A 71942-nucleotide genomic window follows, 5' to 3' on the forward strand; every position below is an offset into this window, starting at 1 on the left:
GATTTGCTCTTCTAAAAACAGAAACTTTCGGGCTTGTTTATCCAAAGGTCTTCTGTTTAGGAACAATGTCACCAGCACTATCTGTGGGAGTGGTGGTTTGGACCTGGCAGAGGCCAGCCTGGTCTATGTAATGAGCTCAGGCCAGCGAGGGTTATGCGGTTGAGACTCTGGCAAAATCAATAATTAATTTTTTAAAGATTTGTTTATTTATTTAATGTATGTGAGCTCATTATCACTTTCTTCAGACACACCAGAAGAGGGCATCAGATCCCATTACAGAGGGTTATAAGCCACCATGTGGTTGCTGGGAATTGAACTCAGGACCTCTGGAAGAGCAGTCAGTGCTCTTAACTGCTGAACCATCTCTCCAGCCCCTTAAATTAATTTTTTAAAAAGAGTAAATGATTTGCTGCGTTTGGGCAGACCTAATTTTCCTTTGCTTCTTTGCAGTAGGTGACTTTTACACGTGTTCTCAGTTCACCTTACTCTTTACTCGTTTGAATCTGGTTCTTGCTTTGTGACCTAGGCTGACCTCAGGGTTCAGATCACCCTACCTCAACTTCCCTAGAGCTAGAGGCACAACATCACAGCTGTGGAGAGGCTGGAAAGGGAGCTCGCCAATTAAAAGTCCTTGCTGTTCTTGCAGAAGACTGAGAGGTCAGGTCTTAGCATTGAAAGGAGAATTATATGAATTCTAGGTTTAGAGATACAAAATTAAAAGAATAAACCCCAAAAAGCCACAGACCCAGGGCTAAGCCCTGCAGCCAGGACTAGCAGGCCATAAAGATAAAGGAGCACAGGAAACACTGTCCAGGCAGGACTGGCAAGCCATAAAGAAAAGGAATGCAAGAACCAGCCTGAGTTAATGGGACTGATTCATGGGACGTCTGGCAGGAAGACATCTCCCCCCAGCTCACTCAGGGCCATATTTCAACTAGGTGTCCTCCGGCCCCTGATAAACCCCTGACTTCTAGCACGTACTCTTTCTGCTTTGTTCTCACTGCTATGTTTGAATGAGCCAATTACATGTAACCACGCCAAAAACCCCTAGCTTTCTCTATATAAACCTCTGACTTTTGAGTTTCGGGGCCGACACCTCTGTCTCCTGCGCGGGATACCTGTTGGCCCGGAGATCTCTGTAATAGGTCTCCGTAATAAACCTCACCTTTGCTTATTACATCCAAAATGGTCTCTCTATGTCTGGGGTCCGCGATTTCCCTCGACTTTAGAAAGGGTCTCTCTACGTGGGATCTTTCATAATGGGGGCTCGTCCGGGATCTTTGTGACCACCCCAGACTCCGAAGACCCCTTGGAGGTGAGTTGGATGTTTGTCTGAGTGTCTCTGTGTGAGCGGCGCTGCATTCGTCAGTCTGTGTCTGTCTGTGTTTTGGTTCCGCCGTGTGTGTATATATGTGTGTCTCGGTACCGGTGGAATCTCACTCTGGTCAGTACTTGGAGAGTGGACGTGGAGTCTCACTCTGGTCAGTACTTAGAGAGTGGACGTGGAGTCTCACTCTGGTCAGTGCTCAGAGAGTGGAAGTGGAGTCTCACTCTGGTCAGTGCTTAGAGAGTGGACGTGGAATCCCACTCTGTGTCTGTGCTAAGAGGGTGGATGTGTATTCCTGCCCTGTGCTAGGAGAGTGGATGTGTATCCCCACTCAGTGCAGCTGCCTTTGTGGTTCGTGAGGACCCTCTGGCTGCGGAAGCGGAGGACGCCCCTCGGCCCGCAGGCTGCAGCCCCTGGAAGACGTTCCACGGGCGGAGAACAGTCGGAAGAGCCCGGCTGTGGGCAGTCAGGAGGACCTGACTGTGGTTTTCTGGAACAAAGGAGACAGAGTGCTCCTTAGTGTCTGCTGTCTGTGTTCTGTTTCTGTGTTTGGTGTTCTTTTTCTTTGCCATGGGGCAGACTGTGATAACCCCTTTGTCTTTGATGGTGGACCATTGGACAGATGTTAGGACAAGAGGACACTCTGAAATCCTGTTGGGAGGTGGAATCAGATGGTCCATCTCATCCCAAAACCAGCTAAGGTTAAGCTACAGTTTGGGCCAGGTACTGAAGGTACCAGACATCTGTGGAAATTGGTTATAAGATGCTTTGTCTTTGTCTCGTTTGTCTGGTTTGTTTTCTGTGGTATTGTCGAGTGTCTTTTTGGCTTTTGTTTCGTTTTTGAATTTAGACTGACGACTGTGTTTAAAATCTTGGACTGACGACTGTGTTTGAAATCATGAAACTGTTTGCTTTGTTCGTCAAAGAGTTTTACTTGGTCCTCTTGGTGCTTAAGTTAAGAGTTAAAAATAATTTGCTTGAGAAAAATTGTTTTCTGCCAGGGAGTTTTGTCTTTCTCTCTTGAGCCTCCTCCCCAAGGAAAGAGGCCCCTCCCTTTACTCCCCTTGATCAGCCTAGCTGCTGTTAACAGTTGTGTAAACAGACATTAACAAAAACCTTGAGGACAAAACCGCTCATAAATAAAAAAGTTCCCCAGATTAGGCCTCCGGTATGAAACAAGTATAGTGAGTAAGAAACTTAATTTTATGGACCCCGCTCTAGTGGCGGTGTGTTGGTTGATAGCCAACGTTAATTTTTTAAAACATAGTGTTTTATCTGTGCTTGTGCTCGCAACACACAGTAGGGGAGAGCGAAACTAGCTGCGGAGCTGCTGCAGCGAGCATGGGGACTTCTCAAGTCTCACCCAATTTTTCTGGCTCTTCAGGAGCTGTTTAAAAGGAAAAGGCTTAAGGTAAAAAGAAACACTATAGAGAGATTTCTTAGTGAATTACTATACCTTGGTTCGAGATCTCTGGGAATCTCATGGTGGACAGCTGAGATAAGCTGGAAAAGGATTTAAATTTTGCTTGGGAGCAAAGAATCTTAAAGGCGGAGTTTCAGCCGGTATGGCACTTAGTGCGTAGCTGCCTAAAAGATCAGAAATGCTGTCAACAGGCTCTAAAAAAGGGACAGGCTGTGTTAGAAATGCTACAGGAAGAATGATCTAAAAAAGGCTGAGAGTAAGGTGGGGGAGGACTCTAAGGCAAACAAGAGCAAGAAAGGAATTTCTGACATTTGCTCACAGAAGGAGAGTGCTCATTAAGAGAAGTTCTTTAGGGAGCCTGCCTTATCTGCTGGCCCTATTCCAAGAGAGGAGTCAGTCTCCAGCATTAAATTACTTTTCTCACTGGTCATCATTAACATGGAGAGTGCCTTTGGTCCTATCCCCACAGCAGCCAGTTCCTGCCCCTGTGGTCAAAATGCCCCAGGTTGGGGGACAAAAAGAGCCCCTAAAATAGTTTCAAAGAATCTACAACAAACTGTAAAGAACTTTGTTTTGTTTTGTTTTGCCAGTCAAGAAATGTTGTTTGCCCTCTTCAGTAGACCTCTACTCTCAAGATTCTCTTGTTTTCTCACCATCCCATTTGAGATGCTTGTTAGTAACTGTTACAGGTCTTCTTTACCACCGAGGAAAGACAAAATCCTACTAGAGACCAGAGAAAAATGTTCCAGACCCGGATGGAAGGCCCTCACTTCTGCCTGTTGACTTCAATACGCCTAAAGGTAGGGAGTGCCAGGTCTGCTGCCAGGCTCCAAGGGTGGGTCTCTGAGGGGCTAAAAAATGCCCCACCAATCTGGCTAAGATAAAGAAAGGATATAAAGAGAAAGTTACAGAAATTTAAAGGGTTAAGTTAAGTTGCTGAGAGTTAGTACAAGTTACAGAGAAAGAGGTAAAAAGAGCAGAAAGCTAAGGAAGAAAAGAGACAAAAAGAAGAGGAAATTAGAGAGCTAAAGAGAGATAAAAGACGAGAGAGGAACATATACTGGCCACAGTAGTTAGGGAACCTAGGAAGATAGTACCTGGCAACAGAAGAGAATTCCTGGCTAAAGATCAGTGTGCCTAATGCAAAGAAAAAGGACACTGGGTCAGGGACTGCCCAAGAAAGAACAAGAGGGGCCACTGGAGAGCTTCTTGGTCCTAGAGTGCTGGCTATGTACAGAGATAGAAGGGAAGTGTGGATACAGGGACCCAATGCTCTGTGCTCCTATGCCCCCCCCCCCAGTGGGCCAATATCTAAGGACCTTGAGTACAAGGGGCTACTGACAACGAACAATACCTATGGACTGCCCGAAGAACAGTGGACCTTGGCGTGGGCCGGGTAACCCACTAGTTGATAGTCATCCCTGACTGCCCCTATCCCTTGCTCATGAGAAATTTGCTGTCCAAAATGGCTTGCGTGGGCTGAAATGGCTGGGTGAGTCCATGTGTATGCATATCTGCAGACTGTGTATGTGGAGCTTAAGACCTGTCTCAGTGCACCAGTACCTGATGCTAGGAGATGTGTGGCTCAGTGCTTTTCTGCCTGGAACACATCACTCCTGCCAGCCGGGCACTACTCCTGAGACATCTGATCAGTTCCAGGTTGGAGACTACAGCTACATACAACGACACGGAGCCCAGACACTCGAGCATCACTGGAAAGCACTGTACCTAGTGCTGCTGACCACCCTGACAGCCATCAATTCTCAGCCCTCACCAGCCACATACTAATTGTTGGGGCTGAGAGCTGAGACCTAGAGGGACACTCAGCATGTTTGCCCTGGGTTCCATCGAGATAGGTGTGGGAATAGGCTTGATTTCTATTGCAAATGATGTAACATTACATATGTTAGTACTCCTAACACTTCTTGGGACTGTGCCTCAGGGATCACAACCTGTATAAGTTTAGAAGTTCTGAAAGACAGTCATGACCTTGGTGTCTAGGTTCAGATAGTGTCCAGATTAGAATCCTGATGCTAAAGACATAGTAAGACACAAAAAAAGGAGTTGAGAATTACTTAGGGCTAAGGCTATCTAGGTGCTGCAAGGGCAGCACAAGGACATCTGCTGTTACAATGCAAGGCTTATAGAGAACTGCCATTGACTCAGATATAAAAAGAGTGAAAGACTTTTTAGCTGACCTCCAAGAATACCTAACCTCCCTCTCAGAGGTAGTCCTTCAGAATAGGAGAAGATTAGACCTGATATTCCTTAAAGGAGTCTGTGTGCTACACTGAAAGAAGAATGTTGCTTCTATGTAGACCATTCAGGAGTAATTAAAGACTCCATGAATAAATTTAGAGAAAGGTTAGATAAAAGACAGAGAGACAGAGAAGCACATCAGGAATGGTTCGAGAGCTGGTTTAGTAGATCTCCTTGGATGACTACTCTGATATCTTCCCTATGGGACCCTTCTTAGTTTTGCTTCTACTTCTGATTATAGGTCCATGTGTGTTAAAGAAACTAGTTAATAGGCTTGACTCCTACAAAAAGATAGAGACGCTTAACAAGGTTGGTTTGAGTCTTGGTTCACTCAGTCTCCCTGAATGACTACCCTACTCTCTGCTACAGCTGGGCCATTATTAATAATTTTCTTGGTTTTAGTTTTTGGACCCTGCGTGACAAACAGGTTAATTGCTTTTGTTAAAAATCGAGTGGGTGCTGTGTGGTTGATGGTTCTGAGACAACAGTACCAGTCAGTTAGGACAACTGGTGAGACCAAATACGAGACTTGATATCAAAATTCTAAGATTAGAATTATTTAGTAGAAGGAGAAGGGAATGAAAGGAGAATTATACGAATTCTAGGTTTAGAGATACAAAATTAAAAGAATAAACCCCAAAAGGCCACAGACCCAGGGCAAAGCCCTGCAGCCAGGACTAGCAGGCCATAAAGATAAAGGAGCACAGGAAACACTGTCCAGGCAGGACTGGCAAGCCATAAAGAAAAGGAAAAGGAATGCAAGAACCAGCCTGAGTTAATGGGACTGATTCATGGGACGTCTGGCAGGAAGACATCTCCCCCCAGCTCACTCAGGGCCATATTTCAACTAGGTGACCTCCAGACCCTGATAAGCCCCTGACTTCTAGCACGTACTCTTTCTGCTTTGTTCTCACTGCTATGTTTGAATGAACCAATTGTATGTAACCACGCCAAAACCCCCTAGCCTTCTCTGTATAACCCTCTGACTTTTGAGTTTCGTGGTCGACACCTTTGTCTCCTGCGCGGGATACGTGTCGGTCCGGAGATCTCTGTAATAGGTCTCTGTAATAAACCTCGCCTTTGCTTATTACATCCAAAATGGTCTCTCTGTGTCTGGGGTCCACGATTTCCCGAGACTTTAGAAAGGGTCTCTCTTCGGGGATCTTTCAGCATCTATGTAAGATAGTTCACAACTTCCTATAACTCAAGTTCCAGAGGACACCATGCTCTCTTCTGGCCTCTGAAGATACACATAAATAAAAATAAAGCCTGAAAAGGGTTCACTGTTTCTGGAAGGAACAAGACTTGAAAAAAAATCTTAAAATTTGTGTGTTCCAGATATCAAGACAAAAATAGAACTCTCTTGGGGCTGGGGATTTAGCTCAGTGGTAGAGCGCTTGCCTAGGAAGCGCAAGGCCCTGGGTTCGGTCCCCAGCTCCGAAAAATAGAAAAGAAAAAAGAAAAAAAAAATAGAACTCTCACCTTACAGGGAATAAGATGGTTTACTCTGGAGCCATTTTAAGTGACCATGCCCTGAGAAGCATATTTAGGTTAACCCAAATTCTGTGTTCCAAGATGAAGGGAAGGACCCCTAGTGGCTTTTGCCAGCCTTACACCCACCACCTCAAGTCAAAGTTAGGCCAAGTTCTATTCTCCTCCTACAGTTCTCAGGAGGAGAAAATCCTCAGAATGTACTGACAGTCACCTGACCCTCTGGTGCCAGACAGAGTTTGAATGCATGTCACATGCTTGCTAGCCAATAGATTCAAAGGTCAATATGCTTAGCCAAAAAGTTTAGACTGTAATCTTGCTGATGTAACTTGTACCCTTAAAAAGGATAAAAACTGCTTGTTATAGCCATTTGGGGTCGCCTTCTAGTCACTTACCACAAGCAAGAGTTGACCACAACACATCAGAAAAATAAACCTCTTGCATTCGCATCAAACTTTGTTCTTGTGTTTCATTTGGGGGGTCTCCCAGTAGTTAAGACTCACTTCGAGCCTCACATTTGGTACATGGGCTGGGAAGCCAGACCTCCCTATGAGATCTTGAGGAACGGTGGTCAGAGGAACAGCTCGAGCTTGATATCAGGTACTGAGGTTGTCCGTATCCTTGTTGTCTGTCTTGCTTTTGGCTTGCTCTAGGGCATCTGTAAGACTTAGAGAGCCTCTGGTCTGGTGCAGTCAAATTGCAGCTGGCAGACGTGCATTAAGGTCATGACCATGGGGAGTCTGGAGGATACCTCACGCTGTCCCACTTGGAGAGAATCAGGAGGACTCTGCTCCTTTTGGAACCTGTTAGGCTGGATACCAGTGTAAGCTGTCTGAGTCACCTGTTAGACTTGATACCAGCAGGAGCTGAACGAGCCACCTGATTACCTGGTTTCTGCACCATGGCAGGGGTGAACTGTCTGTGGGTTAATTGTCTTTCTCTGTGTTCTTGGACTTGGACTGATGTTATTTTTGGACATGGGACAGACTGAATCTACCCTGTTAAACATCCTAGTTAACCACTGGAGGGAAGTTGGGGAAAGAGGAGAAAACTGGTCAGTAGTAGTAAAGAAGCAGTTTACTTCTACTTAGCTACTCTCTGCTCCTCCAAATGGCCCACCTTTGGAGTAGGGTGGCCACTGGTAGGAACCCTTGATTTGCAGGTGATCAAAGCAGTAAAGACTTTTTAGACCAGGATCCCTTGGGCACCCAGACCAAGTGCCCTATATAGTTACCTGGAAGGATCTAGTGGAGGACCCCCCTCCTCCACACCCTAGGATAAAAGCCTGAAGGTATACCACCAGACTCCATGGGCAGGTCTCAAGGTGGGTCGAAGGATGACCCACCAATTTGACCAAGGTGTGTGAGGTTAAACAGGGACCAGAAGAGTCACCCTCAGCCTTTCTAGAGTGGCTTATGGAGGCATTCTGCCCATATACACCCTATGACCCCAGCAGAGAGGAGCACAAAGCTACTGTGACCATGGCTTTTATAGACCAGGCTAGGAGAGATACCAGGAAAAAGCTTCAGAGGCTAGAGGGACTACAGGGTAAGTCATTGAGGGATTTAGTGCAGGTTGCTGAGAAAGTCTACCATAACAGGGAGACAGAGAAAGAGCAGAGAAAGAGAAAGGAAGAAGATGAAAGGGAGATGAAAAAAGAAAAGTGAAAGAAAAGGAATTTACAGAGAATCTTGGTTACAGTAGTTAGGGAAAGCAGAGAAGAGAGACCCCAACCCAAGAGAGAAGCAGTGTGCATATTGTGAGGAGAGGGGCCCCTGGGCCCAAGAGTGCCCCAACAAATGGAAGCCAGGGGCAGAAAATCCCAGGCGTTGGGAAAAGTACCTCCAAACAGTGAAGATGTTAGCCCTGGAATAAGACAGCGACTAGGGAGGACAGGGTTCAGACCCCCTCCCTGAGCCCAGGGTAACCATGAAAGTAGAAGAGAAACCCACCCAATTCTTGATTGATACTGGGGTCCAACACTAAGTCCCCCTCCAAGCTGGGCCAGTCTCCAGAGTGGGGAAAAACATGGGTCCAAGGGGTCACCGAGACTAAACAATATTCATGGACTACCAGAAGAATTTTGGACCTGGGCATGGGCCGGGTATCCCCACTTATTCATGATCATCCCTGACTGCCCCTATCCCTTGCTCAGGAGAGATTTGTCATCCAAGATGGGGGCTCAGATCCATTTCTTCCCGAGGGTCCACAACTGAGGGGGCTGCTGAAGAACCTGTCCAGGTCCTTACTCTTAGGCTGGAAGACAAATACAAATTGTTTGAGACCAATACCCAAAAGACAAAAGCTTGGTGGCTGGAAAAATTTCCTTTTGCTTGGGCTGAAACGGCTGGGTTAGATCATGTGTTTCTGCAGGCTGTGTATGTGGAGCGTAAGACCCAGGCTGATCTTGCCTCGGTGTGCCCATAGCCAATATTGGGGGAGGCATAAGAAGGGATTAAGCCACACATCTCCCGGCTCCTCTACCTTGGGGTGTTCTGTCTGGAACACACCAATCCTTCCAGTTAAGAAGCCAGGCACTAACAATTATCGCCCAGTCTTGGACTTAAAAGAGGTTAAACCATAGTAGAGTGGCTGACTTCCACCCTACTGTGCCTTACCCCTATACTGTTTAGTTCTTTACCACCTTCCAGAATTTGGCTCATGGTTTTAACTTGAAAGATGCTTTCCTCTGCCTGACCTTGGCACCCCAAAGTCAAGAATACTTTGCCTTTGAATGGTAAGACCCACTGGCCAGCTGACATGGACTAGACTCTCCACTGGTTGGGCTCAATCTGGCTACCTTACTACCCAACTTGGAGCCACCACAGCACAAGTGTTGAATGCTGGCAGAAGCCCATGGGTGGAGGAAAGACCTCTCCAACCGACCCCTGCCAGGAGCTCTGGTTTACAGGCAGGAGCAGTTTTCTTCATGAAGGTCAGAGATGAGTGGGTGCTGCCGTGATGAACCACACAAATGTTGTCTGGGCAGGCTGAAACTCTACCCCCCTGGCACGTGGGCACAGAGTGTGTAGCTCATTTCCCTTGGAACTTGGGGCCAGCAAGAAAATTAACATCTACATGGATAGCAGGTATGCCTTTGCCACAGCCCATGTCCACAGGGCTATATACCAAGAGAGAGGACTGCTCACATCAGAGGGAAAAGGAATAAAAAGCAGGAAATCTTGGATCTCTTGGATGTCTTGATGAAGCCGGCAACTATGAGTATTATTCATTGCCCAGGACATCAGAAGGAAAGAGACGCAGTGGCCCAGGGCAATAACCAGGCAGACCAGGTGGCTTGAGAAGTGGCTATGCAGGAGCCTATCTGGGTTATGGGCCTGCAAGAAACACCCTCTGGGAACTGGGATTGGACTAAGGGATGGCCTCACTTACAATATACAGCAGAAGGAAAGGCCCAAATTGCTAACCACCCCACCCACTATTACTTAGAAAAGGAAGGACAATGGCACACTCAAGAGGGGAAAACTATACTCCCCAGAAAACAAACAAAAGACTCCTTTGGCCAAATGCACAAATGGATTCATTTAGGATAAGAAGCTCATCCACGCAGTCAAGGGATCTAAGGTATATGTCATGGACCTTAGGTTTTTAGCCAGAGAGACAGTAGAACACTGTAAGGTATGTCAGCAAGTGAGTGCTTATGGAGCCAAGAGCAAACAGGGCAAGAGACCTAGGGGAGAACGTCCTGGGGTATATTGGGAAGTTGATTTCACAGAAGTTAAGTCAGGAAAATATGGTTACAAATTCCTCCTAGTGTTTGTAGATTCTTTCTCTGGATGGGTTGAGGCTTCCCCCACCAAGCAGGAAACAGCTACTGTGGTAACCAAGAAGATATTAGAAGAAAATTTCCCGAGGTTCGGAATGCCCAAGGCAATTGAACAATAGTTCTGCTTTTGTTTCTAAGGTAAGTCAGGGATTGGCAAAGATACTTGGGACTAATTGGAAGCTCCATTGTGCTTATTATCCCCAGAGCTCAGGGCAGATAGAGAGAATGAACAGAACCCTAAAATAGACCTTAACTAAATTGACCTTGGAGACTGGTGCTGACTGGGTGGTGCTCCTTCCCCTGGCCCCGTTCTGAGCCTGGAACACCCCCTACCATTTTAACCTGACCCCTTTTGAGATCCTGTTGGTACCCCAGCTTCCTTGGTGTCCACTGGGCCCTCCCTGGAGGTATCCCAATTCACTGAGAGGAGGAACCTCTTCTTGAGGCTCCAAGCCTTTCAGTTAATACAACATGAGTTTTGGCCCCAACTGTCTGCCTTACATGCTCCAGAAATGCCAGAGACCCCCTCACCGTTTCCAGACTGGTGACTGGGTCTATGCCCAGAGGCATCGGGCATAGTCACTGGAACCCTGGTGGAAGGGACCCTTCCTGATATGGTTAACCACTCTGAGGGTCCTCAAGGTAGACAGTATTGCAGCCCTGGTGCATGCATCCTATGTGAAATCTGCAGACACCCCATTTCCCAGGGACTCCTGCTGCCCCCATATGCTGGTACCTTAAACCTGGACTGTGGTTTCCACTGGAACTGAAGGCGAGGTCGCCTCCCTGGCTTTTTTTTTTTTTTTTTTTCCGGAGCTGGGGACCGAACCCAGGGCCTTATGCTTGCTAGGCAAGTGCTCTACCACTAAGCTAAATCCCCAACCCCCGAGGTTGCCTCCCTGACTGCTATCAAACCCCTCAAAACCTGGTGGCCCGACCTCACTTTTGACCTCTGCCAGCTGGCAGCAGGACTTGACTGGTGGGACGTCCCCATCCATGACAGGAGTGCTGGAGGAAGAAAACTGCTCTTATGGGAGGAAGAGGACTCTGGGCTGGGGGTTGGGGCAGCAGTAAGTTGTGCATTCCCTGCATAGAGGTGTCATTTGTGGGAGCCCCCCACTTACGTTTACCTTACGTTAGATGGAAGAAACGGGGCAGAAGTTCACCAATATGGGGGTCCAGACCAGTTTCATTGCACCGCCTGGGGATGCGAGACTACAGGAGACACCTACTGGAACCCCTCTTCCTCTTGGGACTTGATCACGGTAAACAGAAATTACACTACTGAGGAGCCCTACCAGGGGGACCGAAGAAATAGGGATACCTTGTGAGCAAACGCCATCTGCAACCCAATAATAATCAGATTCACTCAGAAAGGCAAAGAACCAATGACATGGCTAAAGAGAAGAACTTGGGGACTCAGATTGTACAAATCGTGGGATGATGGCCAAGGTGAGAGAAGGGCTAGCCAAATGGGGAAACGGAAGAGAGAGAACAGAGTCAGGGCTGCTTAGAAGCTCAGTTTAACTCGTCCCCTTGGCCCTTCCTGTCTCCTTTCTGCTTTCTGACCCTCCTAAGTATAAGCAAGCAGCTGTCTCTTACTCCTTCACTAAGGAGCCCTCTGCTGCCACACCTCGCTTTTCTAGTTCGGCTTTCTGTTCCTATGATAAAAACCCTGACCAATGGCAACTTGTGGGGATGAGAAGGATTATCTGACTTATGGGTTATGTAGTTCACCGTTGAGGGAAACCAAGGCAGGAGCTGAAGTGGAGACCACAAAGGAGTGCTGTTTTCTCTCTTGGTTCCTCTGGCCTGCTCACCTTCTTTCCTTTATTACTCAGGAGTCCCCATCTCCTCCCCCACACCTTCCCAACCCCACCACAGTAGACTAGGCCCTCCTCCATTAATTAACCGTCAGAGAAATGTCCTACAGATGTGTCCACAGGCCAGTCTGACAGAGGCAATTTTTCAACCAAGTCTCCCTCTTCCTGGGTACATCAAGTCGGCAACAGCCAACCACACACACGCCCACAGTGATGGGCCGTAGTCTCTCGGTACCATGACTCCGAGCCAACCTCTTTTCTCTAGGGTGGCTTCTTGTCAGGTATTCGATACCAGTGAATGAGGTCACTCAGTAACCCCCTGACCATGTGGTTTGGTTCTTTTGGTTGTTTTGTTTTCTTTTCTTTTGTTTTTGAGACAGGGTCTCTCTCTATGATCCTGGTTGTTCTGTAGCTCACTCTGTAGACCAGGCTGGCCTTGACCTCACAGAGGTCACCTGCCTCTGCCTCCTGAGTACTCGGATTAACGTCCTGGGCCACCAGATGTGGCTGACCATGTGGTTTATGAGCTTCTGGAAATGGTTTGCAGGAGGCGCTTGGAGGAATTTGTGTCTGTAAACTAGAGTGTCTCCGAGATGCTGCATGAAGAGCTCAGTGTCCTGTTCTGGTGGGCGCACAGAGAACTAGAATGCTGACAGACATGGAGGGTGAGAGCCAGGCTCTGGAGTTTCAGAGGGGAATAGGGACTCTCCAGGGAATGGGGTTGTGTTATAGTCTGGTGAAGAATCTGGCAGGGTTTCATTTGCATTCAGAGAAGCTGAATGGGACTGAATTAGAAAACAACAGACTAAGTTGTTTGTGGAGGGAATTTCAAAACAGGACAATATCCGGGCCGTGGCGTGGTTCTTGCTTAATGCATTTTCCCAGATTGCAGTGCAAGAGTGTAAAAACCACGTGGCAGAAAGCTGAGGAGCTGAATCCTGTCCCCATTTAAAAGAAAAGATTTGCTTATTGTATGTATGCAAGTACACTGTCACTGTCTTCAGACTCACCAGAAGAGGGCATCAGATCCCAATACAGATGGCTGTGAGCCACCATGTGGTTGCTGGGAATTGAACTCAGGACCTCTGGAAGAGCAGTCAGTGCTCTTACCCTCTGAGCCATCTCTCCAGCCCCTCCTATCTCCATTTTTAAGATGGAGTTGCCTAGCCTGGTCTTGAACTCACTGGCTCAGGTGATAATCCTGTGGCAGATGGATGTCGCTTTGGCCAATTGGTCAGGTTTTTTTCATCAATCTATTCACAAGGGCAGAGCCCTTAGGACCCGGTGCCTTCTCCAAAGCCCACTCCCTGGACACCATTGTTGTAGGGAGTATGTCTTCAGCAAATGGATTTGAGGAGGGGACACTGGAACCAAAGCTCCAGATGCACCTAGCATTGGTATCAGAATGGAAAACCGATGGAGTCCTTGATGTTTTCAATATTAAAGATTCTTTCCAGGTTCAATGGAGCAATGTGGTGAGATGGACTTCAGGCTCTTTAATAAGGCCTGGCACTCGCAGCTTGGGGAAGCAGGAGGCCAGGAAACTTACTATATTCATAAACCTTAGCTTGTATAGGTTTCCGAGCTTAGAGAGTGTGGGTCTCTAGAGAGTGAAGGAGATAGGATATCAGGCAGTATTCTTGGAAGCTGATGCTGCTGTCCCACCCTCCTTTGCTGCTGTCACATGCTAAGAGTTTTAGCAGTTAGGGACAGCATGGATAGGATGTAAGGCATGATTGCTCCCCCTCCACAGGGGCAGCCTCTGCGGTTTAGCATTTGCCCATTGGCTAGATGAATACCGATGAGACTGGAGACAGTAGGTAGGTGATGTGGGGGGTTGTAGACAGTAGGTAGGTGATGTGGAGGGTTGTAGACAGTAGGTAGGTGATGTGGGGGGTTGCAGACAGTAGGTAGGTGATGTGGGGGGTTATAGACAGTAGGTAGGTGATGTGGGGGGTTGTAGACGGTAGGTAGGTGGTGTGGGGGGTTGTAGACAGTAGGTAGGTGATGTGGGGGTTTATAGACAGTAGGTAGGTGATGTGGGGGTTATAGACGGTAGGTAGGTGATGTGGGGGGTTGTAGACAGTAGGTAGGTGATGTGGGGGTTTATAGACAGTAGGTAGGTGATGTGGGGGGTTGTAGACGGTAGGTAGGTGATGTGGGGGGTTGTAGACAGTAGGTAGGTGATGTGGGGGGTTATAGACAGTAGGTAGGTGATGTGGGGGGTTGTAGACAGTAGGTAGGTGATGTGAGGGTTTATAGACAGTAGGTAGGTGATGTGGGGGTTTATAGACAGTAGGTAGGTGATGTGGGGGGTTGTAGACAGTAGGTAGGTGATGTGGGGAGTTGTAGACAGTAGGTAGGTGATGTGGGGGTTTATAGACAGTAGGTAGGTGATGTGGGGGGTTATAGACAGTAGGTAGGTGATGTGGGGGGTTGTAGACAGTAGGTAGGTGATGTGGGGGGTTGTAGACAGTAGGTAGGTGTTGTGGGGGGTTGTAGACAGTAGGTAGGTGATGTGGGGGTTTATAGACAGTAGGTAGGTGATGTGGGGGGTTATAGACAGTAGGTAGGTGATGTGGGGGTTGTAGACAGTAGGTAGGTGATGTGGGGGGTTGTAGACAGTAGGTAGGTGATGTGGGGGGTTGTAGACAGTAGGTGATGTCGGGGGTTTATAGACAGTAGGTAGGTGATGGGGGGGTTGTAGACGGTAGGTAGGTGATGGGGGGTTGTAGACAGTAGGTAGGTGATGGGGGGTTGTAGACGGTAGGTAGGTGATGTGGGGGGTTTATAGACAGTAGGTAGGTGATGTGGGGGGTTGTAGACAGTAGGTGATGTGGAGGGTTGTAGACAGTAGGTAGGTGATGTGGGGGTTTATAGACAGTAGGTAGGTGATGTGGGGGGTTGTAGACAGTAGGTGATGTGGGGGGTTTATAGACAGTAGGTAGGTGATGGGGGGGTTGTAGACGGTAGGTAGGTGATGGGGGGTTGTAGACAGTAGGTAGGTGATGGGGGGGTTGTAGACGGTAGGTAGGTGATGGGGGGTTGTAGACAGTAGGTAGGTGATGGGGGGGTTGTAGACGGTAGGTAGGTGATATGGGGGGTTGTAGACAGTAGGTAGGTGATGTGGAGGGTTGTAGACAGTAGGTAGGTGATGTGGGGGGTTGTAGACAGTAGGTAGGTGATGTGGGGGGTTATAGACAGTAGGTAGGTGATGTGGGGGGTTGTAGACGGTAGGTAGGTGGTGTGGGGGGTTGTAGACAGTAGGTAGGTGATGTGGGGGTTTATAGACAGTAGGTAGGTGATGTGGGGGTTATAGACGGTAGGTAGGTGATGTGGGGGGTTGTAGACAGTAGGTAGGTGATGTGGGGGTTTATAGACAGTAAGTAGGTGATGTGGGGGGTTGTAGACGGTAGGTAGGTGATGTGGGGGGTTGTAGACAGTAGGTAGGTGATGTGGGGGGTTATAGACAGTAGGTAGGTGATGTGGGGGGTTGTAGACAGTAGGTAGGTGATGTGAGGGTTTATAGACAGTAGGTAGGTGATGTGGGGGTTTATAGACAGTAGGTAGGTGATGTGGGGGGTTGTAGACAGTAGGTAGGTGATGTGGGGGGTTATAGACAGTAGGTAGGTGATGTGGGGGTTGTAGACAGTAGGTAGGTGATGTGGGGGGTTGTAGACAGTAGGTAGGTGATGTGGGGGGTTGTAGACAGTAGGTGATGTCGGGGGTTTATAGACAGTAGGTAGGTGATGGGGGGGTTGTAGACGGTAGGTAGGTGATGGGGGGGTTGTAGACAGTAGGTAGGTGATGGGGGGTTGTAGACGGTAGGTAGGTGATGTGGGGGGTTTATAGACAGTAGGTAGGTGATGTGGGGGGTTTATAGACAGTAGGTAGGTGATGTGGGGGGTTGTAGACAGTAGGTGATGTGGAGGGTTGTAGACAGTAGGTAGGTGATGTGGGGGTTTATAGACAGTAGGTAGGTGATGTGGGGGGTTGTAGACAGTAGGTGATGTGGGGGGTTTATAGACAGTAGGTAGGTGATGGGGGGGTTGTAGACGGTAGGTAGGTGATGGGGGTTGTAGACAGTAGGTAGGTGATGGGGGGGTTGTAGACGGTAGGTAGGTGATGGGGGGTTGTAGACAGTAGGTAGGTGATGGGGGGGTTGTAGACAGTAGGTAGGTGATGTGGGGGTTTATAGACAGTAGGTAGGTGATGTGGGGGGTTGTAGACGGTAGGTAGGTGATGTGGGGGGTTGTAGACAGTAGGTAGGTGATGTGGGGGGTTATAGACAGTAGGTAGGTGATGTGGGGGTTTATAGACAGTAGGTAGGTGATGTGGGGGGTTGTAGACAGTAGGTAGGTGATGTGGGGAGTTGTAGACAGTAGGTAGGTGATGTGGGGGTTTATAGACAGTAGGTAGGTGATGTGGGGGGTTGTAGACGGTAGGTAGGTGATGTGGGGGGTTGTAGACAGTAGGTAGGTGATGTGGGGGGTTATAGACAGTAGGTAGGTGATGTGGGGGGTTGTAGACAGTAGGTAGGTGATGTGAGGGTTTATAGACAGTAGGTAGGTGATGTGGGGGTTTATAGACAGTAGGTAGGTGATGTGGGGGGTTGTAGACAGTAGGTAGGTGATGTGGGGAGTTGTAGACAGTAGGTAGGTGATGTGGGGGTTTATAGACAGTAGGTAGGTGATGTGGGGGGTTATAGACAGTAGGTAGGTGATGTGGGGGGTTGTAGACAGTAGGTAGGTGATGTGGGGGGTTGTAGACAGTAGGTAGGTGTTGTGGGGGGTTGTAGACAGTAGGTAGGTGATGTGGGGGTTTATAGACAGCAGGTAGGTGATGTGGGGGGTTATAGACAGTAGGTAGGTGATGTGGGGGTTGTAGACAGTAGGTAGGTGATGTGGGGGGTTGTAGACAGTAGGTAGGTGATGTGGGGGGTTGTAGACAGTAGGTGATGTCGGGGGTTTATAGACAATAGGTAGGTGATGGGGGGGTTGTAGACGGTAGGTAGGTGATGGGGGGTTGTAGACAGTAGGTAGGTGATGGGGGGTTGTAGACGGTAGGTAGGTGATGTGGGGGGTTTATAGACAGTAGGTAGGTGATGTGGGGGGTTGTAGACAGTAGGTGATGTGGAGGGTTGTAGACAGTAGGTAGGTGATGTGGGGGTTTATAGACAGTAGGTAGGTGATGTGGGGGGTTGTAGACAGTAGGTGATGTGGGGGGTTTATAGACAGTAGGTAGGTGATGGGGGGGTTGTAGACGGTAGGTAGGTGATGGGGGGTTGTAGACAGTAGGTAGGTGATGGGGGGGTTGTAGACGGTAGGTAGGTGATGGGGGGTTGTAGACAGTAGGTAGGTGATGGGGGGGTTGTAGACGGTAGGTAGGTGATATGGGGGGTTGTAGACAGTAGGTAGGTGATGTGGAGGGTTGTAGACAGTAGGTAGGTGATGTGGGGGGTTGTAGACAGTAGGTAGGTGATGTGGGGGGTTATAGACAGTAGGTAGGTGATGTGGGGGGTTGTAGACGGTAGGTAGGTGGTGTGGGGGGTTGTAGACAGTAGGTAGGTGATGTGGGGGTTTATAGACAGTAGGTAGGTGATGTGGGGGTTATAGACGGTAGGTAGGTGATGTGGGGGGTTGTAGACAGTAGGTAGGTGATGTGGGGGGTTGTAGACGGTAGGTAGGTGATGTGGGGGGTTGTAGACAGTAGGTAGGTGATGTGGGGGGTTATAGACAGTAGGTAGGTGATGTGGGGGGTTGTAGACAGTAGGTAGGTGATGTGAGGGTTTATAGACAGTAGGTAGGTGATGTGGGGGTTTATAGACAGTAGGTAGGTGATGTGGGGGGTTGTAGACAGTAGGTAGGTGATGTGGGGGGTTATAGACAGTAGGTAGGTGATGTGGGGGTTGTAGACAGTAGGTAGGTGATGTGGGGGGTTGTAGACAGTAGGTAGGTGATGTGGGGGGTTGTAGACAGTAGGTGATGTCGGGGGTTTATAGACAGTAGGTAGGTGATGGGGGGGTTGTAGACGGTAGGTAGGTGATGGGGGGGTTGTAGACAGTAGGTAGGTGATGGGGGGTTGTAGACGGTAGGTAGGTGATGTGGGGGGTTTATAGACAGTAGGTAGGTGATGTGGGGGGTTTATAGACAGTAGGTAGGTGATGTGGGGGGTTGTAGACAGTAGGTGATGTGGAGGGTTGTAGACAGTAGGTAGGTGATGTGGGGGTTTATAGACAGTAGGTAGGTGATGTGGGGGGTTGTAGACAGTAGGTGATGTGGGGGGTTTATAGACAGTAGGTAGGTGATGGGGGGGTTGTAGACGGTAGGTAGGTGATGGGGGTTGTAGACAGTAGGTAGGTGATGGGGGGGTTGTAGACGGTAGGTAGGTGATGGGGGGTTGTAGACAGTAGGTAGGTGATGGGGGGGTTGTAGACGGTAGGTAGGTGATATGGGGGGTTGTAGACAGTAGGTAGGTGATGTGGGGGGTTGTAGACGGTAGGTAGGTGATGGGGGGGTTGTAGATAGTAGCTAGGTGATGGGGGGGTTGTAGACAGTAGGTAGGTGATGTGGGGGGTTTATAGACAGTAGGTAGGTGATGTGGGGGGTTGTAGACAGTAGGTAGGTGATGTGGGGGGTTCATTGACAGTAGGTAGGTGATGTGGGGGGTTGTAGACAGTAGGTAGGTGATGTGGGGGTTTATAGACAGTAGGTAGGTGATGTGGGGGGTTGTAGACAGTAGGTGATGTGGGGGGTTTATAGACAGTAGGTAGGTGATGGGGGGGTTGTAGACGGTAGGTAGGTGATGGGGGGGTTGTAGACAGTAGGTAGGTGATGGGGGGGTTGTAGACGGTAGGTAGGTGATGTGGGGGGTTGTAGACAGTAGGTAGGTGATGTGGGGGATTGTAGACGGTAGGTAGGTGATGGGGGGGTTGTAGACGGTAGGTAGGTGATGTGGGGGGTTGTAGACAGTAGGTGATGAGGGGGGTTTATAGACGGTAGGTAGGTGATGGGGGGGTTTTAGACGGTAGGTAGGTGATGGGGGGTTGTAGACGGTAGGTAGGTGATGGGGGGGTTGTAGACGGTAGGTAGGTGATGTGGGGGGTTGTAGACAGTAGGTAGGTGATGTGGGGGATTGTAGACGGTAGGTAGGTGATGGGGGGGTTGTAGACGGTAGGTAGGTGATGTGGGGGGTTGTAGACAGTAGGTAGGTGATGGGGGGGTTGTAGACGGTAGGTAGGTGGTGTGGGGGGTTGTAGACAGTAGGTAGGTGATGTGGGGGATTGTAGACGGTAGGTAGGTGATGGGGGGGTTGTAGACGGTAGGTAGGTGATGTGGGGGGTTGTAGACAGTAGGTGATGAGGGGGGTTTATAGACGGTAGGTAGGTGATGGGGGGGTTTTAGACGGTAGGTAGGTGATGGGGGGTTGTAGACAGTAGGTAGGTGATGGGGGGTTGTAGACGGTAGGTAGGTGATGTGGGGGGTTGTAGACGGTAGGTAGGTGATGGGGGGGTTGTAGACAGTAGGTAGGTGATGGGGGGGTTGTAGACGGTAGGTAGGTGATGTGGGGGGTTGTAGACAGTAGGTAGGTGATGTGGGGGATTGTAGACAGTAAATAGGTGATTTGGGGGTTGTAGACAGTAGGTGATGGGGGGGTTGTAGACAGTAGGTAGGTGATGTGGGGGATTGTAGACAGTAAGTAGGTGATGTGGGGGTTGTAGACAGTAGGTGATGGGGGGGTTGTAGACAGTAGGTAGGTGATGGGGGGTTGTAGACGGTAGGTAGGTGATGTGGGGGGTTGTAGACAGTAAGTAGGTGATGTGGGTGATTTCTTTCATTTCCTTCTGCCTACATTCCACGTGAAGTGCTTCATGGGGATGTACCGCTTTCTCTGCACAGGCAGGAGGCTGGGGGCTGATGGTAACAGAATCCAGAATGGAGGCCCCAGGTCTGGAGTGACACCTGTAGTCACTACCTACCTCATTGTCTTGCTGCTATGTATCTGAGGCAGATGAACATACTGATAATTTGATAAACTCGGAGCTCCATTTCATCAGCAAAGCACGTGGCATCTGGAATGTGCTTCGTAATTATACCTGTGAGAAAACATCACAACCAAACCAACTTGGGGAGGAAAGGATTTATTTGGCTTACTCTTCCACATCCCACTGCACCATCAAAGGTCAGGACAGGAACTCAAACAAGGCAGGAACCTGCAGGTAGGGGCAGCGGCCATGGAGGATGCTGTATTACACCTCATTGCTTGTTCCGGCTGTTTTCTTACAGAACTCAGGACTACCAGCCCAGGAGTGTCCCCTTTCACAATGGGCTGGGTCCTCCCGCATCTGTCACTAATTAAGAAAATGCCCTCTGGGCCTGTCTACAGCCCCATCTTACGGAGGCATTTTTCTCAATTGAGATTCCTTTTCTCAGGTGACTATAGCTTGTGTCAAGTTGACATAGAACTGTCCAGCCCTGATCCCCTACCTTCATCGTGGCCTGAACTGAGAAATCAAGGCTTCTGGTCCTAAACCAGCTTCCTTAGGAGAGCTTGGCTGATGTTCTGAAGGGGAAAAGACAGACCCTTCATTCAGTTCCATGACTCAAAGGGAATTTCTGTGCCTTACAGGTTTGAGGGTGGGGTAGCACATCCCATCCTATGTACTAGAAAGGGAAAGGCACTGCATAGCAAGGCTAACGTTGGAGCTGGAGAAGTTGTGCAGGGGCTAAGAACACTGGCTGCTCCTTACTGGCACACTTGGTTCAATTCCCAGCACCTACATGGTGGCAGCTCAGAGTCATTTGTAAATCCAGGGGGCTCTAATGGCTGTTTCTGGCCTCCTCAGACAACAGGCACACACATGGGGCACACACACACACACACACACACACACACACACACACAGAGTCAATATACCCATTTACATAAAATAATAAAGTTTTTTAACGACTAACGTCATAGCTGCTCTTGCAGAGGGCCCTCGATGGGCAGATCTCACCCACCTGTAATCCCAGCCCCAAAAGATCCGAAGCCTTCCTCTTCTGACATATCAGGTATTTACACACACACAGTACACATAGACACACACAGAAATAAAAGTACATCTTAAAATAGAGTAAACTTAGAATTCAAGATTGTCTCAGGCTTAAGGCTACAGGAAGGATGGTTGGCCACGGCACGCTTGGGTTGCCAGACTTCTGGGAGAGTGGGCAGTGGGGCGGGGCCTGATTTCTGAGGAGAAAAGCAGCTAGTGGATCTGTGAGGGGAGTTCTGTAAAGTCATCCAAGTGACTTTAAAAGTGGCCTCTGTAGTTCTGAAGAAAGAACCAGCAGGCACGTTTCCTCAGTCCTGTGGTGGGAGATAAGACATGTCTCTCTATCTCTTTTTGCGCCTAGATCTGTCTCCTTGACCGACTCAGGTGGGTCGTGCTTGCCGCCGTTGGGTTCAAAATGATTCAGCACCCGGGGCCTTTCTGAGTGCAATCACCACGTCTCTCTTAGCAGTAGGAACGCCTCCTGAGAAATGCGCTGTCAGGACATCTAATCTGGATGCGTGTCATGCCCCGGTGTCCTGCCCCAGACCTAAAGAGAAAGGTTGTCATATAGAAAAGCAGGCAAGCCGGATTGCTCAGTCTACGGCGGATCATGGAGGAACATACCTGTAGTCCCAGCACTGGGAGGTAGAGGCAGAAAGATTAGTTCAAGATTCTCCTCAGTCAAGTTTCAAGTTGGAGGTGTCCATGGCTACACAGAGAAAAAGTCTCAAGAAACAAGCAGGTAAACCAAGCCAGCATGACCAACCCACCCACCCACCCTTTCCCAGGCTTTCCTCCTTACTGCTCCCGAATTACCTAAGACAGTGATATGAGTTTATGATGTTTGTCTCCTGTTGTCTAGCCGATAAATTTGAAAATAATCACGTGGCTCTGAACCCACCTCACTTACCGGCTGTTTTCCCCACAACCACCTACTCTTCTTCACAGAGGTCTGCAAGAGCCTACCTAGCCAGGTCTAGCAGGCAGCAGTTGCAAGGCCCAATGCAGCCACCAGGGGTCAGCCTTCCCCAGGCCGTGAACCCAGAGACTCCGCTCAGTCTGAAGCTCCACTTTGATCTTTCAGTTTGGGCTCCCATCCTAGTAGCCAGCACCCACTGCTCCCAGAGGGAAACGTGAAGTCAAAATCGGGGTGTGGAAATAAGGCTGTCGCAGAAACCTCAGGGACACGTTACATTTGAATTCTCTATCTCCCCTGATTTCTGTTATACATACATGCATATAAATATATATATATATATTTGTATGTATATATAAATATATGTATATATATTTGTGCACATATATTTGTGCAGCATATATATGTATATATGTATGTATATATATATTTATATATATATATATATATATATATATATTTGTTTGGGTTGTTTGTTTTTAAGACCGGGTCTCACTATATAGTCTTGGCTGACCTGGATTCACCTCTGTAGACCAGGCTGACTTTAAACTCACAGAGATCTGTCTTCCTCTGCCTCCGAAGGGCTGGGATTAAAGGTGTGTGCCACCATGTCTTGCTACAATAAACTAAAATCAAATAAGCCATGTTTATAACCTATAATTTCAAACTTCTGGCCTCCAAAATCTCGAGCTGTGGCCTTCAGTCTCAGTAGCTCTCATCAAGTCCCACTGAAATACCCACTATAGTCACTCTTCTCTCTGGTCTCCAGCTGCTCATGAGGCCTGCTCGGGTCTGAAGGGCCTCCCCAGTGAGAACAAGCTGAGTGTCGTGGTCAATATTGCTTTGTGGTGGTTTCGAAAGAGCCCCTGAGAAGCTGCTTTTGTTGAACGGCCCTGGCTTTAGCGTGACCCACAGATGACTGAGGGCGGGACACCATCCCTGCATGTGTCTCCATCCGCTTTGCTTTGGCAGAGGACACTGAGAAAGCTCACACTCCTAAACCTGCAGTCATCCTGGCTCCCAGGAAAAACAAAACTTCAGCAGGCAGAATCCCCACTTCCCAGAGGAGGCAGGAGTAACCATCACCCGAGATCTGACTTGTCCCCTCAGATAAAACCTTCCGAAGACTTTTGCAGACTGACACAATGATGGGAGGGGGTCACACCTTGGCAGGTCACTCTTTTGTGAGTTTGAAGCCAGCCTGATCTAGATAGTGAATCCTATGCCAGCTAAGTCTACGCAGTGCTTCACCTTGACCCTTGCCAGAATCCATCCTCTGTTTAAACCTAAATGCTCTGCTGATAGGGTCATTTACCATTTGCTAGATGGCTCATGTAGTAGGAGAGAACTTCTTCAAGTTATTCTCTGACATCCCTTCATACACATTTACAGCCTGGTCTAGACAGTGAATTCCAGGCCAGCTAGAGCTACATGGGGAGATTCTGTCTCATGAGACAGAGAGAGAGAGACAAACAGTAAACCTCTTCTGTCTTTTCTCTATCATGTTCCTTTAATTGACATGATGGCCGGGGGATTCACCCTGGCTTTCTGGAGCTGCCAGAGCCCAGGCCTTGAAACTCCAGTTATGAATTGTAAAAATATACTCACCAGTAAGTTTTTGATAGATTTACAGAGCCTAGTATGTATCTAATGGTCTTCAATAACACCCGAAAATGGGCTGAGCATTTCGGGGGGGGGGTGTTCTTTAATTAGAAGTAGAATAATGTTCAACTCCAACGGAAATAAATGTGTTTGTTTAAAGAATTATCGAGAGTGGCTTAGGCAACTAAGGTCAGCTGTTGTCTCACGATATTCTGGTGGAAGAGAAGAAGTGTATGCTGTGGAGGGTGTAGACCCCACTCAGCAAGTCTGTCTTCATCCATGTTCTCCCTCTCTCTCCCAACAAAAACTCTCTGTCTCTGATCCTCTAATGTTTTTTTGTAAGTGATAGCACTGTGTGACAGTTTGAATAAGAATGGCTCTCATGGGTTCCTGTGTTGAAAATTTACGCACCAGGGAGGGGCACTATTTGAAAGGATTAGAAGGATTAGGAGGTGTGGCCTTGTCAGAGGAAGTGTGTCACTGGAGCTAGGTTTTGAGGTGTCAGAAGCCCGAGCCTGCCCGTCTCTCTCCCTCTGCCTACATATGGGGATATGGCCTCTGGTTGCTACTCCAGCGCCTGCCTGCTTTCTGCTGTGATGATAATGGACTGAACCTCTGAACCTGTAAGCCTGCCCCAATTAAATGCCGTCCTTATCAGAGTTGCTGTGGTCATGGTGTCTCTTCACAGCAATAGAACACCTACTAAGAGACTCGTCTTTGATTTGTTGGTTTTCAAATGAATCTGTCTCCTTGTTCCAATAACGTATCCTTTCAGTTGACAAGCAAACCAACCCAGTAACAGAGGGACACATCATTTCCAGGTCTCAGCCACTGCTAGTTCAGGTCAGGCAAGTTTAATGAACTGGAGACTCTGTGTTATTGCTCTGGGAAAGTAGAGCTTGTTCATGACTTCTAGAAGTGCACAGCTCGATGCTGGGACTCAATGCTGAGAGGAGAAAACAGACCATTAAAAACAAGGTGTTGTGGTGTGTGCTGGCTGGTTCTGTGTCAACTGGACATAAACTCCAGTCATCACAGAGAAAGGAGAAATGCCTCCATGAGACCCAGCTGTAAGGCAATTTCTCAACTACCGATCAAAGAGGAAGGGCCCAGCCCATTGTAGATGGTGCCGTCCCTGGACTGGTAGTCCTGGGTTCTATAGGAGAGCAAGCTGAGCAAGTCAGGGGAAGCAATCCAGTAAGTAACATCCCTCCATGGCCTCTGCATCAGCTCCTGCTTCCTGACCTGCTTGATTCCAGTCCTGACTTCCTTTGGTGATGAACAGCAATGTGGAAGTGTAAGTTGAATAAACCCTTTCTTCCCCAACTTGCTTCTTGGTCATGATGTTTGTGCAGGAATAGAAACCCTGACTAAGACATGGTGCATATCTGGAATCCCAAAACTAGGACGGTGGAAGCAGGGGACCACCATGTGGTCATCAGTGGCTGTGTAGTGAATTTGAGGTCAGCTGAGGATACGTGAAACCCCATGAAAAACAGGCAAACGAACAAACAAACAAATCTCTTTTTCTCTGCTTAAAAATATCATAGCTTCTTTTGTTATTCCTATTAATAACCCGTTTAGACTAAAGGTGGACATGCCCCAAGAACATTTCCACTTAACAGATGGAAAAAGTTAAAACGGAAACACCCAGAGACAGTGTGGAGTCCAGCTGCTGGCACAGTCTGCACTGGTGGACGCTGTTGCTGCTGAGTTTTTGTTTGTTGAAATTCTGTTGGTGAATATTCTCTGTGCGGGAGTCATCTCCGCGAGGCGGGAACAAGTAGAGAACCCGTAAGCTTAAAGCACTTACAGAGGGGGATCAGGAGCTCAAGACCGTCTTCTGCTGGATAGCAAGTTCAAGGCCAGCCTGTTCTAGAGAAGATGGCAACACAAAGCAAAGCTGTCAAGTTGGGAAGCAGGAACAGGAAGTGCGAGAGGAATCCGGCCCCTCTCCAGGGCACCCCCAGCTACCCACTCCTGCCGCCTGCCCCCACCACAAGAACTTCATCTCTGATTTTCCTTACAGGATTTCCTGACACCCACGAGGACCCTAACGAGGCTCTAAGGAGGATCCACTGTCCTTAGGATGTTTCCTAGAGACTTTGGCAAAGGCGGCAGCAAGCGAAGAGACAAAAATTAAAGGCCAAAAATCACAACTGTCCTTCTCCACCCTCTAACAAGCAGACGTGGAGTGTTTGCTGTCCACTGGCTCTGACCTGTATAAATGTCTCATATAAACAGTTGGAGCCTAACTCCCAAAGCCCCTGGGGCCTCACCCCAAATGGCCAGTCTGGAGGAAGGACAAAGGGGGTTTCAACATCCACTACCTGTGGTTATTTGAATAGGAATGGCTCCGTACACTCCTGTGTTTGAATGCTTGGCCCATAGGAGGTGGCACTGTTAGTGTCATGCCCAAGTCATGGGGACCCCAAAGACAGCCAAGGAGCTAATTCTGTTTTTTTAATTTTTATAGGAGCTGGGGACCAAACTCCAAGCGCTAGGCAAGCGCTCTACCACTGAGCTAAATCCCCAACCCCAAGGAGCTAATTCTGATGTAAACACAAGGGTCTTTATTATGAGCTCAGGGAAAGGCCTCTCACTGTCCCCCTAGGCCTGGGTTAGAGTCTAGGAGTGCAGGGTATTTACTGTGGTTTCAGCTTGGAGAGCGTCCATGTGGGTCAGCCAGTTAGTATTTTAAAAATTGCATTTCTGGCGTAATCTGCAGGAACCAAGCATGGAGACAAAAATCACTCGATGAGCAGGATGGCTAAATTAGCGGTTCTCAGCTTGGGAGGTGTGGCCTTGTTAGAGTGGGTGTGGCCTTGTTGGAGGAAGCACATCACAGATCCAGATGCAGAACTCTCAGCAATTCCTACAGCACCACGCCTGCCTGGATGCTGCTGTGCTTCCTGTTGTGATGATAAAATGGACGGAACCTCTGAAACTGTAAGCCAGCCCCAGTGAACCGGGTTCTTTATAAGAGTTGCCTCAGTCATGGTATTTCCTCACAGCAACAGAATCCCTAACTAAGACGCCACCTAACTAGATAGTGAGCTGCACTCTTAGCCATTACAATCCCACCCCACTCAAATGTCCCATGACATTTCCTACCCGCTCCTTCTCAACAAAGTGACTCTCCCTGAGAACTGGCCTGCTGTGTTTATGTCTGTTTAATAGCAGACTGCTTACTGAAACCTTTATCTCAGTTCGCTCTGCTAAGTATTTTCTCCGCCTCACCGTGACACACTGTTGACACAATGGTGACATCACAGCCAGCAGCAGTTTGCTCAGAGCAAAGAAGGTGAGTTAGGTCCACTGGAAGAGCGGGAGACTGAGCCTGTCCGCAAGGCCTCTGCTGCCGCTGGCCTGGCCGCCGCTGGAGAGAGAAGCACGGTCATGCTAAAGAGCAGCTGAGCTTTTTAACAGCTCGTTTATTCTTCCTCTAATTCAGCCCTGAAGAATTACCTGGGCACACTTGAATCACCTTTGGGGGCTTGTAGCACACACCTGAGGAGATTACAGTGATTTCCTGAAGGATTCCTTGACTTGATGATAACTCGGGAAGGAATGAAGACAGAAACAGCACGTGCAGGAGAAACCTAGGATTGCTTCTGCTGTTAGGCGGGTATGGGCTGCTGCAGAGACACAACTGGATAGAAGCATGCTCCAGGAGGATGGGGAGGTTCCATGGGTTCCCAGTCTCCTGGGCTCAAGGTCCCTGCTGTGGGGCACACTTCCTTCCATCACATACTCTAAATGCAGGCTCGATTGGCTGACAGTATGTATGCTTTCGGAATCAAACCAGGAAGTGGAAGACTGTAGTGAGGCACAGTGACACTTTTCATCCTCTGTTCTTACTCTGGGAAGATCTACCCACATCTTTCCAGTCCGGTAGGTACCAGAGCTCAGATGATGATGTGTTAGTCACTTTCTTGCTGTGACAAAATGCTGATGAAAGCAACTTAAAGAGGAAAGGGTTTCTTTAGCTCACAGTTTGAGGTACAGTCAGTCTAGGGTGACACCAAAGCTTGGGGCAGCTACAATCAGGAAGAAGAGAAAGATGAAAGTTTGTGCTCTGCTGGCTTTCTCCTTTCTGTTCAGTCTAGGACCTAGCCTAGGGGATGGTGCCACCCACAGTGGACAGGTCTTCCCACCTCTTTAACCCAAACTATATGAGCCTCACAGACAAGCCCAGAGGCTTGTTTCTAGGTGATTCTAGATCCTGAGTAGTGGCATTATGGATGTGAGCCACCACAAACTCTCTTCACCTACATTAGAAATTATTGGTTTTGGTTTTGATTTTGGGAGAGTCTCATGTGGACCAGGCTGGCCTGAAACTCAGAGATCCACCTGTCTCTGCTTCCAGAATGCTGGTATCAAAGGTAGGTACCTCTGATGCCCAGCTTCCAACGCATTTATTTTTATATGCTATTATCTTCTAAAAGTGTCTTCCTGTTTTATACGAGAGTGGAAATGAGAAATATCTCCCCTATGGAAATAAAACCACTCACTCATAACAAAGTTGGTTTTCCAGTCTTCTAAGCATTGAGAGGAGCGCTGCCGAAATCAGAGCTATCTCAGCAGCCTTTGTTCTTCTTGCTGTTCATTCAATTTTGGGTTAATGAGGCAATATGTTTGACAGACATTGTTCTACCAACAATTATGTGAGCAGCTTAATATTTGTTTGCATTTTCTCCCCTCAACAGAATAGAACTGAGCACGCTGCCCTCTTGGGTTCGTCTGGAATGCAGAGTGGGGATTTAATGTTGGTCAAAAGTAAGTCACCGGGATTCTCGGATTCTTGTTCACACGTGGTTTCAGCACAGATCTCTACAGACGCTTGAGAGCTGAAGGGCACAGCAGCTTCCTCATGGGCAGGCTGCATCTCTACAAGTGTGTAGGCATTGAATCTCCAAGCTCACAGAACTGTACGCCAAGGATTGACTAAGAGTTTGGGCTTGGATTAGGTCATTTTGGAAAAAGTTATTAAAATATTTAGGGAAAAAGTGACACCAAAATCGACCCTCCACCCAGCTTCCTTACCCAGGAGGGCGAGTCTGAGCCTCCCTGCAGAGGACATGGTAGATCTGGGACACTGGAGCTTTTCTCTCAGATAATCCCTGGTGCTGCGGGCAAACTCTTCCACACCCAGAACAAGAGGAGAGAGAGCTCAGCCTTACTTTCTGTTTCTGTGTTGCAGGAGACAGCAGTCAGAGCTCAGCCTGGTCCTTGTCACCAGCAAACCCAGAGCTCACGAAGTGCTTGGTTTATGAAGTTTGATTACGGAGAGGAGCAGTCTCCTGACACAAGAGCGGCTGTCTATTGATCGTCCACGATGGCCAGGGCAATCTGATAAGTGGTCTAGTCTATGGCCTCAAAGCCTCAAAGCCTCAAGAGGGCTCAGTGGGAAAGTCAGCAGGGCTCAGTACTTGCTCTAATAGGATTTCAGAGAGGAGGAAAACTGAGACAAACATTTATCACTGACTTACCGCGTACTAGTATTGTTTCTGGTTTTTGTGGTGCTGTGGACTAAAGCCAGTCTCTGCCATCTATCAGGCAAGCGCTTTATCACTGGGCTACACCAGTGGCTCCTGCTATGCCTTAATGTGTTCACAGAGAGCACCCAAGATCCTATAAAAATAGAGCCTGCGTGGCCACCATTTTGTAGAGCGGGGAGTTGAGCTTCGTTAAGGCTATCAAATATCTTCTTTGAGTTATGGAAAGTACCAGAGCTGGGATTTGGGCAGAGAGGTAGACAGACGGGGACAGAGGCCATGTCTAGGTAAGAAACATGGAGAACTTCCAAGATGGCTGGCCGGAGACTAAAGCCTGGCAGCTTAAAACAAAAGACCTCTTTGACTTTCATTCTCTCCAGGAGGGCTCCTTGTCGATTGAATTGGAGGGCTCCTCCAAGCCAGATCAGGACAGGCTTATGCCAAAGTATCGGCTGCCCTGTCTGTTCAAACCACTGTCTCAAACCTGGGACTAACAGAGAGCTGCCTAATTAACATATCAAAATGGATGGGCCTGGCCATCAGGTGCTCCCAGCATCCCTCAGACTCTAGCTGATTATACAGGGCAACCCAGTCCAGCTGGAGTTTGGGGTAGGAAGCTGGGTGTGCTGGGGTTTGAGACCTAGCACTGCTTTACACTTAATTAAATACTCTTAAAACCCCAGCTCTTTGGGAGAAGTGGAACTGAAGTCTGCTTCCTGCTTTGTAGAGGGCCCTGGCCGTGCTTGATGTGTCCTGCTGTGAGTGTTTCTCCATCTCTACTAAAAGCTTCTCTTTATGGGCTGATCCTGTCTGCTGCGGTTAAGATTTTCTCTGCTGATGCCTGTTGGGGCTTGAGAGTTTTCCGCCTTTTAATTCTTTTTCCGTTTTCTTTCTTTTCTTTATTTACTTTACATCCTGTTTATTGCCCCCCTCCTGGTCACCCCCTCCCACAATTCTTCCCCCTCTCCCTCCCCTTCTCCTCTGATCAGGTACCTCCCCCAACCCCCACCCCCACCCCGGCTCTGGCACTTCAAGTCTCTGGGAGGCTAGGCGCTTCCTCTTCCACGGAGGCCAGACAAGGCCGCCCAGCTAGAGGAACATGTCCCATGTACAGGCAACGGCTTTTGGAATAGCCCCACTCCAGTTGTTTGGAGCCCACGTGAAGACCAAGCTGCACATCAGCTACATACGTGAGGGGAGGCCTGGGTCCAGCCTGTGTATGTTCTTTGGTGGTTCAGTCTCTGAGAGCTCCAAGGCTTCGGGTGAGCTGACTCTGGATATCTTCCCTCAGAGTTCATATCCCCTTTGGGGCCTCCGATCCTTTCCCCAAGCCCCATCCACTGTTTGGCTGTGGGTGTCTCCATCCATCCGAGTCAGCTGCTGGGTGGAGGCTCTCAGAGGACAACCATGCTAGACTCCTGTGCAAACATAACAAATTATTAATAGTGTTAGGGACTGGTGCTTGCCCTTGGGATGGGTCTCAAGTTGGGCTGCTTATTGGTTGGCTGTTCTCTCAGTCTCTGCTCCATCTCCTGTCCCTGCATTTCATGTAGACAGGATAAATTTGGGGCTGAAAGTTTGTTGCGTGGGTTGGTGTCCCTATCGCTCTGTCTTTTAATTCTTTAGCAGCGAAGACAAACCTGATCAAGGCCCTTAGACAGCAACAGTGTCACTATGCCAACACTGCCTTCTTTTTTTCTTGGACAGAGTCTTACTGTGTAGGTTAGGGTATCCTTGATCCTTCTTCTACCTCACCTTCCAGAGTTTAGGATTACAGGAATAACCAGCTAAGTTTGCCTTTGTGGTATAACCGTGAACAGCAGTGCGGACTTCAACAGACAGCTGCCACGAGCGTGCAGTCCTTTGCAGGAGGATTAGGAGTTTAAGGTTATCTTTGGTAGCATAGTGAGTTCAAGGCCATCCTGGGCTGCATGAGACTCAGCTTCAAAACCCAAAACAACCAGATTCTAAGGTGCACACGGAGCTGAGTGCGGTGGCTCACATCTGTAATCCCACCAGTCTGGCTGAGACAGGGCGATTGTGGAGAATTAGAGGCTAGCCTGGGCTATACAGTGACTCCAAGAATCCTGACCTACAGTATCACACACACACACACACACACACACACACACACACACACACACACACACACACACTATCATCTATCTATCTATCTATCTATCTATCTATCTATCTATCTATCTCTCCAAGCACAGATAATATTGTATGTCTTAGGCTATAATAAATTCTGTGTCCTTTTTTCCCTATAAAACTAAAGTAAAAAGAAACATAGAAAGTCAAAAGATCAGAAACAAACAAAATACTTTTGAAAAAGAACAGAGTCAGATAATTCATGTGACCCAGCTTCCATTCTATAAAGCCACGAGAGTTGAGACAATGTGGCTCCGAGGAAGAGAAATGAAGATCTACTGCTCTCCGGTGTGGAATATGGTTCAGAAACAGACGCATAAGAGCAACTGATGTCTGACAAAGCCTCAAAGATAACTCAGTGTAGAAGATGCGGTCTTTCAGGGAGCAGCACTGGGTCTGCACACAGACATCATATGGAAGAGACTCTCAATCTACACTCCACACGCTATACACAGTCACTTAGAATGGATCACAAAAGTAACTGTGAAAGGTCTGAGGGTGTGATCTAGTGGCAGAGTCCTTGCCTAGCATGTACAAGGCTCTGAGTTCAACCCCCACGTTGCTAAAACAGGGGTAACAAGCACGAAAGAAAATAAAAACAATATAAAACCTTACATGCTAAAACTTCTAAAAGAGAATATTTGTGAATTTAGAATTTGGTTTAAGCTAAGCTTTCTTAGATGGGATACCAAAATACAAACCACAGAAGAAAAGAATTAACTTGAACCAAAATAAAGGTCTCTTAAAGGGCTGGGGTGATGCAGATGGTGTGGAGTGTGTGCTCACTGCACACAAAGTTCTGGCCTACTGTGCTATTCCAGGGTTGGGGAGGGGTATGTAAGAAGGGAGGAAAGAAAGGGGGAGGGAGGGAAGGAGTGAGGGAAGGAAGGAGGGAGGGAAGGAAGGAGGGAGGGAAGGAAGGAAGGAAAAGAGAATCTTGGGCATGGTATACACAACCTGTAATTCTAGCACCTAGGAGGCAGAGGCATAAGAATCAAGGAGTTTAAGACTAGCCTTAGCTATGTAGTAAATTGTAGGACAGCCTGGACTACGTGAGACTTTATCTCAAAATAACCAGTCAAAAAGAAACAAAAGGCCAGGTGTGGGCTCACTAAAGTATTTATTTATTTATTTATTTATTTATTTATTTATTTATTTATTTTTCCATCCATTTGTTTAGTTAGGGTTTTATTGCTGTGAGCAGACACCATGACCAATGCAAGTTCTATAAAGGACAACATTTAATTGGGGCTGGCTTACAGGTTCAGAGGTTCAGTCCATTATCATCAAGGTAGCAGTATGGCAGCATCCAGGCAGGCATGGTGCAGGAGGAGTGAGTTCTACATTTTTACCCAAAGGAAACAAGGAACAGCCTAAGCATCCTTGGAGGAGCTAGGAGGAGAGTCTCCAAGCCCACCCCACAGTGACACATTTCCTCCAACAAGGCCACACCTTCTATGCCATTCCCTGGGCCAAGCATATACAAACCATCTCACCATTCATTTATAATTCATGTAATTTTGTGTTTTGCTTACAGGTATCTGTGTGGGAGAGCTAGATCCCCTGGAACTGGAGTTATAGATGGTTGTGAGCTGCCATGTGGTTGCTGGGATTTGAACTCAGAACCTCCAGAAGAGCAGTCAGTGCCCCTAACCCCTGAGCCATCTCTCCAGCAGCCTCAACAAAGCATTTATGAACAAGTATGATGATCAGAGTTTAGATTTCAGGACCACTCGTAAACTGGGTGTATGTGACAGCCTATCTGTAATGTCAATGTAGGTGACAGAAGAAGGGAGTCCTGGGACAAAATGTCTAACCAGACTCATCCAAATGGTGAACACTCCATTCAGCAAGAACCTCTGCTCGGGCTGCAGAGACGGCTCAGAGAGTAGCTGTGTTTGCACTACAAGCACTGCCGACCTGAATTCCATCCCTGGGAACCAGACAGACAGTCATCTATGCTGGCACACATCTGTGATCTCAGCACTCCTACGGCGCAGAGGGGGCAGCGGTGAGAGAATTGCCTGGAAGTTCAGAGAGCCAGCTAGAAGAAGACACCAAAGAAACTCGGCCTCAGCAGGGTGGCAGGAGGAGACTGACTCCCAAAGATGTCCCATGTGCAGATCACACATACACAGGAAGGAAGGAAGGAAGGAATTAAAAGTGGTGTTTAATACGTAAAGTGGAAAGCAGCTGAGGAAGGTAGTGGGTGTCGACCGTAGGCCGCCACAAGCGTATGAGATACGTGTACACATCTCTCGTCACCACACACAGATACATATGCAGAAGGCGTGGGGGGCGGGGGAGACAGAGCTGGGGAGGATGAGCCACAAAACCGTGGAAGAATTTTGCAAAGCATAGATAATAAAAGAATTGATTCCTGAATATATCAGAAGTCACAACCCTCACATGTCAGAAAAGTAAACTTGACTCTGAAGCTGAGTAAAGGAGTAAATGTGATCCCAAGGGCAGTTCATGCCTGGGAAGCAAGTACACACTGACACGAACAACATAATTAGCAATTAGGGAAGTACAACTCGAGACCACCACATGCCTATCAGGATAGCTATGAAAAACGCTCCGGCGGGAATGAAAAGCAACTGGGAAATCGTTGCATTGCCAGGAGTGTGAAAACGCACAACTTCTTTGGAAGATAAAGTTCGACAGTTACACATTCACCATGCGGCCCAGATTCCCACTCTAAGGTGTTTACCCAAGAGAAACGAAATCTATGTTTATAGCAGCTTTATTTATAATTGCCCAAATCTGGAAACGACCCAGATGTCCCTCAACTAGAGCATAAATAATGCAGGGTACATTCAGATACTGAAATACTACTCATTAAAGGGACAGAACCAACTACTGGTGTGGAGAACCTTGTGGATGCCTCCTGATGCCTCCTGCTGAGAGAAAGAAAGTGCAGGTTATATACTGTGCCCCTGTTGATAGGACATTAGAGGGGAAATAAGGTGGTAGAGACACAGTATAGATCAGTGATTGGCAGGAACAAGGTTGGGTGAGAGGCTGGCACTAGGATTGCTCTGCGGCTGATGAGGAAGAGTCAGGAGGATCCAACTCTCCCCAGACCCAGCAGGTGAGGAGTTGACTATTGTTAATGTTAATAGTAGATTTTTTTAGTGGATGGCTCAGTGGTTAAGAGTGCTTGTTGCTCTTGCAGAGGGCTTAGCTGCCAGCATCCACGCGGCAACTCACAGGTCACTAATAACTATAACTAAGGCATCTGATGTCTTCTTTCAAAGTGCGTGGTATACATGCAGGCAAAACACTCACATGCATAGATAAAAACAGCTTTAAAATAGCTTTTTAAAACTATGTTCATGTGTGTATCTGTGTGGGAGAATATATCTCTGAATACAGGTACTCTTGGACGCTAGAGAAGGCATTGCAGGCAGTAGTGACATACCTTTAATCCAGGCCCAGAGAGGGATTGAGGACTTGAGCCAGGGCTATATGGTGAGGCCCTGTTTCTAAAACTTGAGAAAAAGAAAGGAAAGAAAAGTAAAAGAAAGAAGAAAGAAAATAAGGCTTTGGATCTACTGGAGGAGTTACAGGAGACTGTGAATCATCTGACATGGGTGCTGGGAACCAAACTCTGGTTCTCTATAAGAACATTATCTACCCTTTCAACTGCTAAGCTACCTCTCCAGTCCTAATATAAAAGATCTTATTGTGAGCACTGGTTAGTATTTACAACACAATTCCCCAAAGAATGACCCCCAGGACTCAAATAGTATGTAAATGCAAAGACTGTTTTATTCTGCAAAGTCCAGCACGCTGGGGTCTCCCATTACCAAGATAGACTTTGAAGTGAGCTCGCAGGCCTGACTTAAAGCACATTAGGGAATTCTGGGGTAGGTGAACTCTGTTAATCTGTTGGGTCCATCTCTACCAACATTCTATTATCTGGGCATGGGGGCTGGAAACTTGCTGGGGAAGTCTGGGAACTGTTGCTGAGGAAGTCTGGGAACTGCTGCTGACCCACTGTCCTTGCCTCAAGCCAGGTGGAGGGGCAGCTTCTGAGGCCTGGACTTGCCCAGTTCTTGGAAACAGAGATCTAGGCCTAGTCTCCTGAACTGCCAATTTGAAACCTGTCATGGAATCATCCAAGCCTACACACACACACACACACACACACACACACACACACACACACACACACTAAAAATAAATGAACAAGTACAATTAAAAAAAAAAAAGGTTGAGGAGGCAGCTGAAGAATTCCAGAAGGTCTCCAGGATCTGAGCACTCAGGTACCAAAGCCCAGAGTGGCTAAGGGTTTCAGGCAGCCACCAAGAGATGGGCCCTCTGATACTCAAATATCTGAGCTGTTGACTCTGATGCAGCTGAAGAGCTCCAGAGAAAGACCAAAAAGGCAATTCTGTGAGCAACAAGGACTGTCACACTACAAGGATAATAAAGGCCTAGTTGTTAGAAGAGTGAACAGAGAAAGCTCATTGTAGATAAAAGGGATAGCCAGGGGCAGGGACTTCTGGGGGAGTCCAGAGTGAATAGGCCTCTGAGCTGGGCCCTGTGAGGAGAGGGGGAGGGGAGCGGTGAGAGGAACCTCAGACCAAGAAGGACAACCTGAGCCAAGAGTCTGGCAAAATGGTTGGTTATATAGGGACTAGAGGAGCTGGAGGGAGGGAAGCCCAGCCCTGGGTAAGCAGCAGGGTTTGCTAGTCATACCCTGTAACTGGTAGAAACCCAGGGGCACAGGGAGAACCTGGCAGCCAGTGTCAGCTTTGACATGGTAATGGACACCTCAGCTTCACTTGTCCGAGGTTTTCGAGGTTTTCGAGCTAACCAAGAGCTGGAGAGAACTACTCAGTGTACAAGAGTCAAGTGCCCCAGAATAGGGACGGGGCTAATCATCGTGCTACTCTAAGCAATAAACCCCAGCTTGTCAGCTTAGAGCAATGAGCCTCCAGCTTAAACTGGAGATGGAAGTCTCTAATGCTCAAAGCTCAGAGCTATAAGTCTCTGGCTTCAGAAGCCTAGACTGTGATCCTGGATCTCAGCGCGTCAATGATAAGCTCTGCCTCTGTGCACACACAATTTCTAACCAAATAAAGCAAGAAAATCCAGCCCAGTCACTTGCCACAGTAAGACTGTTTCACATCTTGCTGAGTTAGAGAGCTGCTGTTAATACTCACAGTATCAACCGGCTGTGCTGGTGTAAGCCTATCATCTTAGGTCCTGGGAGACTTTGGAGGGAGGATGGAGAGTCACAGGTCAACCAATACTATATACCAAGACCCTATATCACAAACAATCCTTTGCAATGCCGTACGTTAAGACGAATCAATAGCAGTGTATGTGAATTGTGCCTTTTTTTGTATGAATGGCTGTGATACTGTGCTAGAGGTGTTTGACTTCAGCCAATGGGACTTTGTAGAGCTGTAAACTGAAAAGCGACAAGTCCCTGAATTAGATGGCTGCTGTCAGGAAGGCCCTTGTGGTGCACCCCTGCAACCCAGTATTTGGGAACCTGAGGCCAAAGGATTGACGCAGGAGGCTAGCCTGGGCTAAGTATGTAGTGAATTTCAGGCCAATGTGGGCTATAAAGTGAGACTTAGTCTCAGAGACAGGACAGTACTACAGTTATAGGAAGAAATTATGGAGTCTGAAATACAGAGGAGAAAGAAGGGCTGGAGAGAGGAGGGCTCTTCTAGGATAGAAAGAAGATGAACGAGAGGAACAGAAGCAGGGTCGTTTTTCCGGTTATGGAGGCAGGGGTTACATTCTGGGGAGTGTTATGGAAAGATGGATTCGGGGGTCGTGGGCTCTGGGCAGGGTGCTGTTCCTAGGCAGAGCAACTGGAGGTCAGGAGCTTTAAAGCATCTCCCAGGTCCCAGAGTCCCAACTCTCTGCAGGTCCAGCTTTGTGGAGGTCAAGGAAAGACATCTTGCCCTGCCATTGTTTTTCCATTAACTTGAAAAATCACTGCAGCCTTGAAAACCACTGCGTCAGAGTGAAAACATTGGCGCTGATTTCCACGGGACCTACTCAGGAGCAGGAAGGCTCTCAGTAAGAATTACTAGGACAAAAGTCATTGAGAGGAAGTTGCTTTGAGGGAGCTTTCTCTATGTTTTGAGGATAATTGTAACACAGTGAATGACATTCACTGTGTGCCGTGGCGCTCTGTTGGAATCAATGCCTCTGAAACTCTGTAAGGGAGAAACTCCAGTAACCTTCTATTCCTAGATGGGGAAACAAAGGCACAACGACCTTGAGAAGCTTGTCAAGGGACACACTCATATGTGTACATAACCTTAAGATTCAGGCATAAGCAAACTTGTTCAGCAGAGAGACTAGATACAGACACACAATGGCTAGACAATGCTGTGTTGCTTTTCCACTCATTGTGTGTAGAGGAAGATGCTTCAGAAGGAAGAAAGAAGCAGTTAAAGAGTCTATAACCTATAGACAATACATAAAACGTTTTCTGGGCAGGTCATGGTGGCATATACCTGTAATTATGGCATTTGGGAAGTGGACACTTGAGGCACAGGAGGTCAGAGTTATCCTTGACTGTGAAAGGAAGTTGCAGCTGCCTTGGGATATAAGAGACCCAGCCTAAAAGCATATGAAGTAGAACCCAAAGCAAGCAAACAGAGCAGAGCGGTAAAAGACCCAGGACACAGGATATAGGGTTGCTCATTGTGATCCAGACATAAGGAAATGAGATTGTTACGTCTGTGAAATCTAGAAAACCGAACAACAGCTCCAGGTGTAGCTGCCCCATGGCAATCAAGACTTGACTAAACACTGGCAGCTTCCATGGTTTTAAAAAGTGTGTGTGTTCAATCAAGACAACACCTAATAGGCATGTCCAAAGGTTCATCTCCCAGGGAATTTCAGATTTTGTCAAGTTGATGAGTAACACAGACCATAACAAGGTCTGACTAAATATATGATCAGCTTTTTAGATTCTATCGTATCCATACTTGTCAGTCATACTCAACTCTGGTTTCATTTACAACCCCCATTTCAACTCACTTTCTTTACTGTTTAAAATCCAGGATTTTTTTTTTTTTTTTTTTTTTTTGCCTAGGGAATGGTGCCACTCAACAGTGGGCAAGTCTCCCCATTTTGATTAATAGGATCAAGTTAATCACCCATAGACATGCCCACAGGCCAACCTGATCTAAACAATCCCTTTTGAGAGTCTGTTTCCAGATGATTCTAGATTATATCAAATTGACAGTTAAAATTAGTCATCATGGGTTGGAGAAATAGTTCAGAGGTCAAGAGTACTAGCTGTTCTTCCAGAGGACCTGAGTTCAGTTGCCAGCAACCACATGGTGGCTCATGACCATTTATAATGAGATCTGGTGCCTTCTTTTAGCCCGCAGGCATACATGCAGGCAGAACACTGTATACATTATACATTAAAACAAAACAAAACAAAACAAAACAAAACAAAACCCTGGGGCTGGGGATTTAGCTCAGTGGTAGAGCGCTTACCTAGGAAGCACAAGGCCCTGGGTTCGGTCCCCAGCTCCGAAAAAAAAAACCAAAAAAAAAAAAAAACCAAAAAAAAAAAACCAAAAAAAAACAAAACCCTAATCATCATTAGTAGTCATCCCACATTTTTTGCTTCTCCTACTCATCTAACAGACCCCCTGAATGAATAAATTATCCAACAGAAGTCGGGTTTCTAAGGAAATGGAGTTTATTCTTTTGAGTCACACAGTTTTTTAAAGTTTGCACAGGAATCTTCTTGAACCACACTGATCTTGTCCTGATTAGAGAATTTAACTCTCCGTTTATCCTGGTGCCAGGGCCGCAGGCACTAGTGGTGGGGCCGTGTGGAGGCTCTAGATACGCCCACGGCATCCAAGATGGCCTGCGGATTGGCAACGGACCTGGAGTTCTTGGGGTTCTTGTTCTGTCTGGTGAAACAGATGTCAACATTTGGCCTGTCACTCATTACTCTACAAAGCTAAAGAAGTTGCACCAAATGACCTGCCCCCGTGTCTGTGTCTTCTCGTTTCTGGTAGTGTGGTGGGCATAGCCATTGCGCTTGGTTCAAACTGCAGACATTTGGCGTGAACCATCTCCTCTGAGGACTTCTCAGGGTCTGAAGCTTGAATGTTTTGGTAGTTCTGAGCAGGTGGGGGGAAAGGAAAAACTGGAAGGGTTGAAGGGCTGAAGGTTTGGGGAGTGCAGATGCTCTCAGGGTCTGAGCAGGGTGGGGGAGGACACAGAACCTGGAGATCTGAGGAGGGGAAAGTGGAAGGCTGTAGACAGGTTGTGCTAGTCTGCATTTGGAGCTGGGGTTCAGATCTGCTTCTTTTTAGCCCACAGACAAAGCACATAAGGTTTCTCTGGGACTCTGGATTTCAGTGAATTCTCCACATTTGCCGAAAGCCTATTGTATAGGCTTCCGAGCTGTCTTGTAAAAGGGAAGTCTGTGTAGGCTGTTTACACCCCAATAGAAGATGAATCCACCCGGGGCTGTGTTCACACAGGTCTTTATCCACCTACTTCAGCGGCTGACTTCACACTGCATTATTAAGGAGAACCTAAATATCCACCCACGGTTACAGCTCCGTTTTCTTCAGTCAGCTCGTGCACACCTCTCCTAGTTACAGTCCCGCTGCTGACAGAACGCCCTGTGAGAGTGAGATTGGGAGAACCGGTTTGTTTTGGGCTTAGGGTCCCAGAGGAGATACAGTCCACCCTGAAGAGGAAGATGGGGCAGCAGGAGCATTAGGCCAGTCAGGCCATCAGGAAACAGAGGGAAACACGCTCTGTAACCTCAAGGCCTATAGGCTGGAGAGATGGCTCAGAGGACTTGGGTTCAATGCCCTGCACTCTCTCAACTGTCTGTAATTTAAGTCTCAAGGAATCTGATGACCTCTTCTGGCTTCCGTGGTTGCTATACATACATGGTGCATAGACACATGTGCAGGTAAAACAACCATATATATGTAAAATAAAAGTTAAATAAATGTTTAAAAACAAAACTCATCAATGCATAGTCCCATTGACATTTTCCCTCCAGAGGCCTCGTCTCCTCACAACATGCTTACCTGAGAGGTATCATTTTTACAATAAATTTTAATTTATAAATTGGCCACAGATTAACAAGACCTTGCTATAGATCTTATGAACTTTAACATAAAGTCTTTTCCTTTCCCATATCAAGTTAAGAACTTTCACGTTTTCACTCACGAAAAATACTTTGTAGCTTCCTGTGGTAGTGGGATGTAAAGCCATGCCAGGAAGTTTGGTAAGGTAGAGAAGTCGAGACCCTGAGACTCAGGCGAGTCCCAGCTCCCTGCCCAACTCCTGACTTGGAACACGGGCCATGCTCCTCACATTCACATAGGCTCAAGACAGAGTTCTCCAAGCTAATGAGGTGCCTGGAGGCTGGGAAAGGCTTAGCCAATAAGCTTCCCTGTAGAGAGCCGCGACGTGCCACGCCTCAAAGATAGCGCTGGTTTCTGCCTTCCACCCTCCCAACGGTGAGCGCTCCTTGCAGTAAACAAGTCCTTATTTGGCTATGTCTGCCTGGCCCGCTAGCTTCCGCATAGTGACAGCCTATCTACATGACCCTACATGGCTTGCTAGGACTGGCCAGTGCTAGCTATTTAAGTGTGGTGCAGGGCGTTCCCCGAAAAGAAGAGAAAGAGGAGAAGGAGAAAGAGAGAGTCGGAAAAGAGAAGAGAGAGAGTCAGAGGAGAGAGAGTCAGAAGAGAGACAGTAAGAGAGAGAGAGTCAGAGGAGAGTCAGAAGAGATAGAGGTCAGAAGATTGTATCAAGGTTCCTGAATAAAACTGCTTGAAGAAGATCTACTGTGGTCGTGTCTTCCTTGCTGGTCGAGGTTGAGCACGGCACTTCCCTTCCCAGACATTCCTCCCTGCAAAAGGTATTTAATCTCAGGCCTACCCTGAGAAGTGGATTTGGTATAGTATACATCCATTTTCCATCATGAACAACCATGTTTAGAACCATGAACTGTCTCTTTCATCAAAATCCACCATGGGGAGCTATGAAGAAGGCCTTTACCTACAGAGCCGCAGCCTAATTCTCCCATAGAAGGCCTCTCTGTGCTCCCAGCCACAGCCACCAAGCCTGCCTTTGCCAAGCTAAGGCCAATCACCCCATGAAAAAAGCCAGAGCTCCCCTTTCCCCCCTGGTCCAGGCTAGACACTGTCTCAGCCCATGGGATCCCAACTTCATTCTCTGCTCTCTGTGTGACTCCCAGCAGCAGCTGGATGTCCAAGAGTCTGAGAACCCCACAGCCCGACCTCACCGCAGACCCCAGGACTCCAGAACCAGCTCTGGCTTTCCCATATCAGAGCGTGCTTTCCCATCCCTGGAGTGGCAGCCACCCTGTGGTGGCATGGGGTAAGCCCAGTCAAGCTCTCGGCATTCTGCCTCCCCAGCAGCAGAGAGAACCATTAGCACGAACTGACACTTGGTCACAACCAAATGAATCATCACTACTCTTGAACGTTGGGTCATCATTAAGTAAAGTGTCTGAATGCCTTGCCCGAGATATCTGCGCCCAAGCACGGTGATGCTGACATAGTCATGCAATCCCTTTGAGAGCTTAAGTAATCAACAGTAAGTAGGCTGTACTGTAGACAGGAGGGATCCTGAACAGTCTGGAGCAGGGTGGAGAGAGACGCACCACAATACTTCAGCGAAAGTGCAATCCAAAGTCTGTAAGTTGAGCTGGTCCTAGTTCTGTGACCCTGAGCCTTCAGCTGCTACAAAGGATAACTAGGAGGACTTGTTAAGTCTAGGAGTTTGCGATGAGCTGTGGTTATACAGTGAGATCCTGTCTCAAAAATATGCAACATGCTGGGTGGGCAAGTTGGCACACATCTGGAATCTCAGAATACTGAGACAGGAGAGCTGCTGTAGTGGGTTGTTTTTGTTTTGCTGTGTTTTGTTTGTTTTGTTTTGGTTTTTTTTTTTTGAGGCAGCCTCAAAAAGTAGAGCTAGAGGGATACAGAGTGAGGTAATGTTGAGGTTTGAATGTGCTTGGCCCAGGGAGTGGCACTATTGGGAGGTGTGGCCTTGTTGAAGTAGGTGTGGCCTTGTTGAAGTAGGTGTGGCCTTGTGGAGGAGGTGTGTCACTGGGCTTTGACAGTAATATTTGTTCTCAAGCTCTGCCCAATGTGAGATACAGGAGTCTTCTAGCTGTCTTCGGATCAAGATGTAGAGCTCTTGGCTCCTTCTCCAGCACCATGTTTATCTGCACACTGCCATGCTTCCCTCCATGATGCTCATGGACTGAACCTCTGTAACTGTAAGCCAGCCCCAATTAGATGTTCTGCCTTATAAGAATTATCTTTTCACAAGGCCCTGGGTTCGGTCCCCAGCTCCGAAAAAAAAAAAAAAAAAAAAGAATTATCTTTTTAGCATTGTCTTGGTCATGGTGTCTCTCCACAGCAATAAAATCCAAACTAAAGTTCTATCTCAAGAAAGACAGATGGACAGACAGACAGCAGAGCACTTACCTAGTGTGTACAGGGTCCTGGGTTCCAGCACTACAAGAAAAAAAACTACAAAACTTATAAATTACTTACTTCTGGGCTTTTCCATGTTTTAATCTTTAGGCCATGCAGTTTATACCTGGGAATAGGAAGCCAGTGCAGGGGTGGGGCAAAGATTCACTTTATATTCTATATTCTCCTTCTGCTTCTGTTTTTGTTTTTTGTTTGTTTGTTTGTTTTGTTTTTTTGTGACAGATGGCCCATAGCTCAAGATGGCTTCTAACTCACTGCGTAGATAATACCAGCCTTCAACGTCTTATCCAGCTGCCTCCATGAGCTGTATCACTTGATAAACAGAAGTTTCTGATTTGTAGGAAGTCAGAATTTATCAACTCTCTTTATGGTTATTGATTGCTTTCTTAAAACGAACAAACTAACTAAACTAAAAAAGATATATTTTATTTTTAAGTGTGTTCGTGGCTGTGTGTGTGTGTGTGTGTGTGTGTGTCTGTGTGTCTGTGTGTCTGTGTGTCTGTGTGTATCTGTAGGTGTCCACGAAAGTCAGAAGCATATCCCCTGCTGGTTGTGAGCGCCTGCTGTGAGTGCTGGGAACTGTCCCTCCAGCCCCTGGTTACCTCTATCTGAATTCTGTCTCAGAAATATTTGCTTAGTTTAAGGTCATGAAGATTTTCTCCTAGAAAGTAGGCTCTAGTTTCCTGTGCAGACCTGTTTAGGCTCATGAACTATGTCATTTGATCTGTGTGTGTGGCAGCGACCCAGCCCCACCCCCACTCCTGCTTATCCTGTAGAATTTGCTGGGAAGTCTCCTTTCCCTCTTGGGTTGCTTTGCTCTCTTGTCAGAAGTCAGAAGTCGGTCTGCCAGCCATTCCCAGTCTTGCAGCCCCAACCCACTCTGGTGTTTATGATTTCCAGTTCCCTGCTGAGATTCCGCATTTGCTTGTTCATTGTGTTTGCATCTGCTTTTATACCCTGACCTCATTACTCCAGCCATGTTACAGTCTGCTGTGTTGGTTATTGATTCGTTGTGTCTTAGTGCTAAATCAACACCCTGTGCCCATCCCTGTGATATTGGCCTAGATCCTTTGAGCTATTTCCTCTGCATTGACTGCAGTGCTAACCGGTGGTAGCAGAGGCGTCTGGGGGAGCTTTGTAGGAGCAGGGGGTTTCCTGGACCCAGGGCTTCTTCCGCCTGCCTGATTGCTGACTCCAAATGCTGTGTCCAAAGTTTCCTGGCAAGGCGTGAGCCCAGTGTCAGGTGTCAGCCCTTTTGATATGAAAGGCTTCTGTCTTGGGCCTCGGGCTACTGGTGATCCATTATATTTTAAGACAATGCTTATGAGAAAGTTAATCAAAGGATGTTCCAGGGGAGGTGAAGCATTCCATCTTGCCAGGGACCTCTTTTGTAGCTGGACTTTTGGCTACTTTTTGGCTTCTGTTTTCCTTCTACTCCACTCGTCTTCTTCTATCCTTTCAACTCTAACACTGCGTAGGAGGGAAAGGGATGAAGGGAAAAAGGATGACGATACCATTAGATATCATTCCTGGTGGTTAGGGTTGGCAAGTTCCTTGGAGTAGTTGGATCTTCACTATCAATATACGGAATTCCTTCTTTTGTCTCTTCACGCATGGCTAATTGATAAACCACAACCAACAGCATCCAACCAGCCAACTACCAACCAGCCAACCAGCAACCAGCAACCAGCAACCAGCCAACCAGTAACCAGCAACCAGCCAACTACCAACCAGCCAACCAGCCAACCAGCCAACTACCAACCAGCCAACCAGCAACCAGCAACCAGCAACCAGCCAACCAGTAACCAGCAACCAGTCAAACAGCAACCAGCCAACCAGCAACCAGCCAACCAGCAACCAGCAACCAGCCAACCAGTAACCAGCAACCAGCCAACCAGCAACCAGCCAACCAGCCAACTACCAACCAGCCAACCAGCAACCAGCAACCAGCAACCAGCCAACCAGCCAACTACCAACCAGCCAACCAGCAACCAGCAACCAGCCAACTACCAACCAGCAACCAGCAACCAGCAACCAGCCAACCAGCAACCAGCCAACCAGCAACCAGCAACCTGCAACCTGCAACCAGCCAACCAGCCAACCAGCAACCAGCAACCAGCCAACTAGCAACCAGCAACCAGCAACCAGTCAACCAGCAACCAGCCAACCAGCAACCTGCAACCAGCCAACCAGCAACCAGCAACCAGCAACCAGCAACCAGCAACCAGCAACCAACAACCAGCCAACCAGCAACCAGCCAACCAGCCAACCAGCAACCAGCCAACCAGCAACCAGCCAACCAGCAACCTGCAACCAGCCAACCAGCCAACCAGCCAACCAGCAACCAGCCAACCAGCAACCAGCAACCAGCAACCAGCCAACCAGCAACCAGCCAACCAGCAACCAGCCAACCAGCAACCAGCAACCAGCAACCAGTCAAACAGCCAGCTAACCAACCAGCCAACCAGCCAACCAACCAACCAGCCAACCAGCAACCAGCTACCAACTATTGGGATTCTAGCATTTATCCATCCTCTGAAAAGTCCCCAGAATTCCGAATGTCACACATTCACAAAAGCTATCTGCAGCTGGCAAAACCACACCCCTGCTAGAGTGTGAGGCAAATTGTAGTCAGCTGCTGTGGACAATCTAAAGCAGTCTCATATCCCATATCCAGGATTAAAATGAAAATGTATTCTTAATAATATTTCTGTGTTTTTGAAGAAACCAAAATTCTCGCTATACTCCTTAAGCTCAGCGAGCAAGTAAATAACTCAAAATAGCTTCAGGAAGTGCCTAAAACTGACCAGATTCACTAGCCCTCCCCTCTCCCCAGTGCATGCAGGACTGTTGAAATGCATTCTCAGGTAAGATGAACTACCTAGAGGAGGCTCAAGCAAGCCAAGCATTCTAGAAGAAGCAAAGTACAGTCGGCCAGTCTAGGCAGTCTCCACCATCCCAAGCTGCCTATGGGTTATACAGGATGCTCCAGCTTTCCAGATTTTGTGAGCTGACTCACATAAGAGGGGGAGGGAGGTTATATACCTATCTATTGAGTCATTTCTGCTCTTGCAAGTAACCTCTTGCCCATGTTCCTGTAAGTAATCACAAGAAAAACCCTTGGTTCAAACTTTGGTGGTGAACTTTTGGTGGCAACAACTTTGGTCTGCTGCCAGCTCCTTACCTCAGGTAAACAAACATGTTTTCACATCTCCCCAGTAATAGTGTCACAAAGCGGGTTACAGAACAGATAGACTAAGTATAACAGTGCAACTATCCTTAACTATTCCTAATATTACTCATGACCCTTACTCGGGTGTAGGATCCTTGATTCCACGCGTGGCTTTCATGGTTCCTAAGTCAGTTTGTGAGGGCTTCCCCCTCCCAGAGCTAGGCCATATTCAACATGTCTGACTGAAATCTATGCACCTTCAGGTGCCTCTCTTCAGCCTCTGGCCCACACAGAAACTCTGCACTAGGTGTCATGGAGTCTCATCAAGAGACTTGCTCAAGCTCAGCCCAGCCTCCAGCCAAGGACAGAAATGTTCCCTGTGAACTCCTGAATCATAGTTCAGTTCTTCCTGTTGCCTTATGCATTTGGTCTAGGTTAATAGTTGCTCAGGACAGGAAACCTAGTCTGATGCCAAGCACTCCAACTAGGACAGGTCTCAATTAATGCTTGTGGAGGCAGCAGATGTTAAACATCACCAAAACGAGTCAGATTAAAAGGACATCAGAAATTTAGAAATTATGTCAAGTCAAAAACTTGAGTGAGGGCTTGGGAGACGGCTCAGTGGTTAAGAGCACTGGATGTTCTCTCAGAGGACTCAGTTTCAATTTATAGCACCCACATGGCAGCTCACAAATGTCTACAACTCTAGCCCCATGGGATCCAAAGCCCTTTTCTGGGGTGTGTAGACACACATGCAGACAAAACACTGATACTCATAATTTTCCTCTAAAAGTTGAGTTTAGCCAACTGGAGAGGTGGCTCAGTGGAAGAGCACCTGTGGCCCAGTGGGAGCACACCTATGTCTGTGTGGAAGAGCACCTGTCCGTGTGGAAGAACATCTGTGGCTGAGTGAGAGAGCACCTGTGACTGAGTGGGGGAGCACCTGTGGCTGAGTGGGAGAGCACCTGTGTCTCAGTGGGGGAGCACCTGTGGCTCAGTGGGGGAGCACCTGTGACTCTGTGGGAGAGCACCTGTGTCTCAGTGGGGGAGCACCTGTGTCTCAGTGGGGGAGCACCTGTGGCTCAGTGGGGGAGCACCTGTGACTGTGGGAGAGCACCTGTGACTGAGTGAGAGAGTACTTGAGATGTGGCTCAGTGGGGGAGCACCTGTGGCTCAGTGGGGGAGCACCTGTGGCTCAGTGGGGGAGCACCTGCCCAGTATGTCCAAGGCACTGGCTCAGTCCTCAGCACAGTAAACAAAATTAGCAATGATAAAGCCCAATCCCTAATATTTATCTTCAGGTTACTGTAAGGAAGCTCTGACCTTAGATGCTCTGTTTTGATCTTATCCTCATCCAATACCTTAAGCTCCAACAAATACCTGGCTCCTCGGCCCAGTGTGCCCCTGGGGCTTTTGAGGATTCTCTGATTTGGCTTGGCTGGCTACCAGTTTTACCTTTTTCCTTCTGACTCTTCAACCCTCCTGGCCTGCCCAACTACTTAAAGAACAGAAAAGGAAAGTGACAAAACTTCCACACAGTAAACTCTAGGCCAACATCCTTCCTTTTTTGTTTTTTGTTTGTTTGTTTGTTTGTTTGTTTGTTTGTGTGTTGGAGACAAGGTCATAGGCTGACCTTGAACTCATAGAGATCCCCCTGCCTCAAAGTGTGGCTTTGGCCTTGAATTTGATTGATTGATTGATTAATCAATCGATTGATTGATTGATTGGTTGGTTGGTTGGTTGGTTGCGTGACCTTCTACTCTTTATACTCTCCTGCCTCCACCCCCAAGGTGGAGGCTTTTGACATCTACCACCCCTGCTTTCTCCAGCTCTTGACCCCACCTACCTCTGGTTCACCTGACAGGTCAGACCCCCTGGAGGCACTTTGCCTCTCACTTTTGCATTTTTAGGTCCTCCAGGTCCTCGTGGATGTCAGACCTCATAAGGGTCCTCTAATAGGGTTGCAAGCCCTTCCTGTAACCCTGAGCCAGACCAAGGGGGAGCGGCTTCCCAGAGTCCTCTAGGCCGCTTTCCCTCCTGAGCTGTGTCCTATTCTCCAGCACAGTTTCCCAAGCAGAGGAGGTGACATGTTTTCTCATCCCAGGCTCTGGCAAAGTTGCTGCCTAGGGAGGCATCCGCAGAAGCTTCCCAGGGCTTTCTCGGCATGAATATTTGATGTTTCCGCAGTGAACGAGTGTTCAGCAAGGACCGAGTCATCTCTGCCACTCCGCTGCACACTGGCAAGGAGCTGAGGTGTTGAGGGTGGCAGAGGTTGGGACTCTGCCTGCCTCCGACCACACAGAACTGTGCCCCTCCCTGAAGCAGCCCACCTTTTCCACGCAGCGCAGTTTGGAGGTCTAATACCCGGCTGATGGCATTCCTGCCTGCTGGCATACATTGGAGGCATTCCAGAATGTGCCTTACAGATCTGCTTTGTCACTAGAATCCCCACATCCCCACGTCCCCGCAGACTAGGGCTTGATGCCCAACATTGCCTTACTGGTCTCTGTTTAGGGAATTAATTTCTTTTATTAGGACCCAGGGATGAAGGCACTGTCTGAGGTCACACACCGGCAGGTGGGAACACTCGCTTAGGATCCCGATCCCGGGGGGCCGGGGGTGGGGGGTGGGGGCAGGAGGTGGGGGATGGGGGGGCGGGCGGGGGCAGGGGCTCTGTCCACCCTGCTGACCTTACCAAAAGCTTCATGGTCTGCCGCTGTTACCTCTACCACTGCTGAGAAGTACAAAAATCTTGGGAATAAAAAAAATCTAATTCCCTGGGAGGCAAACTGGGCTCCCCAGAGAGAGCCACTGGCAATGGGTCTTCAGTCAGGGATGACCCTGACTTAGGGAGGAAGTCTGAACTGAGTCTGTTTCTGGGACATCTAGCCAAAGGGGATAACGGGGAGGGGCAGAGGTGAGCAGGTCTCTGAAATTCCTCAAGGTCTCACCGAAGATAATGGAACTAACATAGCAACCAATCAAAACTGTACCAATGTCACTGCCCCACTAATCATATTAGAGGATACCTAACCCTTCTGAAAGTTCCCCTAGCCCTGCATAAAGGGGGTCTGTGAGCCCCTTGGGTTGTCACCATTTTGATGAAAGGTTGACCCCTGCATGCTGGTTGTTTCTGCAGAATAAACGCTCTTTGCCCTTGCGTACTATTTGAGTCTGGGGTCTTCTTTCAGAAGTTCTTGGACCCTAAAACCCCAAACCCCGAGTCAGGATGATAAGAAGGATTAAGATTTTATAAAATTTCCTGAATATGAGGTTCTGTATAGGACACGTTACATGACTTCACACATTTTACAATGCAACAGGCCTGCAAAGCATATTCTTTATTTTACAGATGAGTAATCTGAGGTCCAGAGAGGCTAGGCAATCTGCTGAAAGTCACACAGTAAGTTACAGAGCTCCAGTCCTGTGCTGTGTGGTCAGGCGTAGTGGTGCACATGTGTAATCCCAGCACTTGAAAAGTAGAGGCAGAAGGGTGGGGAACACACGGTCATCATTAGCAAAATACTACATGGGTTTGAGGCCAGCAGGGCTATGTGAGAGCTTGTCTCTAAATGGGACCAGAGCAGACCAGACCAGACCAGACCAGACCAGACCAGACCAGACCACACAAGATCAACCCAAACCAAGCAAACAATCCTAGGCTCTCTGCTTCTATAGTCAGTATTTGTACTGTGTACACCACATCAACAAGATAAGCAAGTTGTGTTAAAGTTGTACAGGACTACATTGTGCAGGAACTGAACTGAGTGACCCCATTTCCCGGATGGGGACTTTGGACTTTCGAAAGGAGGAGTGAGCCAGTGACAGTCTTTCAGCACCTGAACAGAGTAGGGCCAAGACCCAGCTCTGTCCACCGGAAGGCAGTCAAAACTGGCTTCCTGCTGGTTGTGGCCAGTCCTAGTACCTGGGAGCTCACAAATGAATCACAGATGATAACTGTGAGAACCGTGGGTTGGAGTGAGGGTTGTGGGTGGGATTCAGCAAGGAAATAAGAGTTGGAGGCCTTAAGAGGCTCAAACATGATTCAGCACCTCACTACACCATGAAAAGGGAAGGAAGAAACAGGAAATAATAAGAAGGAATCAGAAGTAAGCCAGATAGAGGCCTAAATGGTACCCTAGAGCCAAGCCTCCTGCATCTTCCCCGTCACTGAGTTTCAGCTTGTGCAGCACCAGGGGCACATCATGTGGTCCCCATCAAACTGTGCCCGCCTTTGTGTCCGGCTGCTCCTGCCTGGAGTGCCTACTCATTCCTACCTCCATTCAGCTGGCTGCCTTCCAGCTACCCCAAGAGGGTTCTCAGGAAAACTGTCATTAAGCCCTCATCTCATGACCAGCTCTCTGGATGAACAGGAATGGCCTACCCTGACACTGAGGCCATCTGTGGGGGGGCACTGCCTTTCCCTCAAAGCTGACTTTGATACAGTTATCCTCTTTAGTATGGATCTCAAATGTCTTCCACAGGGCCTTGTGTCAATGGCTTGGACCTCAGGAGGTACTAGTAAGAGATGGTGGGACCTCTAGCTGGTGAGGTCCAGGAGGGGTATGCACTAGCAAAGGTTCTGGGATTCCCAACCCTTCTTCCTCTGTTCTCCCTCCTCACTAGTGCTGTTAGGGGGTTTTGCTTGGTCACGTGTTTCCACCATAATGCATTGCTTCAACACAGGCCTTAAACAATGCTGACAATCAATTATAGACCGGAACTTCCAAAGCCACGAGTCAAATGAACCTTATAAGTTAATTCTCGTTGGTATGTCGTTAAGGTAATGACTAGGATCTTTGAACATACCAGGTACTCTGGGTGAGCCAGTTGAATGAATGGTGAGGCACGCAGGGTGACTGTGGTGGCCACAGCACAATGTCAGGATGCCTTCTCCCCCTCCCTCCCACTGAAAGTCTGTGAGGCTAAATAGGCATTGTGGGTCAGGGTGAAAAAGTCTGGTCTGGCGAACCTGCTGTGCCTGCTCCTCTAAATGCTGGTGACAAGCTCATCTAATTAGAACAAGAATTTTCAAAGCTTCCTCATCCGGTGGAAGCCAGTGGTGGCAGATTTCCTGAAGCTGGGGCTGTAGGAGGCTGTGAACTGACAAATGTGGGTGCTGGGAACTGGGTTGTCTGTCTGTCTGTCTGTTTTAGTCCTCATAAGAGCGGTGCATGCTCTTAACTGCTAAACTACCTCTCCACCTCCTCCTTTCTCTTCTTAAATCTAAGCAAGCGAACGTGGGTAGAGAGAGATGTCAGTTCCTCCAGGGCTGGAAGGAACCTCCAAGTTGGTCTCACCTGGCACCAGGGAGGGTGGGGCAGGAGGATCATGAGTTCAAAGCCGTTTTGTGCTACTTGGTAAGACTTTGTCAAATAAAACAACAACAACAACAACAACAACAGCAACAACAAAATAGATGTGGTGGTTCACACCTGTTTTCCCAGCACTTGGGGAATGGTGCAGGAGCCAGCCCATCAATGAGTGTTTAATGCTAGCCTGGCTACAGAGCAAAGCCCTATATCAGCACAAACAACCTTCATCTCTACCAGGGGAAACATACAGAGGCCAGGGATATGGCTCCAAAGAAAGTGCTCGCCTGGGCTATGCAAGGACCCTGGACCCCAGCACCACTAAAGTATAATGGGACAATATAAAAAGAAAGAAAGTAAAACAAAGAAAGCTTCCCATTTCCAAAGATTTTGTTGGTAAGAAAGCTGGATTCTATCATTTTACTGGAATGAGGGGCTGTGCCTAAGGGCACATCACAGGTACCAAAGGGGACTACCACCCAGCCTACCTTTCATTTACTGACTCATTGGGCACAAGACTTATAGTCACGAACTCTTTTGATTTAAACCACAGACCTTTTATTTATTTATTTATTTATTTATTTATTTATTTATTCATTTATTTTTTGGCAAAATTGCTGACTCTCATGCAGATGTCTACAAATGTTGCCTGGCTTGGACCAGTCTCCATGCCTTGCTCACTCTGTCTTCACCACATTCTGTTCTTCCAGGCCAGGATAAGCACTGGTTCTGAGTCTGTACACACCTCAGGGAGAATGATGCACTCTCAGATCAGCGGGGCTCGACTACAGATGTGTTCCTGAGGCCTGAAGAGACTTCGAGGTGAGAGTTGGAGTCCCTGTTGCTCAAAGCCTTTGATGATCTTAAACTTGTGTTTGTCCAACCTCCACATCCAAGAGCTAGGTTTCTAGGCATGTGATCAAGTTGGAAATTATTTTTAATAATATATTGAACTTAATATGTCTAAAATTTCTCCTTGGTCTCTAATATGGAAATTACTGAAAAGACATTTAAATTTCCTTCTACAGTTGGTCTCTGGCATCTGATGTTTTGCACATTCGGCCCATATCTCAGCTTTGTCCCAGGTACATTTCACATCCTCAGATACCACACATGGAAATCCATTTTAGATGACTCTTGATTTTTGATAAAGAACCCAAAACCATACAATGGAAAAATGAAAGCATCCTTAACAAATGGTACTGGTCTAAATGGATGTCTACATGTAGAAGAATGAAAATGAATTCATACTTATCAGCCTACACAAAACTCAAGTCCAAGTAGATCAAGGACCTTAACATAAAACCAGACACACTGAATCTAATAGAAGAGAAAGTGGGAAATACCATTGAGTGCGTTGGCACAGGAGACAATTTCTTGAACAGAACACCAATGACTCAGGCTCTAAGACTAAGAGTACATAAATGGGACCTCATGAAACTGCAAAGCTTCTGTAAGGCAAAGGACACTGTCAAAAGGACAAATTGGTAGCCTACAGATTGGGAAAAGATCTTCACCAACTCTATATCTGACAGACGGCTAATATCCAAAATTTACAAAGAACTCAAGAAGTTAAGACACAAACAACCGAAATAACCCAGTTAAAAATGGGGTATAGAACTAGACGAAGAATTCTCAACAGAAGAATCTTGACTAGACAAGAAGCACTTAAAGAAATGCTCCAAGTCCTTAGTCATCAGAGAAATGCAAATCAAAACATCTCTGACATTCCATCAGAATGGCTAAGATCAAAAATTCAAGAGACAGTACATGCTGGCGAGGATGTAGAGAAAGAGGAACACTCCTCCATGGCTGCTGTGTATGCAAACTTGTACAACCACTTTGGAAATCAATTTGGCAGTTTCTCAGAACACTGGGAGTCGTTCTACCAGCTATACCACTCCTGGGCATATACCCAAAATATGCTTCAACACCCCACAAAGACACTTGCTCAACTATGTTCGCAGTAACTTTATTTGTAATAGCTAGAAACTGGAAATGACCCAGATGTCCCTCAATTGAGGAATAGATAAAGAAAATGTGGCACATCTACACAATGAAATTCTACTCAGCTATCAAAAAACAAAGGCAACATGAATTTTGCAGGCAAATGGATGGAACTGGAGAGTATCATCCTGAGTGCGGTAACCTAGTCCCCAAAAGACATGTATGGTATATACTCATAAGTGAATATATTAACCATAGAATACAGGTACGATGTTACACTCCTCAGACCCAAAGAAGATAAGCAAGAAGGAAGGCCCAATTGAAGAATCTTGAATCTCACTTAGAAGGGGAAATAAAATAGTTATAAGAGGTAGATGAAAGGGGGGAACTGGGAAGGAGGATGGGGAGGGAAATGGGGGGGTGTTTAGGATCAGGTGTGGGGAAGGATAGGAGAGATGCCCAGATGGCCATGAAAATGAATGGAAATCTGGTACTCATGGGGGCGAAAAGGTGGGGAGCATCTCCAGGATGAGACAGAGGCCTGGGATAAGGGAGCCACCCAAGAATCAATGGGGTGACATTAGCTGTGACTCACTACACCGGGAATATGGAACCTGAAGAGGCCCCCTCCTGTAGCTAGGCAGGAACCCCAGGGGTTTGACAGAGACACCAGCCTCCCCACAAAACTTTCAACACAAAATGTATCCTGTCTATAAGAAATGCAGATACCTTCCAGTTGCTGTCTGTGCCTAGAGCTGACCCTGTGCCACAGCCCTCTGTGCCCAGATCCCGCTGAAAGACATGGTCTCCCAGGAGTGCTGACACACCTGAGAGTGCAGGAGGGTCAAGCCACTGTCAAAGACAGCAAGACCAGCTAACAGCAGAGTAGTCAGATGGCGAGAGGCAAGTGCAAGAACATAACCAACAGAAACCAAGGCCACTTGGCACCTTCAGAACCCAGTTCTCCCACCACAGCAAGTCCTGGACACCCAAACACACTGGAAAAGCAAGATTTGGATTTAAAATCGCATCTCATGATGATGTTAGATGATTTTTAAGAAGGACATAAATAACTCCCTTAACGAAATACAGGACAACACAGGTAAACAGGTAGAAGCCCTTAAAGAGGAAACACAAAAATTCTTTAAAGAATTATAGGAAACACAACCAAACAGGGGAAGGAATTGAACAAAACCATCTAGGATCAGTGGAACAGATTTGAAGACCCAGAAATGAACCCACACACCTATGGTCACTTGATCTTTGACAAAGTAGCTAAAACCATCCAGTGGGAAAAGGACAGCATTTTCAACAAATGGTCTTGGTTCAACTGGAGGTCAGGATGTAGAATGCAAATCGATTCATTCTTATTGCCTTATACAAATCTCAAGTCCAAGTGGATCTTGGACCTCCATATAAAACCAGATATACTCAAACTAATAGAAGAGAAAGTAAGAGTCTTGAACAAATGGGCACTGGGGAAAATTTCCTGAACAGAACACCAACGGCTTATGCTCTAAGATCAAGAATCAACAAATGGGACCTCATAAAATTGCAAACCTTCCGTAAGGCAAAGAGCACTGTCAATAGGACAAAATGACAACCAATAGATTGGGAAAAGATCTTTATCAATCCTACATCCAATAGAGGGATCATATCCAGTATACACAAAGAACTCAAGACGTTAGACTCCAGAGAATCAAATAACTCCTTTTAAAAATGAACCACAGAGCTAAACGAAGAATTGTCAACTGAGGAATATCGAATGGCCTAAAGAAATATCCAACATCCTTAGTCAGCCGGGAAATGAAAATCAAAACAACTCTGAGATTCCACCTCACACCAGTCAGAATGGCTAAGATAAAAAACTCAGGTGACAGCATATGCTGGCGAGGATGCGGAGAAAGAGGAATACTCCTCCATTGTTGGTGGGATTGTAAGCTGGTACAACCACTCAGTTGGAAATCAGTCTGGCTGTTCCTCAGAAAATTAGACATAGTACTACCTGACGACCCAGCTATACCACTCCTTGACATATACCCAAAAGATGCTCCAACATATAACAAAGACACGTGCTCCACTATGTTCATAGCAGCCTTATTTATAATAGCCAGAAGCTGGAAAGAACCAGATGCCCTTCAACAAAGGAATGGATACAGAAAATGTGGTACATCTACACAATGGAGTACTACTCAGCTATTAAAAACAATGACTTCATGAAATTCTTGGGCAAATGGATGGAACTGGAAAATATCATCCTGAGTGACATAACTCAATCAAAAACAAAACAAAACAAAACAAAACAAAACACAGAGGGTATGCACTCACTGATAAATGGATATCAGCCCCAAAACTCTGAATACCCAAGATACAATTCACAAACCACATGAAGCTCAAGAAGGAAGACCAAAGTGTGGATGCTTCAGACCTTCTTAGAAGGGGGAACAAAAATACTCACAGGAGGAAATACAGAGACCAAGTGTAGAGCAGAGACTGAAGGAAAGGCCATCCAGAGACTGGGGATCCAGCCCATATACAGCCACCAAATCCAGACAATATTGTGGATGCCAGGAAGTGTATGCTGACAGGAGCCTGATATAGTGGTCTGCTGAGAGGTTCTGCTAGAGCCTTACAAATACAGAGGCAGATGCTCGCAGCCAACCACTGAACTGAGAACAGGGTTTCCAATTGAGGAATTAGAGAAAGGACTGAAGTGGCTGAAGGGGTTTGCAACCCCATAAGAAGAACACAATATCAACCAACCAGAACCCCAGAGATTCCAGGAATGAAACCACCATCCCAAGAGTACACAGGGATGGACCTATGGCTCCAGCTGCATCTTTAGCAGAGGATGGCCTTGCCAGGCATCAATGGGAGGAGAGGCCCTTGTCCTGTCAAGGCTCAATGCCCCAGTCTAGGGGAATGCCAGGACACAGAGCTGGGAAGGAGTGAGTGGGTGAGGGAGAACCCCTCATAGGAGCAGGGCAGGAGCAGAGATTGAGGGAATGGCCTAACAATGACTGGCCCACCTTGAGACTCATCCCATGGGCAAGCACCAATCCCTAACACTATTAATGATACTTTGTTATGCTTGCAACCAGGAGCATGTCGTCCTCTGAGCAGCCCCACCCAGCAGCTGACTCAGACAGATACAGACACCCACAGCTGAACGGTGGGTGGAGCTTGGGAACTCTTATAGAAGAGCTGGGGGAAGGATGGGGTCCCAAAGGGGATAGGAGCTTCACAGGAAGACCAACAGAGTCAACGAACCTGGACCCTCGGTGCTCTTAGAGTCTGAACCACCAACCAAAGAACATACACTGGCTGGACCTAGGCCTCCCTGCACATACGTATCACATGTGCAGCTTGGTCTTCATATGAGTCTTGAACACCTGCAGCAGGGCTGTCCCAAAAGCTGTTGCCTGTCTGTGGGACATGTTCTTCTAGCTGAGCTGCCTTGTCTGGCCTCAGTGGGAGAGGATGCACCTAGCCTCACAGAGACTTGAAGTGCCAGGGTGGGGGATACCCAGGGGACACCCATACACTCAGAGTAGAAGGGGATGGGGGAAGGACTGTGTGTGGGGTGCCTAGGAGGGAGGCAGTGAGAGGGAGATAAAGTAAATAAGTAAAATAATAATAATAATAATAATAATAATAATAATAATAATAATAATAATAATAAATGTTTAAAAAAAAGAAAAGAAAAAATGCCTCACCTTTAATTCCAGACTCTAGAAACAGTGTTTTGGAAAAAATAAAACAAACAAACAAACAAACAAGCAAACAAACAAACAAACTGCCACTCCCTGAGTTCTAGTGCTTCCTCGTATGACAGCAGTTTATTGGCATCTGTGCCTCGCGCCTGTGGAAAGGATGTCTGGAGAGCGCAGCGAATCCCTAGGAAGTGGCTCTGAGCTCAGGCTCGCGTTCTACCATCTGCCAGCGACTTGTGCGGAAATGACTGGGAAGGAAGCGGGAAGGAAGCGGGAAGGAAGCGTGGTAATGGAGGCAAGGTGCAGACTGAGCTCAGGGCCTTCTCCCTCGGGAAGGTTCTTGGGGTGTGGGGTGAGTCGCTTTTCCTGTTGCTGGGCTCAGTAGCTGACTGGAGCCACTGAAGGGAAGAGACGTTCACTCGGGTCCTAGTTCAGGGCAAACAACCCCTCAGGGTAGGTAAAGCCCTGCTGGGTCTGCGGGGCTCGCAGCTCAGCACTGCGCTGTGCTGACCCAGAAGCAGAGACCGGGCCAGAACTAGTGCAGGTCCGCACCTAAACACTGCACATACCCATCAGGTCCCACATCCTGGCTATTCCACAGCCTTCCAAAACAGTACCAGCATGCAGTCATGGGGGTCGATCAGTCACACACAAACCTACTGGGCACGCCTCAAATCAAGCTATACATTGACTGCCCACCCCAGACGAGAGCTCTGGACAATAGATTTCATTTAATGTGCCATCACCGTATGGCCGCTTTATTTTAAATGCCCACCGTGCCACCTCCTGCCTCTGCCACCACCCCTTGCACACCTCGATGGATTGTAGCCCTTCAAAGTACTAGCTGGACTATTCCTCTCTTCTCTTGTTACAGCAACAGGTGAGAGACTTGTAGTCTTTTTAAAGGAGGAGATTTGCAATTACCTGCTTCTCTGAATAGAAAACAAAACAAAACAAAACAAAGAAATACCATTTGGGTCCTCTATCTTTCCAGAATTAACTTCTGGGAGAAACCAGAGCTAGCCTTTCTCCGCCAACTTTCTCCATGAACACTCAGTTTTCCCAGTATCAGCATTGTGTGTGTGTGTGTGTGTGTGTGTGTGTGTGTGCATGTGTGCACGCAAGTGTCCACCCACATGTATTTAACAAATTTGCTATTGGAATTAAAGAGCCCAGATGAGGACTCACTGGAGACAGTGAGACATTGATGACCCTGGGACATCCTAAATGGCAGATGGAAACACTTGCTGGAGGGCTGCAGGGAGGAGCTGGTTTTTTGGAGATGAAGTTCTCCACCTTGTCACAAAAGCAAGTCCACCCGGGAGGGGGTGGGGGTTGCCAGATATTCACAGCTTTTCAAAAGCCAAAGAGGCCAGGCATGGTAGCAGGTACCTTTAATCCCAGCACTCAGAAGGCTGAGGCAGGGGGATCTCTGTGAGGTGGAGGCCAGCCTGGTCTACAGAGTGAGTTCTTGGACAGCCAGCGTTACACAGGGAAACCATGTCTTGAAAACCAAAACAAACAAACGAGAGAGAGAGAGAGAGAGAGAGAGAGAGAGAGAGAGAGAGAGAGAGAGAGAGAGGAAGAAGAAGGGGGGAGAAGGGGAAGGGGAAGAAGAAGTGGAGGAGGAGGAGAAGGAGGAGGAGAAGGAAGAGGAGAAGAAAGAGGAGGAGGAGGGGGGATGGGGAAGGGGGAAGGGGAGAAGAAAAGAAGAAAAAGAAAAGAAGAAAAAGAAGAGAAAAAGACAAAGAGGAAGCTTCCAGGTCTTCAGCTGAGGCTGCACTGGAGCCCTAGTCCTTCACTTGAACCAATTCTGGTAATAATAAGTTGTCCAACTTGCTGTTAGTGCCTGACACCCAGTGTGTGCTTTTCTCCTGGTCACGGATGGTCAACATTGTGACAGGGGTCTTTACAGTCAATGCCTGGGCTCTGGCAGCCCTACTCAAGCACCCATCCTCAAGAGACAAATTTAAAATAAAACCAAGAAATAGTAAAAGGCAGAGAAAGGACTTGTTCAGTGTGGCCACATTGTGAAGAAGAACAAATGCGGCCCAGCAGCTCCCCAAGTCCATCTTTGGGGTCCTGACAGGAGGTTTATGTTTACTTCGAGGGCGAGAGATATGCACCACTAAGCACCTGGTAAGATGTGGTCCCCGTTACCAAAACAGGAGTCACGGTTTGTACCCCAGAAAGGCAGGTTCCGTCTGTCCCCGAGAAGTCAATTAAATTAACTGTAAAAATCAGAAGGAGGAGATGTACTCAGGGTTAAAAGACGGAGGTGTTGGTAGAATGTTGGCATTCTGTCTAAGCCCCACCCCCACAGCTACCTGGCTGCAGTCAGCCATGCTCCGCCCACAGTCGCCCAGCAACAGCCAGCTGTGCCTGGCTATAAACGTGGCTGCTTGCCCTCTCTTACCCGCTCTTCTCTCTTCCTCCCCTCTTACCCCATCTTGCTCTTTGTTCTTTTCTGCTCTTGCCCCCTTCCCCATCCCCACCACCTCGTGACCATGGCCGGCCGCCTTTCTGCTCTTCTACTCTTCTCTCAATAAACCTCTCCACGTGGAACCATGGTGGCTGGGTGTGTTCTGTCCCGCTCCGGCCGAGATTCGAAACCCTAACAGGAGGGACAAGAAGACCGCAGCACACATATCTGGGGTCCTGAGGCGGGACTACAGTTCATGATTTTAAAATTATTTTCGTTTTCCATATTATAATTACATCCTTTTACTGCTCCGTTCTCCCTCCCATGTACCCTCCCCACCCTTTCAAATACATGACCGCTTTCCCATTAAGTGCTGCTAGATACATGTGTGTTCATATATATTCTTAAATACATACATGCAGCCTGTTTGGCCTCTATGATATTTCTTGTATGTGTGCTTTGAGGACTGACCATTTAGTACTGGACACCCATGCTGTCCTCTTCCCTAGGGAAGATATTTTCTTCCACTATCAGAGTTCCTTCGTTGTCTGAAGTTCTTTGTGTAGGGTTGAGGGGTCATGGGTTAATTTTCTATTTTTATCTATTTTTGTTTTTGAGACGCTGTGTACCCCTAACCTGTAGAGAACTGTGTTGACAGGCCTCAGACTGGTTCTGCCTGCAGAGTGGTGGACTCACTTGGATTAAAGACACATTGGGCGAGACGCTGAACTGAGATTAAAATTTAAATAGAAGATTAGAGCACTCCAAGCCATCCGCCAACTATCGACCTTCTGAATCCTCCCATACAGAGGTCTAACTGGTTGTAAGTCCCTCCCCAGAGAACAAGTATTTCTTCTACCTCAGACTGTTTTCTTTTCTTAGCATTAGACTTCTGAGGAGTTAGTGTTTTTCGGTTGGGGGAGCATTGTTTTAGCAGTGTGACAGTTCAGTCGAGAGACACAAATGTCTCCTAAAGATGTCTTCATTCCTGCCTAGGCTGTTACACTGCCCAGCACTGACTCTGTCCAAGCCCTGTGAGCCGTCCTGGGAGAGCAGCTCTTCCTCTGACTGCCGCCAACTGCCACCCTTCTCCCAGCACGAAATTCCAATTCTGGGGGAAATTCCAGTTTGGGGCTTATTGTGCTGACAGTGGGAGAGCCTGTGGAATCCCTTCAGTCCTGTCCCTCCAGGAAAACAAAGCTTCTTCCACAAAAGCAGCAAGTTGATTATTAGGGGAAATTCCAGCCATTTTCTGGGACGTCCTCAGTCAAAGCTGCTATGGCATACATGACTGTCACCCACCATCAAGTAAGGATGGCACCCCAGCTTCCCCAATCCTTCCTTTGTTCCTGCCTGCTTTCCACTGTCCAGACTAACAGAACCGGCAGTCTTGGCTGGCGTCTGAGGCACAGTGACCACAAGCAAAATGCCCCATCTTTCCTTGCGCAGCAATGCCCATCAAAGGCCCAAAGCACAGCAATGTTGCTCACACAAAAATAAAAGTGCTTGTTTGCTTCGTTCTCTCTGTGTAGAAATCCGTGGCCGCTGGGCCGGGAGCCTCTGTGTCACAGGAGAGAGGTGTTATCTACTCCCAGGATAGGTGCTGGTGGTTTATATAGCCCTGCATCTCAGACAGCTGCCCTCAGGGAGGCTTGTTCAAAGAAGGAAAGCGAACTGGACATGAAGTCCTTCAGACACCTCCGCTACCGGCTCAGCCTAAGCTCTCAGAGCCTGCTTTGATTCCCGGATCTTACAGGGCTGAGTAAAAGGAGCTGGAGGTTTCTCAGTGGTTAGAGCACTGGCTGCTCTTCTAAAGGACCTGGGTTCAATTCCCAGCATTCTCATAGCAGCTCACAACTGTCAGTAACTCTAGTTCCAGGGGCTCCAGCACTGTCTTCTGGCCTCCACAGGTACTAGGCAAGCACATGGCGGACAGACACACTATGCAGGCAAAACAGACGTGCACATAAAAAAACAGATTGTTTCAAGAAGGATGAACTTTGAGAGGGGAGAGAAACCTGGTGCATTAGTACTCATAGCATTGCTGTCACCACATCCCTGGCAAGAAGCAACCTAAGGGAGTTAGGTTTGTTTGAGCATACGATTTGAATGGATTCAGTACAGTTGAGCACAGTGGGGCAGGCATGGTGGCAGGAGTGACTGGTTACAGTGCAGAGAACAAACAGGAAGTAGGGATGTGTGTCAGGTCCTCCTGCGCCTGGTCAGTGGTTGCCCCCTGCTGAGCCTTGTTGATGCCTGTGGAAGCCTTTTGTTCCTAACAATGGAACATCCTGGCCTTTCTGTTTGCCAGGGGCAATTACACCCCGGCGATAACAGCATTGAATCAATTCCTGTTTTAATCCTGAGGGTATAAACCTGTTTTTCCACTGTGCTTCCTGGAATTTTCCACTTGGTGGACTTGGGGTATATATTCTGTGAAGCTCAATAAAACTTTGGCATTCTCGCAACACGAATGACCCGAGTATGTGATTTTTCTTAAATCTCGAAGGCCTACGCCCGGTTCTCGGTACCCTGGTGGCACGGTCGCCGTCAGGTGTGGGGCCTCAGTGTCCACTCCCCAGCGACCCATTTCTTCTATCAAAGCTGTGTTTTCAAACCCTTCCAAATCAGTGCTATACCATCTGGGGAACAATTATCCAGACACATGTAAGGGAAATTTCACATTCAAACCTCATCTGGCCTGGCGATGGCTAGAAATGTGCCTGGTTCAGGTCATTTAGTCTGGACTGGGAGCTGGACTTCCAGAGTGACTTCATGTATTTGGAGAACAAGACACAACTGGTCAGGGCTGATGGTATAGCCACTTTAGGGAACCTGCTGTGTTTATTAATTGTTGCTGCAGAATCTGGCTTTCACCTCGAATGCAGTAAGAGAGACTATGGGACAGGGACACAGATTCTCACTGCCCCTAAAAACATGTTCCACTGTGGAAGCAGTTACATGAGTTTTTATTAGTTATAGAACAAAAGAAGTCATGGCATTGCTGTGCCTACATCTGTTGGGACCACAGCTACTTACAGCAAAGTGGGGGAGACGCAGTCAACGTGCTATCCTTAACTGGGGGGTTGATGCAAGCTGGTGATGATGTGCAAAGATTTCATGTGATGGTTAAGAGTGCTAGGCAAGACATGGGTAGGGACGGAACTGCCAGGGCTAGAGACAGCCCCAGATAATTGGGCTCTGGATCTGTGACATCTTAAGTCTTCACAATCCCAATGCTCTGTCCTGCTGGCCAGCTTTTCTCCTCCCTATAACGTCAGTTTACACTCTCCAGGTGGCAGTGAGAGTGGCTCATGCTGAGGAAACAGGCCTGCCTTTTCAAGGGCAAAGCAAAGCACAATATTTTGTGAATTTAAGCAGGTGTTTACACCAGTGTGGAACATTTAAATTGAACCGGAAACACCATTAACCTTCTCCAGAGGCCGTCCAGAACAAAACAGATTTCCTCAGCAAAGTCTCTGAAGAAAGGGTTTTACATGGTTTTTCCCCTCTATAGAACACAGCCATCACTGCTTCTCCGAGTCCTGTCTCGGCTGTTTCCATCGTGACCCCTGATTCTGTAAGTCCAGGTGACCTGTGCTGTGTAAGAAGGCTAGCTAAGCATGGGCCTTGGGGCAAGCCAGGAGGAAGTACGCATCTGTGCTTTTTGCCTTCAAGTTCCCTCAATAATGGACCATGACCCAGAAGTGTAAGTCAATAAACCCTTTCTTCTCCTAAGTTGCTTTTGGCCACAGTGTTTTTCCACAGCAAAAGAACGAAACCAGAACAAGCAGTAACAAAATGCTTAGAGCTTAAATGAACTAGAAGGCTAGGCATGTGATTCAATCCCTAGCACAGTGGGCATGTGTGTATATGCATGCGCGTGTGTGTGCATATGTGTATGCATGTGTATTTGTGTGTGCGTGTGTGTGCATGTGCATGTGTGCCTGTGTGTGGTATGTATATGCATGAGTGCATGTGCACACATGTGTGCATTATATGTATGTGTGCATATGTGTGCATGTGTGTGTGCATGCATGTGTATATATGTGCATGTCCCTTGGGACTTGGGACAAACTGCATTAATAGAAGATACAGAAGCTGCTGCTCAGTTGGTAGTGTTTGCCCAGCGTACACGAAGCCTTGGGTTCAGTCACTAGCACTATATTACTTGGGTATGGTGATGTGACCTTCAGGAGGCAAACACAGGTGTAGCATGAGTTTTTGCTACCCTGCTTTACCCTGGGTGGACCACACTACCAGCCCTGCCCAGGTTCCCTTAGATTCGCAGATGAAAGACAAACACACACATTAGCTTATTTTTAACCTGCCTTCTTGGCTCAATTGCTGGGCACTTCTAATCTCTCACATCTAGCATGCCCTTCCCAGTACTCTTAGCTCAGCACACTTAATCTGCCCCCAACTTTAGTTGCTACCCCAGGCCCAGTCAGGGAAGTGGTCAATGACTACTCCCTAGATCTCACATGGTTGATGGGCTTCCTTCCCTCTGAAGCATGGGGAGAACTCCTTTCCTCTCCCTGAGTCTCCTCCTCCTCTCCTTCGGGTACCCAGAAGTCCCACCTCTTTTCTTCAACCCAGCAATTAGCCTCTGGCATCTGTACTGATAGATCAAGAACCAACTGGGGAACAGGACCTTAGTTCAGAACCACTCCCTACAGGAGGAGGATCAGGGGTTTGAAGTCATCCTCAGTTCTATTATGAGTTTGAAGTAGTTCTGAGTTACATGAGATCCTATCCCAAAATAGTAACATACAAACACGACCTTAAACAATTAGAAACTTATTTATCTCTTTTTCCAGGAAGCTAGGTGATGGCTGGTATAGGGCAGATAAATGTCTCATGGTCCTCTGGGGCACTGGGTCCTTTCACTCAGGTCACCTTCAAGACAGCGTTCCATAGTTTCCATGTTCCAGGCTGCATTGGGAAGGGAAGACACTCAGAGAGGGCACAGGAGACATCCGGCTCCCCATAAAGCAGGCTCCAGGGCTGCTGGCGTCTGTTTTGCTCACTCGCCATTCTCTAGAACTAAGTCACCGGTCTCCTCAGGGCACAAGCAGGACTGGGAAGTACAGCCCCTGTTCCAGACAGTCACATGCCTGAAAGCAGGCCTCTGTCACCCCAGAAGAAGGGGAAGATGGGTGTTACAGGGAGATGGGTAAGAATCCCAGCAGAGATCCTGTTTGTCTGGGGCTCTGTCACCTGTTCTGAGACAAGGTCTGTTGACATGGACCAAGCTAACCTTGAACCCCTGAGCCTGTGCCTCCATCTCCTGAGCTCTGGCTTTATGGGTGTGTCTCACCATGCCTGTCCCCCGAGGACCCAGTTTGCCTGTGTGTAGTGCCTTTGCCATGGGACTGGGGGAACATGGCAATTCTGGGGCTCAGGCTGTCACGTGGTGTGCAGCAGCCCATCCTTAGAGCTCCCCCCCAACAGACCCTGTTCTGACCGCTGTCTCTCTTTCTACTAAAAGCTTTAGCATTTGTCCTCAGGAATTTAGTCAGGCATTGAGCTAGCATGGAGAGAAAGCTATCTCAGACACAGAGAGACTCATTTATGTCTTCTTAAAGATGTCGAAAATATTGCACAAAATACATTCACAACAGATTCTCAGTCTGTGTCAATTTTACCAAGTGCTGGTTTCTGTTAGTACCTGTGAGCGTTGTCAGTCACGGGCCCATTTCACTCCAGTCTTTACGAAGATGTCATTACACTTATGTATGTATTTGTGCGGGGGGGGGGGGGGCGGGTACATGTGCCGTGATGCATGCGAGGTCAGAAGCCAACTCCGCTACGGTTGTGTGGGCTCCAGGGAATCCGGTTCAGTTTGCAGCAAATGCCCTCACCTGCGGAGTTGTTGTGCCAACCTTTACTCCAGTGTTCTTGTTTGTCTGTCTGTCGCGGGTTCATGCCCTGTGGGCTGCTGTGCACACGAGGAGCTAGGGAGCAGGATTCAAGGGTGAGTATGGGGGCTATAAACGACCCATGGGAATAGGAGGGCTAGCTCGAGTCGGGAGGGGAGGCACAAGGACAAGGGAGGAGGTGCTGCAGCAGAGGCAGCGGCCTTCCGGAGCAAATCAGCTAGATTGGTAGACTGCCAGTCACGTGATTTCTGAGAAGCCAGTGGGGGTGGGGGTGGGGCAGAAGTCTAACTGGCTTTATCAGGACATGGCCACTGTTTCTGTGCAGTTAAGTAGGCCCAAACCTGATTTGGGTTAGGTAGCTAGGAAGTAGCCCACTCCTGCTGTACTCTCCGAGAGCTGTCAGAGTACGGGCAGCACTTTGCCGTCCCCCATCTGGCTTGGGAACCCACAGTTTGGTTGGTTGGTTTTTATCGAAGCAGTGTTTCTTTCCATGTGTAGCCCTGACTGTCCTGGAACGCACTCTATAATCCAGACACGCCTCAAACTCAGAGATCCTCCCGCCTGTGCTGGGATTAAAGGCGCACCCCACCACCTAGCTTCTGCTCGAATTTTGATTACTAACGCTACCTTTCAGATCACTCGCTATACTTCACGATGATGTGTTTTAGGGGGCTGTCAGTGGCTAAGGAAGCCGCAGGCTTGAAAGGAAGGGCACAGGAAGAGAGCTAACATCCACACACAGAGAATCCTCTGTTGGGAGAAAATTTAAAAAGCACAGACACAAAGCTGTTCTGGTCTCATGTACCCCAGGTAGAGGGCAGGTCGCCTGTCCTAGCATAATTTTCAGGGAAACCCAGAGGGTGAAGGTCGGGATTGACCTTCCTGGCTATCATAGAGATGGCAGGCCAGGGACATTAGTGTATGAGTGGCCTTTAGCACCTGCAGTGTCCCTTCTCCATGTGCCGTGGTTTAGGATAATATTTACTTAGGCAGCTGCTCCATTCGTTCATAGTCTTGGATGCATTAGCTGAGAAAGTCCCTGGACATAGGGCAGTGACATCAGTCAGTGCTCTCTGAGGAAGTGTTTCTTAAATAAAGGAGAAATTGAAAAGGGAATGTCAATTAGGACGGCATTGAGCGCTGCTCTGAGCTGCCCATTTCTCCCTGAGCTCAAGTGGGTTTTGATTTGCTCCAAGCTAGAGCAGAAGTTAATTGAAGGCCATTTTTCTTTCTTTGCAAGGAGCAGTGTTCAAGGGAACAGGGAGAATGTGGCCTTCCTCTCTGCGTTTGTATAAAAGCGGCCTTGGGGATGAATGATCCACAATTATCCTGCAACCGGAGCCCTTTGGGGAAGGACAGACCTGGTGTACAAGTGCTTAATGCTGAGTCCCAAGGCTGCCTATCCTGGAGCCTTCCTGGATGAATGGGACTTCCAGTCCAAGGTTACTTGCCAGTGGGGTCTGCCCTTTCCAAATGGGAGCCAAGTGAAAGCCTGAGCTCTGGTTTTACCTCATTTCGATGTGGAAGTTTCTTGTTTTTGTTTTTTATTTTACAATAATGCACCTGCCAGAGGAGCACTGCACAGCAGAAAGATGCAAACCGGAAGTGTCCCTCGCCACTCACATCCTGCCCGCTTGTTCTCTAACTGGTGGCGCTGGTTGGAGGTGGTGGAATTTTAAGGGTGGGACCTAACTGGCAAAAGCAGATCCCTAAGGTCAGGCCTCTGAAGGCTGTGGATTTGCTGCTGGTTTTGACTGGCTTTCTCTGGGCGTGAAAAATTAGTGTCAATGTGGGAGCCACACCCCCTGCCTTCCACACTGTCATGATGAAATCTCCTGAACTCTGAGCTAAGAAAGGCCCGTCCTCTGCCAGTTGGAGTTGGCAGCCAAATAAAGTAATGAATCCAGACCGCAAGTCCTCTACACAGAGAACATCTCTCCACTCCAAAGATGCTCACCCTACACTGTGCTGCCCATCAGACTCCGGTTGCTTTCCTTGGCTCACGTCCAGACCAATACAGCAAGAAGAGAAGTCAGAATGCACATGCCCATAAACACAGTAGGAACCGGTGCTGAAGCATCAAGAGTGGAGGAAACACAAAAGAACAACTAAAACATAGATGCCATGTCTGAGCTCTGTGACCATGCTGCTGCCACTGGCTCTCTGTCTCTTGCTTGGCCCTGCCCGACTTTGTTCGTTTTCTTGTGTTTTGAGACAAGTTCTCACTAGGTAGCACAGAATTGGCCTTGAGTTTACCACATGATTTTTCTTTCTGCCTCAGCTTCCCCAGGGCTGAGATTACAAAAGTGTGCCAAAACCTGTCAGGACCTTCCTTCCCTTTTATGAGCAAACTCCAACATGTGTTCTCTCTCTCTCTCTCTCTCTCTCTCTCTCTTACACACACACACACATACACACACACACACACACACACGACACTCATACTCACATACACACTCATACCCAAACATACTCACACATGGCCATGCACACATACACACTCACCACTCATATATTCTCACACACACTCATACACACATTCATACAAACAACACAACATACTCATATACACATCCACACACACATTCATATAAACAATACAACATACTCATACACACTCATACACACATTCATACAAACAACACAACATACTCATACACACATTCACACACATATGTACACAGAGACACACATACACACTCACATACACTCTTAGAGATTGAACTCCTACAGTTCCCAATTATGAGATTTATTGGGGTTCTAAACTCGCTACAACCTTCCTTCCCAGTTCATCTGTCTTGTGGCACAATCTATTGCCCCACACACACTCACGCACAGTCAGACACACACACACACACACACACACACACAGCACCATCACCCGCCATATTTTGTGAGAAGTAGTTCAACCTTCCCTTTCTTCAGATCTGACCACAGGTATCCACTCTCCCTGTAGACACAATGTGGTTTTCCTAAACAAAGCCAACTCCCTCTGAGCCGAAGTCTCATGCTGCCTGTTAAAATAGTCGACACTGGCCCACAACCCCTCGTGCTCTTCCTTTCCAACTCGGGCCTGGCAGAATGGCTCCCGCGAAGAAGGATAGCGAGAAGAAGGGCTGTTCTGCCGTCAACGAGGTGGTGACCCGAGAATACACCATCAACGTTCGCAAGCGCATCCATGGAGTGGCTTCTAGAAGCGTGCTCCTCGGCACTCAAAGAAATTCGGAAATTTGCCACGAAGGAGATGGGGACTCTAGATGTGCGCATTGACGCCAGGCTCAATAAAGCCGTCCGGGCCAAGGGAATAAAGAATGTTCCGTACCGCATCCGAGTACGTTTGCCAGAAAGCATAATGAGGATGAAGAGTCACCAAACAAACTCTACACACTGGTAACTTACGTGCTTGTTACACATTCAAAAATCTACAGACGGTCGAAGTGGATGAGAACTAACCACTGAATGTCAAATAAAGTTACAGGACTGACAAAAAAAATAATAATTGACGCTGTTCTCTTGCTCTGCTGAAAACATTTAAGCATTGAGACTGGGGCTTGAGAAACAGCTCTGAGGTGAGGGGCACTGACTGCTCTGCCAGAAGACCCTGGTTCAGCTCCCAACACTGATACCAGACAGCTCCTAGTCCCTGTGCTCTGGTGCCAGAGGCTCAGGTGCCCTCCTATGACCTCGAAGCATGCATCATGCATTCACACAGACAGACACATACATTTAAATAATAAAGTAGATTTAAATAAATTTAAATGATAATAATAAAATAGATCCTTTTGAAAAAATGAAATTAGATTAAAGGTTTTTTCCCTGTTTACTTTTTATTTTCTTTTATTAAGACAGAGTCTCATGTAGCCTGGCCTTGGATTCTATGTTTTGAGCTGTGACAGAGACCAGCAGGCCAAGAAGATAAGGAGCTGAATGTGGTGGCTTACACCTCTAACACCAACAGTTGTTTAGGATGACATAGAGGGTCATCAAGAGTTCAGCACCACCCTGGGCAGAAGAGGAGGAGGGAGAGGAGAGAGGGAGAAGACTGTGGCTTGGGCTGGGGTCGAATAGGGGTGGCATAGGCGCTGGGCTTGGGGGAAGTCGAGGGTTGTGATTCTGAGGAAGCATGATTTCCAAGAGGGCAACCTCGCTCCGATTCCAACCTCCAAGGCAGAGAAAGGAAGGAGCACTCTTCCCTCCCTGGTGCTCTGGGTAGACTGACTCGGACAAACGCCCATGAGTGTCCCTAGAAAGCTCATGGACCAGTTTCCTCATATTGCTGGGACAAGTTTCTTTTACCTTGTTAAACACTATGGTTATATTCCCCTACTGGCCAGACATGGTGGCACACAGACCTTTAATCCCAGCACAAGAGCTGGGGATGAGGGACGGGGGCTGGGAGGTTGGAATTAGCAGAGGCAGGTGGATGTCTGTCCAGCTAGCAAGGTCCAGGACAACAAGAGGTACAGAATAGAGAGACTCGGCCTCAAAAACCAAACCAAACCAAAAGCAAATGCAGTCTACAGTCTGGGAGGCCAGAATCCACAATGTCTCCTGTGAGTCTTAGGCTGACATGTAAGCAGGGTGGGTCCTTCTGCAGGCTCTGAAAAGAATCAGCTTCTTCCACTCCTCTGGGCTCTGGAAGACCCTTCGAGGACACTTTTGGTATTAGGGTACATTCAGATACCCCAGAATAAGCTCTCCGTGTTGAGAGTCTTACTCTATACCTACAAAGTCCCTTTTTTACTATAAATTAGAGACCTTTTTGCTGTAAGAAGCTAATACATTCTCAGGCTGTAGAGATTGGTATGTATCTCTCTTTGGAGGAGCGTATTCGCTGGCCTACTACAGATTCCCCTCCTAAAGGAAGCCTTCCACCCATCTCTGGTCCTTGGCCATCCACAGGGGTGAGCGTGTGTATGTAAGATCTTCTATTGCAGCTTTGAGGCCGTGTTGTGGTTTGGATATGAAGTGCATCAAAGAACACTTTAGCTGGTAATGCTATTTTGGGATGTACCTAATTGGAGGAAGTGAGTCACTGGAGATATGTCTTTGCAAGTATACGTCGGCCTGGGCTCCATTTTATATCTCTCCCTTTCTCTGTCCTCTCTCTCCCTCTCCCCCCTCTCCTCCCTCTCCCCTCCTCTCCCTCCCTCCATCTGTGCTTCCGGAGAGCCATGAGATGAACAGCTCTGCTCCACTATGCCCTTCCACCATGATACCCTGCCTCACCACAGGCTTAGAAATGCGGCCAGATCACCACAAACTGAAGCTCTGAAAGCCTGGACCCAGATCAATAGTTCCTCCCTTTAAGTTGCTTCTCAGCCTGGAAGATGTCCAGGTGGATGGTTGCACTTGTTTGTTTGTCTGTAGCCCAGGCTTGAAATTGGACCCTTCCTCTCCCATCCTGTCATCTCTGCAGGACGCTCTTCTGGAGCTCAAGGCTTTGGAGTCCTGGAACATCAGGCATGGCTCAGTGTCAATTTGAATGCACTGATAATAAACTCAGTCATTAGTAACGCATTTGTGTCACATTAAGGACAAAAATCAATAAAGCACTGCCCCTGTGTCATTTGATCAGAGCGAGCATAGCTTTTAATTCTTTACTTTACTCTCTGTCTTCTGTTATTCCTGTCTGTGTTACCAGTCTGACTTTGTGTCTGCCTGAATGCCATTTTGTGACTCTGTCCCTATAACTCTGTCTGCATCTAAGTATCTGTTCCTGACAAATGACTCCTCTCTCTCTCTCTCTCTCTCTCTCTCTCTCTCTCTCTCTCTCTCTCTCCCTCCTTCCCTCCCTCCCTCCCTCCCTCCCTCCCTCTCTCTCTGAACAGCACAGAAAGCATCTCATGTAAAAGGAATGGGGGACATTTTATAGATATCTTCAACAGAGTTTTATAAAGGATGAGGTTGCTGACTCCAAATGACCCAGAAAATAAACTAACAAACACTATCAAGCAATAGCTAATGTGTTTTACAAAATTGATTTCAACCTTTATTTCTGTGTTTAGCAAAGAATTATCCTAACACACATAAAAACACACATTTGTTACACTTGGGTCAGGGGCATGGAAGATATGTCTTTGCCCGCGTTTCTTGCCCACAAAAAGTACAATTACAGTTACGCATTACTCTAGGCAGTAAAAGATCATTGATTGCCTAGGAAATCCAAGACATTTAAATAGGTCGATCATTGCATCATTCTCTTAAAGGAGGGTTAAACAGACAGGCTTTGTACACTGTAGGACAACAGTCTTAAGTAAGTCTCAAAGTTCAAAGTGTATTATTAACTCAGCTGTGAGGTCTAGCAAAAAGCCCACCCTTTTAGAAGGTAAGAGATACTTAATGCATTGTGTAACTAAGCCCTAGGCTGATGGCAGACATGGAGGACCTCACCTTCACATTTCCTGATTCCATAAACAGAGCCACCTGTTTAGTCTGGAACAAGCCTCAAAGCTGGAATGAAGTAAATCTTTTTTCATTTGGTTTTCTAAGACAGGATTTCTCTGTGTAGCCCTGGCTGTCCTAGACCTCACTCTGTACCAGGATGACTTCAGATTCACTGAGATCTGCCTGCCCCTGCCTCCCGAATGCTGGGATTAAAGACATCCACCACCATCGCTCTTCTGGGCATAGGATCTTACAGAAACACTTCTTAGAGAGGTCAGAGATCAAG

General features: G+C 47.7%; 1 long non-coding RNA gene across 2 annotated transcripts; it reads left to right on the top strand.

Moving 5' to 3' along the window:
* The first annotated feature begins 943 nt into the window (after window positions 1–943).
* LOC134479271 (uncharacterized) lies at window positions 944–32131 on the top strand. Of its 2 annotated transcripts, XR_015622660.1 has the most exons (3): window positions 944–3550; window positions 28372–28441; window positions 28866–32131. It is a non-coding gene; the product is annotated as an uncharacterized LOC134479271 (long non-coding RNA). The 2 variants fall into 2 exon arrangements; XR_015622661.1 differs by lacking the exons at window positions 28372–28441; window positions 28866–32131 and adding an exon at window positions 4404–6788.
* Window positions 32132–71942: the final 39811 nt, after the last annotated feature.

Source organism: Rattus norvegicus, chromosome 6 (assembly GCF_021556685.1).
Source record: "Rattus norvegicus strain SHRSP/BbbUtx chromosome 6, alternate assembly SHRSP_T2T, whole genome shotgun sequence".
Classification (NCBI taxonomy): domain Eukaryota; kingdom Metazoa; phylum Chordata; class Mammalia; order Rodentia; family Muridae; genus Rattus; species Rattus norvegicus.